Below are 72,089 nucleotides of genomic sequence, written 5' to 3'. Positions count from 1 at the left end.
TATGTGTCCAAAAAATGTAAAAATAATATCATACTATAGTATGTGTCCTCAAAATTTATAAATAATATCATACTATAGTATGTGTCCTAAAAAATGTAAAAATAATTGCATACTACAGTATGTGTCCTAAAAATGTATAAATAATATCATACTAAGGTATGTGTCCTAAAAATGTATAAATAATATCATACTTTAGTATGTGTCAAAAAAATGTAAAAATAACATCACACTATAGTATGTGTCCTAAAAATGTATAAATAATATCATACATATGTATGTGTCTTAAAAAATGTAAAAATGATTGCATACTATAGTATTTGTCCTAAACATGTATAAATAATATAATACTAAGGTTTGTGTCCTAAAAATGTATAAATAATATCATACTAAGGTATGTGTCCTAAAAATGTATAAATAATATCATACTATATTATGTGTCCAAAAAATGTATAAATAATATCATACTTTAGTATGTGTACCAAAAATGTAAAAATGATATCATACTATAGTATGTGTCCTAAAAATGTATAAATTATTTAATACTATAGTATGTGTCCTAAAAATGTAAAAATAATTGCATACTATAGTATGTGTCCTAAAAATGTAAAAATAATATCATACTACAGTATGTTTCCTAAAAATGTATAAATAATATCATACTAAGGTATGTGTCCTAAAAATGTATAAATAATATCTTACTATAGTATGTGTCCTAAAAAATGTTAAAAAAATTGCATACTATACTATGTGTCCTAAAAATGTATAAATAATATCATACTAAGGTATGTGTCCTAAAAATGTATAAATAATATCATACTAAGGTATGTGTCCTAAAAATGTATAAATAATATCATACTATAGTATGTGTCCTAAAAATGTATAAATAATATCATACTTTAGTATGTGTCCAAAAAATGTAAAAATAATATCATAATATAGTATGTGTCCTCAAAATTTATAAATAATATCATATTATAGTATGTGTCCTAAAAATGTAAAAATAATTGCATACTATAGTATGTGTCCTAAAAATGTATAAATAATGTCAAACTACAGTATGTGTCCTAAAAATGTATAAATAATATCATACTAAGGTATGTGTCCAAAAAATGTAAAAATAATATCATACTATAGTATGTGTCCTAAAAATGTATAAATAATATCATACTTTAGTATGTGTCCAAAAATGTAAAAATAATATCATACTATAGTATGTATCCTAAAAATGTATAAATAATATCATACTATAGTATTTGTCTTAAAAAATGTAAAAATAATTGCAAACTATAGTATTTGTCCTAAACATGTATAAATAATATAATACTAAGGTTTGTGTCCTAAAAATGTATAAAAAAATATCATACTATAGTATTTGTCCTAAAAATGTATAAATAATATCATACTTTACTATGTGTCCAAAAAATGTAAAAATAATATCATACTACAGTATGTGTCCTAAAAATGTATGAATAATGTCATACTTTAGTATATGTCCAAAATATGTAAAAATAATATCATACTATAGTTTGTGTCCTCAAAATTTATAAATAATATCATACTATAGTATGTGTCCTAAAAATGTAAAAATAATTGCATACTATAGTATGTGTCCTAAAAATGTATAAATAATGTCATACTACAGTATGTGTCCTAAAAATGTATAAATAATATCATACTAAGGTATGTGTCCTAAAAATGTATAAATAATATCATACTTTAGTATGTGTCCAAAAAATGTAAAAATAATATCATACTATAGTATGTGTCCTAAAAATGTATAAATAATATCATACTATAGTATGTGTCTTAAAAAATGTAAAAATAATTGCATACTATAGTATTTGTCCTAAACATGTATAAATAATATAATACTAAGGTTTGTGTCCTAAAAATGTATAAATAATATCATACTAAGGTATGTGTCCTAAAAATGTATAAATAATATCATACTATATTATGTGTCCAAAAAATGTATAAATAATATCATACTTTAGTACGTGTCCAAAAAATGTAAAAATGATATCATACTATAGTATGTGTCCTAAAAATGTATAAATTATTTAATACTATAGTATGTGTCCTAAAAATGTAAAAATAATTGCATACTATAGTATGTGTCCTAAAAATGTATAAATAATATCATACTACAGTATGTGTCCTAAAAATGTGTAAATAATATCATACTAAGGTATGTGTCCTAAAAATGTATAAATAATATCATACTTTAGTATGTGTCCAAAAAATGTAAAAATATTATCTTACTATAGTATGTGTCCTAAAAATGTATAAATAATATCATATTATAGTATGTGTCCTAAAAAATGTTTAAAAAATTGCATACTATACTATGTGCCCTAAAATGTATAAATAATATCATACTAAGGTATGTGTCCTAAAAATGTATAAATAATATCATACTATAGTATGTGTCCTAAAAATGTATAAATAATATCATACTTTAGTATGTGTCCAAAAAATGTAAAAATAATATCATACTACAGTATGTGTCCTAAAAATGTATGAATAATGTCATACTTTAGTATGTGTCCAAAAATGTAAAAATAATATCATACTATAGATTGTGTCCTAAAAAATTAATAAATAATATCATACTATAGTATGTGTCCTAAAAAATGTATAAATAATTGCATACTATAGTATGTGTCCTAAAAATGTATAAATAATGTCATACTACAGTATGTGTCCTAAAAATGTATAAATAATATCATACTAAGGTATGTGTCCTAAAAATGTATAAATAATATCATACTTTAGTATGTGTCCAAAAAATGTAAAAATAATATCATACTATAGTATGTGTCCTAAAAATGTATAAATAATATCATACTATAGTATGTGTCTTAAAAAATGTAAAAATAATTGCATACTATAGTATTTGTCCTAAACATGTATAAATAATATAATACTAAGGTTTGTGTCCTAAAAATGTATAAATAATATCATACTAAGGTATGTGTCCTAAAAATGTATAAATAATATCATACTATATTATGTCTCCAAAAAATGTATAAATAATATCATACTTTAGTATGTGTCCAAAAAATGTAAAAATGATATCATACTATAGTATGTGTCCTAAAAATGTATAAATTATTTAATACTATAGTATGTGTCCTAAAAATGTAAAAATAATTGCATACTATAGTATGTGTCCTAAAAATGTATAAATAATATCATACTACAGTATGTGTCCTAAAAATGTATAAATAATATCATACTAAGGTATGTGTCCTAAAAATGTATAAATAATATCATACTATAGTATGTGTCCTAAAAAATGTTAAAAAATTGCATACTATACTATGTGTCCTAAAAATGTATAAATAATATCATACTACGGTATGTGTCCTAAAAATGTATAAATAATATCATACTAAGGTATGTGTCCTAAAAATGTATAAATAATATCATACTATAGTATGTGTCCTAAAAATGTATAAATAATATCATACTTTAGTTTGTGTCCAAAAAAATGTAAAAATAATATCATACTATAGTATGTGTCCTAAAAATGTATAAATAATGTCATACTTTAGTATGTGTCCAAAAAATGAAAAAATAATATCATACTATAGTATGTGTCCTCAAAATTTATAAATAATATCATACTATAGTATGTGTCCTAAAAATGTATAAATAATATCATACTATAGTATGTGTCCTAAAAATGTATAAATAATATCATACTTTAGTATGTGTCCAAAAAATGTAAAAATAATATCATACTATAGTATGTGTCCTAAAAATGTATAAATAATATCATACTATAGTATGTGTCCTAAAAATGTATAAATAATATCATACTTTAGTATGTGTCCAAAAAATGTAAAAATAATATCATACTATAGTATGTATCCTAAAAAAGTATAAATAATATCATACTATAGTATTTGTCTTAAAAAATGTAAAAATAATTGCATACTATAGTATTTGTCCTAAACATGTATAAATAATATAATACTAAGGTTTGTGTCCTAAAAATGTATAAATAATATCATACTATATTATGTGTCCTAAAAATGTATAAATAATATCATACTTTAGTAAGTGTCCAAAAAATGTAAAAATGATATCATACTATAGTATGTGTCCTAAAAATGTATAAATTATTTAATACTATAGTATGTGTCCTAAAAATGTAAAAATAATTGCATACTATAGTATGTGTCCTAAAAATGTATAAATAATATCATACTACAGTATGTGTCCTAAAAATGTATAAATAATATCATACTAAGGTATGTGTCCTAAAAATGTATAAATAATATCATACTATAGTATGTGTCCTAAAAAATGTTAAAAAAATTGCATACTATACTATGTGTCCTAAAAATGTATAAATAATATCATACTACGGTATGTGTCCTAAAAATGTATAAATAATATCATACTAAGGTATGTGTCCTAAAAATGTATAAATAATATCATACTATAGTATGTGTCCTAAAAATGTATAAATAATATCATACTTTAGTATGTGTCCAAAAAAATGTAAAAATAATATCATACTATAGTTAGTGTCCTAAAAATGTATAAATAATGTCATACTTTAGTATGTGTCCAAAAAATGAAAAAATAATATCATACTATAGTATGTGTCCTCAAAATTTATAAATAATATCATACTATAGTATGTGTCCTAAAAATGTATAAATAATATCATACTATAGTATGTGTCCTAAAAATGTATAAATAATATCATACTTTAGTATGTGTCCAAAAAATGTAAAAATAATATCATACTATAGTATGTGTCCTAAAAATGTATAAATAATATCATACTATAGTATGTGTCCTAAAAATGTATAAATAATATCATACTTTAGTATGTGTCCAAAAAATGTAAAAATAATATCATACTATAGTATGTATCCTAAAAAAGTATAAATAATATCATACTATAGTATTTGTCTTAAAAAATGTAAAAATAATTGCATACTATAGTATTTGTCCTAAACATGTATAAATAATATAATACTAAGGTTTGTGTCCTAAAAATGTATAAATAATATCATACTATATTATGTGTCCTAAAAATGTATAAATAATATCATACTTTAGTAAGTGTCCAAAAAATGTAAAAATGATATCATACTATAGTATGTGTCCTAAAAATGTATAAATTATTTAATACTATAGTATGTGTCCTAAAAATGTAAAAATAATTGCATACTATAGTATGTGTCCTAAAAATGTATAAATAATATCATACTACAGTATGTGTCCTAAAAATGTATAAATAATATCATACTAAGGTATGTGTCCTAAAAATGTATAAATAATATCATACTTTAGTATGTGTCCAAAAAATGTAAAAATAATATCATACTATAGTATGTGTCCTAAAAATGTATAAATAATATCATATTATAGTATGTGTCCTAAAAAATGTTAAAAAAATTGCATACTATACTATGTGTCCTAAAAATGTATAAATAATATCATACTAAGGTATGTGTCCTAAAAATGTATAAATAATATCATACTAAGGTATGTGTCCTAAAAATGTATAAATAATATCATACTAAGGTATGTGTCCTAAAAATGTATAAATAATATCATACTAAGGTATGTGTCCTAAAAATGTATAAATAATATCATACTTTAGTATGTGTCCAAAAAATGTAAAAATAATATCATACTATAGTATGTGTCCTAAAAATGTATAAATAATATCATACTATAGTATGTGCCTTAAAAAATTTAAAAATAATTGCATACTATAGTATTTGTCCTAAACATGTGTAAATAATATAATACTAAGGTTTGTGTCCTAAAAATGTATAAATAATATCATACTAAGGTATGTGTCCTAAAAATGTTTAAATCATATCATACTATATTATGTGTCCAAAAAATGTATAAATAATATCATACTTTAGTATGTGTCCAAAAAATGTAAAAATGATATCATACTATAGTATGTGTCCTCAAAATGTATAAATTTTTTAATACTATAGTATGTGTCCTAAAAATGTAAAAATAATTGCATACTATAGTATGTGTCCTAAAATGTATAAATAATATCATACTACAGTATGTGTCCTAAAAATGTATAAATAATATCATACTAAGGTATGTGTCCTAAAAATGTATAAATAATATCATACTATAGTATGTGTCCTAAAAATGTTAAAAAAATTGCATACTATACTATGTGTCCTAAAAATGTATAAATAATATCATACTAAGGTATGTGTCCTAAAAATGTATAAATAATATCATACTAAGGTATGTGTCCTAAAAATGTGTAAATAATATAATACTATAGTATGTGTCCTAAAAATGTATAAATAATATCATACTTTAGTATGTGTCCAAAAAAATGTAAAAATAGTATCATACTATAGTATGTGTCCTAAAAATCTATAAATAATGTCATACTTTAGTATGTGTCCAAAAAATGAAAAAATAATATCATACTATAGTATGTGTCCTCAAAATTTATAAATAATATCATACTATAGTATGTGTCCTAAAAATGTATAAATAATATCATACTATAGTATGTGTCCTAAAAATGTATAAATAATATCATACTTTAGTATGTGTCCAAATAATGTAAAAATAATATCATACTATATTATGTGTCCTAAAAATGTATAAATAATATCATACTTTAGTATGTGTCCAAAAAATGTAAAAATGATATCATACTATAGTATGTGTCCTAAAAATGTATAAATTATTTAATACTATAGTATGTGTCCTAAAAATGTAAAAATAATTGCATACTATAGTATGTGTCCTAAAAATGTATAAATAATATCATACTACAGTATGTGTCCTAAAAATGTATAAATAATATCATACTAAGGTATGTGTCCTAAAAATGTATAAATAATATCATACTTTAGTATGTGTCCAAAAAATGTAAAAATAATATCATACTATAGTATGTGTCCTAAAAAATGTTTAAAAAATTGCATACTATACTATGTGTCCTAAAAATGTATAAATAATATCATACTAAGGTATGTGTCCTAAAAATGTATAAATAATATCATACTAAGGTATGTGTCCTAAAAATGTATAAATAATATCATACTATAGTATGTGTCCTAAAAATGTATAAATACTATCATACTTTAGTATGTGTCCAAAAAATGTTAAAATAATATCATAATACAGTATGTGTCCTAAAAATGTATAAATAATGTCATACTTTAGTATGTGTCCAAAAAATGTAAAAATAATATCATACTATAGTTTGTGTCCTCCAAACTTATAAATAATATCATACTATAGTATGTGTCCTAAAAAATGTAAAAATAATTGCATACCATAGTATGTGTCCTAAAAATGTATAAATAATGTCATACTACAGTATGTGTCCTAAAAATGTATAAATAATATCATACTAAGGTATGTGTCCTAGAAATTTATAAATAATATCATACTTTATGTGTCCTAAAAATGTAAAAATAATTGCATACTATAGTATGTGTCCTAAAAATGTATAAATAATGTCATACTACAGTATGTGTCCTAAAAATGTATAAATAATATCATACTAAGGTATGGATCCTAAAAATGTATAAATAATATCATACTTTAGTATGTGTCCAAAAAATCTAAAAATAATATCATACTATAGTATGTGTCCTAAAAATGTATAAATAATATCATACTATAGTATGTGTCTTAAAAAATGTAAAAATAATATCATACTATAGTATTTGTCCTAAACATGTATAAATAATATAATACTAAGTTTTGTGTCCTAAAAATGTATAAATAATATCATACTATAGTATGTGTCCTAAAAATGTATAAATAATATCATACTATATTATGTGTCCAAAAAATGTATAAATAATATCATACTTTAGTATGTGTCCAAAAAATGTAAAAATGATATCATACTATAGTATGTGTCCTAAAAATGTATAAATTATTTAATACTATAGTATGTGTCCTAAAAATGTAAAAATAATTGCATACTATAGTATGTGTCCTAAAAATGTATAAATAATATCATACTACAGTTTGTGTCCTAAAAATGTATAAATAATATCATACTATAGTATGTGTCGTAAAAATGTATAAATAATATCATACTTTAGTATGTGTCCAAAAAATGTAAAAATAATATCATACTATAGTATGTGTCCTAAAAATGTATAAATAATGTCATACTTTAGTATGTGTCCAAAAAATGTAAAAAATAATATCATACTATAGTATGTGTCCTCAAAATTTATAAATAATATCATACTATAGTATGTGTCCTAAAAAATGTAAAAATAATTGCATAATATAGTATGTCCTAAAAATGTATAAATAATGTCATACTACAGTATGTGTCCTAAAAATGTATAAATAATATCATACTATATTATGTGTCCAAAAAATGTATAAATAATATCATACTTTAGTATGTGTCCAAAAAAATGTAAAAATGATATCATACTATAGTATGTGTCCTAAAAATGTATAAATTATTTAATACTATAGTATGTGTCCGAAAAATGTAAAAATAATTGCATACTATAGTATGTGTCCTAAAAATGTATAAATAATATCATACTACAGTATGTGTCCTAAAAATGTATAAATAATATCATACTAAGGTATGTGTCCTAAAAATGTATAAATAATATCATACTATAGTATGTGTCCTAAAAAATGTTAAAAAATTGCATACTATACTATGTGTCCTAAAAATGTATAAATAATATCATACTAAGGTATGTGTCCTAAAAATGTATAAATAATATCATACTAAGGTATGTGTCCTAAAAATGTATAAATAATATCATACTAAGGTATGTGTCCAAAAAATGTAAAAATAATATCATACTATAGTATGTGTCCTAAAAATGTATAAATAATATCATACTTTAGTATGTGTCCAAAAAATGTAAAAATAATATCATACTATAGTATGTATCCTAAAAATGTATAAATAATATCATACTATAGTATTTGTCTTAAAAAATGTAAAAATAATTGCAAACTATAGTATTTGTCCTAAACATTTATAAAAAATATAATACTAAGGTTTTTGTCCTAAAAATGTATAAATAATATCATACTAAGGTATGTGTCCAAAAAATGTAAAAATAATATCATACTATAGTATGTGTCCTAAAAATGTATAAATAATATCATACTTTAGTATGTGTCCAAAAAATGTAAAAATTATATCATACTATAGTATGTGTCCTCAAAAATTATAAATAATATCATACTATAGTATATGTCCTAAAAAATGTAAAAATAATTGCATACTATAGTATGTGTCCTAAAAATGTATAAATAATGTCATACTACAGTATGTGTCCTAAAAATTTATAAATAATATCATACTAAGGTATGTGTCCTAAAAATGTATAAATAATATCATACTAAGGTATGTGTCCTAAAAATGTATAAATAATATCATACTATAGTATGTGTCCTAAAAATGTATAAATAATATCATACTTTAGTATGTGTCCAAAAAATGTAAAAATAATATCATACTACAGTATGTGTCCTAAAAATTTATAAATAATGTCATACTTTCGTATGTGTCCAAAAAATGTAAAAATAATATCATACTATAGTTTGTGTCCTCAAAATTTATAAATAATATCATACTATAGTATGTGTCCTAAAAAATGTAAAAATAATTGCATACTATAGTATGTGTCCTAAAAATGTATAAATAATGTCATACTACAGTATGTGTCCTAAAAATGTATAAATAATATCATACTAAGGTATGTGTCCTAAAAATGTATAAATAATATCATACTTTATATGTCCTAAAAAATGTAAAAATAATTGCATACTATAGTATGTGTCCTAAAATGTATAAATAATGTCATACTACAGTATGTGTACTAAAAATGTATAAATAATATCATACTAAGGTATGTGTCCTAAAAATGTATAAATAATATCATACTTTAGTAAGTGTCCAAAAAATGTAAAAATAATATCATACTATAGTATGGGTCCTCAAAATTTATAAATAATATCAAACTATAGTATTTGTCTTAAAAAATGTAAAAATAATTGCATACTATAGTATTTGTCCTAAACATGTATAAAAATATAATACTAAGGTTTTTGTCCTAAAAATGTATAAATAATATCATACTAAGGTATGTGTCCAAAAAATGTAAAAATAATATCATACTACAGTATGTGTCCTAAAAATGTATAAATAATATCATACTTTAGTATGTGCCCAAAAAATGTAAAAATAATATCATACTATAGTATGTGTCCTCAAAATTTATAAATAATATCATACTATAGTATGTGTCCTAAAAAATGTAAAAATAATTGCATACTATAGTATGTGTCCTAAAAATGTATAAATAATGTCATACTACAGTATGTGTCCTAAAAATTTATAAATAATATCATACTAAGGTATGTGTCCTAAAAATGTATAAATAATATCATACTAAGGTATGTGTCCTAAAAATGTATAAATAATATCATACTATAGTATGTGTCCTAAAAATGTATAAATAATATCATACTTTAGTATGTGTCCAAAAAATGTAAAAATAATATCATACTACAGTATGTGTCCTAAAAATGTATAAATAATGTCATACTTTAGTATGTGTCCAAAAAATGTAAAAATAATATCATACTATAGTTTGTGTCCTCAAAATTTATAAATAATATCATACTATAGTATGTGTCCTAAAAAATGTAAAAATAATTGCATACTATAGTATGTGTCCTAAAAATGTATAAATAATATCATACTAAGGTATGTGTCCTAAAAATGTATAAATAATATCATACTTTATATGTCCTAAAAAATGTAAAAATAATTGCATACTATAGTATGTGTCCTAAAAATGTATAAATAATGTCATACTACAGTATGTGTACTAAAAATGTATAAATAATATCATACTAAGGTATGTGTCCTAAAAATGTATAAATAATATCATACTTTAGTAAGTTTCCAAAAAATGTAAAAATAATATCATACTATAGTATGTGTCCTAAAAATGTATAAATAATATCATATTATAGTATGTGTCCTAAAAATGTATAAATAATATCATACTACAGTATGTGTCCTAAAAATGTATAAATAATATCATACTAAGGTATGTGTCCTAAAAATGTATAAATAATATCATACTTTAGTATGTGTCCAAAAAATGTAAAAATAATATCATACTATAGTATGTGTCCTAAAAATGTATAAATAATATCATACTTTAGTATGTGTCCAAAAAAATGTAAAAATAATATCATACTATAGTATGTGTCCTAAAAATCTATAAATAATGTCATACTTTAGAATGTGTCCAAAAAATGAAAAAATAATATCATACTATAGTATGTGTCCTCAAAATTTATAAATAATATCATACTATAGTATGTGTCCTAAAAATGTATAAATAATATCATACTATAGTATGTGTCCTAAAAATGTATAAATAATATCATACTTTAGTATGTGTCCAAAAAATGTAAAAATAATATCATACTATAGTATGTGTCCTAAAAATGTATAAATAATGTCATACTTTAGTACGTGTCCAAAAAATGTAAAAATAATATCATACTATAGTATGTGTCCTCAAAATTTATAAATAATATCAAACCATAGTATTTGTCTTAAAAAATGTTAAAATAATTGCATACTATAGTATTTGTCCTAAACATGTATAAATAATATAATACTAAGGTTTGTGTCCTAAAAATGTATAAATAATATCATACTATATTATGTGTCCTAAAAATGTATAAATAATATCATACTTTAGTATGTGTCCAAAAAATGTAAAAATGATATCATACTATAGTATGTGTCCTAAAAATGTATAAATTATTTAATACTATAGTATGTGTCCTAAAAATGTAAAAATAATTGCATACTATAGTATGTGTCCTAAAAATGTATAAATAATATCATACTACAGTATGTGTCCTAAAAATGTATAAATAATATCATACTAAGGTATGTGTCCTAAAAATGTATAAATAATATCATACTTTAGAATGTGTCCAAAAAATGTAAAAATAATATCATACTATAGTATGTGTCCTAAAAATGTATAAATAATATCATATTATAGTATGTGTCCTAAAAAATGTTTAAAAAATTGCATACTATACTATGTGTCCTAAAAATGTGTAAATAATATCATACTAAGGTATGTGTCCTAAAAATGTATAAATAATATCATACTAAGGTATGTGTCCTAAAAATGTATAAATAATATCATACTATAGTATGTGTCCTAAAAATGTATAAATAATATCATACTTTAGTATGTGTCCAAAAAATGTAAAAATAATATCATACTACAGTATGTGTCCTAAAAATGTATAAATAATGTCATACTTTAGTATGTGTCCAAAAAATGTAAAAATAATATCATACTATAGTTTGTGTCCTCAAAATTTATAAATAATATCATACTATAGTATGTGTCCTAAAAAATGTAAAAATAATTGCATACTATAGTATGTGTCCTAAAAATGTATAAATAATATCATACTAAGGTATGTGTCCTAAAAATGTATAAATAATATCATACTTTATATGTCCTAAAAAATGTAAAAATAATTGCATACTATAGTATGTGTCCTAAAAATGTATAAATAATGTCATACTACAGTATGTGTACTAAAAATGTATAAATAATATCATACTAAGGTATGTGTCCTAAAAATGTATAAATAATATCATACTTTAGTAAGTTTCCAAAAAATGTAAAAATAATATCATACTATAGTATGTGTCCTAAAAATGTATAAATAATATCATATTATAGTATGTGTCCTAAAAATGTATAAATAATATCATACTACAGTATGTGTCCTAAAAATGTATAAATAATATCATACTAAGGTATGTGTCCTAAAAATGTATAAATAATATCATACTTTAGTATGTGTCCAAAAAATGTAAAAATAATATCATACTATAGTATGTGTCCTAAAAATGTATAAATAATATCATACTTTAGTATGTGTCCAAAAAAATGTAAAAATAATATCATACTATAGTATGTGTCCTAAAAATCTATAAATAATGTCATACTTTAGAATGTGTCCAAAAAATGAAAAAATAATATCATACTATAGTATGTGTCCTCAAAATTTATAAATAATATCATACTATAGTATGTGTCCTAAAAATGTATAAATAATATCATACTATAGTATGTGTCCTAAAAATGTATAAATAATATCATACTTTAGTATGTGTCCAAAAAATGTAAAAATAATATCATACTATAGTATGTGTCCTAAAAATGTATAAATAATGTCATACTTTAGTACGTGTCCAAAAAATGTAAAAATAATATCATACTATAGTATGTGTCCTCAAAATTTATAAATAATATCAAACCATAGTATTTGTCTTAAAAAATGTAAAAATAATTGCATACTATAGTATTTGTCCTAAACATGTATAAATAATATAATACTAAGGTTTGTGTCCTAAAAATGTATAAATAATATCATACTATATTATGTGTCCTAAAAATGTATAAATAATATCATACTTTAGTATGTGTCCAAAAAATGTAAAAATGATATCATACTATAGTATGTGTCCTAAAAATGTATAAATTATTTAATACTATAGTATGTGTCCTAAAAATGTAAAAATAATTGCATACTATAGTATGTGTCCTAAAAATGTATAAATAATATCATACTACAGTATGTGTCCTAAAAATGTATAAATAATATCATACTAAGGTATGTGTCCTAAAAATGTATAAATAATATCATACTTTAGAATGTGTCCAAAAAATGTAAAAATAATATCATACTATAGTATGTGTCCTAAAAATGTATAAATAATATCATATTATAGTATGTGTCCTAAAAAATGTTTAAAAAATTGCATACTATACTATGTGTCCTAAAAATGTGTAAATAATATCATACTAAGGTATGTGTCCTAAAAATGTATAAATAATATCATACTAAGGTATGTGTCCTAAAAATGTATAAATAATATCATACTATAGTATGTGTCCTAAAAATGTATAAATAATATCATACTTTAGTATGTGTCCAAAAAATGTAAAAATAATATCATAATACAGTATGTGTCCTAAAAATGTATAAATAATGTCATACTTTAGTATGTGTCCAAAAAATGTAAAAATAATATCATACTATAGTTTGTGTCCTCCAAACTTATAAATAATATCATACTATAGTATGTGTCCTAAAAAATGTAAAAATAATTGCATACCATAGTATGTGTCCTAAAAATGTATAAATAATGTCATACTACAGTATGTGTCCTAAAAATGTATAAATAATATCATACTAAGGTATGTGTCCTAAAAATTTATAAATAATATCATACTTTATGTGTCCTAAAAATGTAAAAATAATTGCATACTATAGTATGTGTCCTAAAAATGTATAAATAATGTCATACTACAGTATGTGTCCTAAAAATGTATAAATAATATCATACTAAGGTATGGATCCTAAAAATGTATAAATAATATCATACTTTAGTATGTGTCCAAAAAATCTAAAAATAATATCATACTATAGTATGTGTCCTAAAAATGTATAAATAATATCATACTATAGTATGTGTCTTAAAAAATGTAAAAATAATATCATACTATAGTATTTGTCCTAAACATGTATAAATAATATAATACTAAGTTTTGTGTCCTAAAAATGTATAAATAATATCATACTATAGTATGTGTCCTAAAAATGTATAAATAATATCATACTATATTATGTGTCCAAAAAATGTATAAATAATATCATACTTTAGTATGTGTCCAAAAAATGTAAAAATGATATCATACTATAGTATGTGTCCTAAAAATGTATAAATTATTTAATACTATAGTATGTGTCCTAAAAATGTAAAAATAATTGCATACTATAGTATGTGTCCTAAAAATGTATAAATAATATCATACTACAGTTTGTGTCCTAAAAATGTATAAATAATATCATACTAAGGTATGTGTCCTAAAATGTATAAATAAAATCATATTTTAGTATGTGTCCTAAAAAATGTTTAAAAAATTGCATACTATACTATGTGTCCTAAAAATGTATAAATAATATCATACTAAGGTATGTGTCCTAAAAATGTATAAATAATATCATACTAAGGTATGTGTCCTAAAAATGTATAAATAATATCATACTATAGTATGTTTTTCCTAAAAATGTACAAATAATATCATACTTTAGTATGTGTCCAAAAAATGTAAAAATAATATCATACTAAAGTATGTGTCCTCAAAATTTATAAATAATATCATACTATAGTATGTGGCCTAAAAAATGTAAAAATAATTGCATACTATAGTATGTGTCCTAAAAATGTATAAATAATGTCATACTACAGTATGTGTACTAAAAATGTATAAATAATATCATACTAAGGTATGTGTCCTAAAAATGTATAAATAATATCATACTTTAGTAAGTTTCCAAAAAATGTAAAAATAATATCATACTATAGTATGTGTCCTAAAAATGTATAAATAATATCATATTATAGTATGTGTCCTAAAAATGTATAAATAATATCATACTACAGTATGTGTCCTAAAAATGTATAAATAATATCATACTAAGGTATGTGTCCTAAAAATGTATAAATAATATCATACTTTAGTATGTGTCCAAAAAATGTAAAAATAATATCATACTATAGTATGTGTCCTAAAAATGTATAAATAATATCATACTTTAGTATGTGTCCAAAAAAATGTAAAAATAATATCATACTATAGTATGTGTCCTAAAAATCTATAAATAATGTCATACTTTAGAATGTGTCCAAAAAATGAAAAAATAATATCATACTATAGTATGTGTCCTCAAAATTTATAAATAATATCATACTATAGTATGTGTCCTAAAAATGTATAAATAATATCATACTATAGTATGTGTCCTAAAAATGTATAAATAATATCATACTTTAGTATGTGTCCAAAAAATGTAAAAATAATATCATACTATAGTATGTGTCCTAAAAATGTATAAATAATGTCATACTTTAGTACGTGTCCAAAAAATGTAAAAATAATATCATACTATAGTATGTGTCCTCAAAATTTATAAATAATATCAAACCATAGTATTTGTCTTAAAAAATGTAAAAATAATTGCATACTATAGTATTTGTCCTAAACATGTATAAATAATATAATACTAAGGTTTGTGTCCTAAAAATGTATAAATAATATCATACTATATTATGTGTCCTAAAAATGTATAAATAATATCATACTTTAGTATGTGTCCAAAAAATGTAAAAATGATATCATACTATAGTATGTGTCCTAAAAATGTATAAATTATTTAATACTATAGTATGTGTCCTAAAAATGTAAAAATAATTGCATACTATAGTATGTGTCCTAAAAATGTATAAATAATATCATACTACAGTATGTGTCCTAAAAATGTATAAATAATATCATACTAAGGTATGTGTCCTAAAAATGTATAAATAATATCATACTTTAGAATGTGTCCAAAAAATGTAAAAATAATATCATACTATAGTATGTGTCCTAAAAATGTATAAATAATATCATATTATAGTATGTGTCCTAAAAAATGTTTAAAAAATTGCATACTATACTATGTGTCCTAAAAATGTGTAAATAATATCATACTAAGGTATGTGTCCTAAAAATGTATAAATAATATCATACTAAGGTATGTGTCCTAAAAATGTATAAATAATATCATACTATAGTATGTGTCCTAAAAATGTATAAATAATATCATACTTTAGTATGTGTCCAAAAAATGTAAAAATAATATCATAATACAGTATGTGTCCTAAAAATGTATAAATAATGTCATACTTTAGTATGTGTCCAAAAAATGTAAAAATAATATCATACTATAGTTTGTGTCCTCCAAACTTATAAATAATATCATACTATAGTATGTGTCCTAAAAAATGTAAAAATAATTGCATACCATAGTATGTGTCCTAAAAATGTATAAATAATGTCATACTACAGTATGTGTCCTAAAAATGTATAAATAATATCATACTAAGGTATGTGTCCTAAAAATTTATAAATAATATCATACTTTATGTGTCCTAAAAATGTAAAAATAATTGCATACTATAGTATGTGTCCTAAAAATGTATAAATAATGTCATACTACAGTATGTGTCCTAAAAATGTATAAATAATATCATACTAAGGTATGGATCCTAAAAATGTATAAATAATATCATACTTTAGTATGTGTCCAAAAAATCTAAAAATAATATCATACTATAGTATGTGTCCTAAAAATGTATAAATAATATCATACTATAGTATGTGTCTTAAAAAATGTAAAAATAATATCATACTATAGTATTTGTCCTAAACATGTATAAATAATATAATACTAAGTTTTGTGTCCTAAAAATGTATAAATAATATCATACTATAGTATGTGTCCTAAAAATGTATAAATAATATCATACTATATTATGTGTCCAAAAAATGTATAAATAATATCATACTTTAGTATGTGTCCAAAAAATGTAAAAATGATATCATACTATAGTATGTGTCCTAAAAATGTATAAATTATTTAATACTATAGTATGTGTCCTAAAAATGTAAAAATAATTGCATACTATAGTATGTGTCCTAAAAATGTATAAATAATATCATACTACAGTTTGTGTCCTAAAAATGTATAAATAATATCATACTAAGGTATGTGTCCTAAAATGTATAAATAATATCATACTATAGTATGTGTCCTAAAAAATGTTAAAAAAATTGCATACTATACTATGTGTCCTAAAAATGTATAAATAATATCATACTAAGGTATGTGTCCTAAAAATGTATAAATAATATCATACTATAGTATGTGTCGTAAAAATGTATAAATAATATCATACTTTAGTATGTGTCCAAAAAATGTAAAAATAATATCATACTATAGTATGTGTCCTAAAAATGTATAAATAATGTCATACTTTAGTATGTGTCCAAAAAATGTAAAAAATAATATCATACTATAGTATGTGTCCTCAAAATTTATAAATAATATCATACTATAGTATGTGTCCTAAAAAATGTAAAAATAATTGCATAATATAGTATGTCCTAAAAATGTATAAATAATGTCATACTACAGTATGTGTCCTAAAAATGTATAAATAATATCATACTATATTATGTGTCCAAAAAATGTATAAATAATATCATACTTTAGTATGTGTCCAAAAAAATGTAAAAATGATATCATACTATAGTATGTGTCCTAAAAATGTAAAAATAATTGCATACTATAGTATGTGTCCTAAAAATGTATAAATAATATCATACTACAGTATGTGTCCTAAAAATGTATAAATAATATCATACTAAGGTATGTGTCCTAAAAATGTATAAATAATATCATACTATAGTATGTGTCCTAAAAAATGTTAAAAAATTGCATACTATACTATGTGTCCTAAAAATGTATAAATAATATCATACTAAGGTATGTGTCCTAAAAATGTATAAATAATATTATACTAAGGTATGTGTCCTAAAAATGTATAAATAATATCATACTAAGGTATGTGTCCAAAAAATGTAAAAATAATATCATACTATAGTATGTGTCCTAAAAATGTATAAATAAGATCATACTTTAGTATGTGTCCAAAAAATGTAAAAATAATATCATACTATAGTATGTATCCTAAAAATGTATAAATAATATCATACTATAGTATTTGTCTTAAAAAATGTAAAAATAATTGCAAACTATAGTATTTGTCCTAAACATGTATAAATAATATAATACTAAGGTTTGTGTCCTAAAAATGTATAAATAATATCATACTATAGTATGTATCCTAAAAATGTATAAATAATATCATACTTTAGTATGTGTCCAAAAAATGTAAAAATAATATCATACTATAGTATGTGTCCTAAAAATGTATAAATAATGTCATACTTTAGTATGTGTCCAAAAAATGTAAAAATAATATCATACTATAGTATGTGTCCTCAAAATTTATAAATAATATCAAACTATAGTATTTGTCTTAAAAATGTAAAAATAATTGCATACTATAGTATTTGTCCTAAACATGTATAAAAAATATAATACTAAGGTTTTTGTCCTAAAAATGTATAAATAATATCATACTAAGGTATGTGTCCAAAAAATGTAAAAATAATATCATACTATAGTATGTGTCCTAAAAATGTATAAATAATATCATACTTTAGTATGTGTCCAAAAAATGTAAAAATAATATCATACTATAGTATGTGTCCTCAAAATTTATAAATAATATCATACTATAGTATGTGTCCTAAAAAATGTAAAAATAATTGCATACTATAGTATGTGTCCTAAAAATGTATAAATAATGTCATACTACAGTATGTGTCCTAAAAATTTATAAATAATATCATACTAAGGTATGTGTCCTAAAAATGTATAAATAATATCATACTAAGGTATGTGTCCTAAAAATGTATAAATAATATCATACTATAGTATGTGTCCTAAAAATGTATAAATAATATCATACTTTAGTATGTGTCCAAAAATGTAAAAATAATATCATACTACAGTATGTGTCCTAAAAATTTATAAATAATGTCATACTTTAGTATGTGTCCAAAAATTGTAAAAATAATATCATACTATAGTTTGTGTCCTCAAAATTTATAAATAATATCATACTATAGTATGTGTCCTAAAAAATGTAAAAATAATTGCATACTATAGTATGTGTCCTAAAAATGTATAAATAATGTCATACTACAGTATGTGTCCTAAAAATGTATAAATAATATCATACTAAGGTATGTGTCCTAAAAATGTATAAATAATATCATACTTTATATGTCCTAAAAAATGTAAAAATAATTGCATACTATAGTATGTGTCCTAAAAATGTGTAAATAATGTCATACTACAGTATGTGTACTAAAAATGTATAAATAATATCATACTAAGGTATGTGTCCTAAAAATGTATAAATAATATCATACTTTAGTAAGTGTCCAAAAAATGTAAAAATAATATCATACTATAGTATGGGTCCTCAAAATTTATAAATAATATCAAACTATAGTATTTGTCTTAAAAAATGTAAAAATAATTGCATACTATAGTATTTGTCCTAAACATGTATAAAAAATATAATACTAAGGTTTTTGTCCTAAAAATGTATAAATAATATCATACTAAGGTATGTGTCCAAAAAATGTAAAAATAATATCATACTACAGTATGTGTCCTAAAAATGTATAAATAATATCATACTTTAGTATGTGTCCAAAAAATGTAAAAATAATATCATACTATAGTATGTGTCCTCAAAATTTATAAATAATATCATACTATAGTATGTGTCCTAAAAAATGTAAAAATAATTGCATACTATAGTATGTGTCCTAAAAATGTATAAATAATGTCATACTACAGTATGTGTCCTAAAAATTTATAAATAATATCATACTAAGGTATGTGTCCTAAAAATGTATAAATAATATCATACTAAGGTATGTGTCCTAAAAATGTATAAATAATATCATACTATAGTATGTGTCCTAAAAATGTGTAAATAATATCATACTTTAGTATGTGTCCAAAAAATGTAAAAATAATATCATACTACAGTATGTGTCCTAAAAATGTATAAATAATGTCATACTTTAGTATGTGTCCAAAAATGTAAAAATAATATCATACTATAGTTTGTGTCCTCAAAATTTATAAATAATATCATACTATAGTATGTGTCCTAAAAAATGTAAAAATAATTGCATACTATAGTATGTGTCCTAAAAATGTATAAATAATGTCATACTACAGTATGTGTCCTAAAAATGTATAAATAATATCATACTAAGGTATGTGTCCTAAAAATGTATAAATAATATCATACTTTATATGTCCTAAAAAATGTAAAAATAATTGCATACTATAGTATGTGTCCTAAAAATGTATAAATAATGTCATACTACAGTATGTGTACTAAAAATGTATAAATAATATCATACTAAGGTATGTGTCCTAAAAATGTATAAATAATATCATACTTTAGTAAGTTTCCAAAAAATGTAAAAATAATATCATACTATAGTATGTGTCCTAAAAATGTATAAATAATATCATATTATAGTATGTGTCCTAAAAATGTATAAATAATATCATACTACAGTATGTGTCCTAAAAATGTATAAATAATATCATACTAAGGTATGTGTCCTAAAAATGTATAAATAATATCATACTTTAGTATGTGTCCAAAAAATGTAAAAATAATATCATACTATAGTATGTGTCCTAAAAATGTATAAATAATATCATATTATAGTATGTGTCCTAAAAATGTATAAATAATATCATACTTTAGTATGTGTCCAAAAAATGTAAAAATAATATCATACTATAGTATGTGTCCTAAAAATGTATAAATAATATCATATTATAGTATGTGTCCTAAAAATGTATAAATAATATCATACTAAGGTATGTGTCCTAAAAATGTATAAATAATATCATATTATCGTATGTGTCCTAAAAATGTATAAATAATATCATACTAAGGTATGTGTCCTAAAAATGTATAAATAATATCATACCTTAGTATGTGTCCAAAAAATGTAAAAATAATATCATACTATAGTATGTGTCCTAAAAATGTATAAATAATATCATATTATAGTATGTGTCCTAAAAATGTATAAATAATATCATACTACAGTATGTGTCCTAAAAATGTATAAATAATATCATACTAAGGTATGTGTCCTAAAAATGTATAAATAATATCATACTATAGTATGTGTCCTAAAAAATGTTAAAAAAATTGCATACTATACTATGTGTCCTAAAAATGTATAAATAATATCATACTAAGGTATGTGTCCTAAAAATGTATAAATAATATCATACTATAGTATGTGTCGTAAAAATGTATAAATAATATCATACTTTAGTATGTGTCCAAAAAATGTAAAAATAATATCATACTATAGTATGTGTCCTAAAAATGTATAAATAATATCATACTATAGTATGTGTCCTAAAAAATGTAAAAATAATTGCATAATATAGTATGTCCTAAAAATGTATAAATAATGTCATACTACAGTATGTGTCCTAAAAATGTATAAATAATATCATACTATATTATGTGTCCAAAAAAAGTATAAATAATATCATACTTTAGTATGTGTCCAAAAAAATGTAAAAATGATATCATACTATAGTATGTGTCCTAAAAATGTATAAATTATTTAATACTATAGTATGTGTCCTAAAAATGTAAAAATAATTGCATACTATAGTATGTGTCCTAAAAATGTATAAATAATATCATACTACAGTATGTGTCCTAAAAATGTATAAATAATATCATACTAAGGTATGTGTCCTAAAAATGTATAAATAATATCATACTATAGTATGTGTCCTAAAAAATGTTAAAAAATTGCATACTATACTATGTGTCCTAAAAATGTATAAATAATATCATACTAAGGTATGTGTCCTAAAAATGTATAAATAATATCATACTAAGGTATGTGTCCTAAAAATGTATAAATAATATCATACTAAGGTATGTGTCCAAAAAATGTAAAAATAATATCATACTATAGTATGTGTCCTAAAAAAGTATAAATAATATCATACTTTAGTATGTGTCCAAAAAATGTAAAAATAATATCATACTATAGTATGCATCCTAAAAATGTATAAATAATATCATACTATAGTATTTGTCTTAAAAAATGTAAAAATAATTGCAAACTATAGTATTTGTCCTAAACATGTATAAATAATATAATACTAAGGTTTGTGTCCTAAAAATGTATAAATAATATCATACTATAGTATGTGTCCTAAAAATGTATAAATAATATCATACTTTAGTATGTGTCCAAAAAATGTAAAAATAATACCATACTATAGTATGTGTCCTAAAAATGTATAAATAATGTCATACTTTAGTATGTGTCCAAAAAATGTAAAAATAATATCATACTATAGTATGTGTCCTCAAAATTTATAAATAATATCAAACTATAGTATTTGTCTTAAAAAATGTAAAAATAATTGCATACTATAGTATTTGTCCTAAACATGTATAAAAAATTTAATACTAAGGTTTTTGTCCTAAAAATGTATAAATAATATCATACTAAGGTATGTGTCCAAAAAATGTAAAAATAATATCATACTATAGTATGTGTCCTAAAAATGTATAAATAATATCATACTTTAGTATGTGTCCAAAAAATGTAAAAATAATATCATACTATAGTATGTGTCCTCAAAATTTATAAATAATATCATACTATAGTATGTGTCCTAAAAAATGTAAAAATAATTGCATACTATAGTATGTGTCCTAAAAATGTATAAATAATGTCATACTACAGTATGTGTCCTAAAAATTTATAAATAATATCATACTTAGGTATGTGTCCTAAAAATGTATAAATAATATCATACTAAGGTATGTGTCCTAAAAATGTATAAATAATATCATACTATAGTATGTGTCCTAAAAATGTATAAATAATATCATACTTTAGTATGTGTCCAAAAAATGAAAAAATAATATCATACTACAGTATGTGTCCTAAAAATGTATAAATAACGTCATACTTTAGTATGTGTCCAAAAAATGTAAAAATAATATCATACTATAGTTTGTGTCCTCAAAATTTATAAATAATATCATACTATAGTATGTGTCCTAAAAAATGTAAAAATAATTGCATACTATAGTATGTGTCCTAAAAATGTATAAATAATGTCATACTACAGTATGTGTCCTAAAAATGTATAAATAATATCATACTAAGGTATGTGTCCTAAAAATGTATAAATAATATCATACTTTATATGTCCTAAAAATGTAAAAATAATTGCATACTATAGTATGTGTCCTAAAAATGTATAAATAATGTCATACTACAGTATGTGTACTAAAAATGTATAAATAATATCATACTAAGGTATGTGTCCTAAAAATGTATAAATAATATCATACTTTAGTAAGTGTCCAAAAAATGTAAAAATAATATCATACTATAGTATGGGTCCTCAAAATTTATAAATAATATCAAACTATAGTATTTGTCTTAAAAAATGTAAAAATAATTGCATACTATAGTATTTGTCCTAAACATGTATAAAAAATATAATACTAAGGTTTTTGTCCTAAAAATGTATAAATAATATCATACTATAGTATGTGCCCTAAAAATGTAAAAATAATTGCATACTATAGTATGTGTCCTAAAAATGTATAAATAATGTCATACTACAGTATGTGTCCTAAAAATGTATAAATAATATCATACTAATGTATGTGTCCTAAAAATGTATAAATAATATCATACTTTAGTATGTGTCCAAAAAATGTAAAAATAATATCATACTATAGTATGTGTCCTAAAAATGTATAAATAATATCATATTATAGTATGTGTCCAAAAAATGTAAAAATAATATCATACTACAGTATGTGTCCTAAAAATGTATAAATAATATCATATTATAGTATGTGTCCTAAAAATGTATAAATAATATCATATTATAGTATGTGTCCTAAAAATGTATAAATAATATCATACTATACTATATGTCCTAAAAATGTATAAATAATATCATACTAAGGTATGTGTCCTAAAAATGTATAAATAACATCATACTAAGGTATGTGTCCAAAAAATGTAAAAATAATATCATACTATAGTATGTGTCCTAAAAATGTATAAATAATATCATATTATAGTATGTGTCCTAAAAATGTATAAATAATATCATACTAAGGTATGTGTCCTAAAAATGTATAAATAATATCATACTAAGGTATGTGTCCTAAAAATGTATAAATAATATCATACTAAGGTATGTGTCCTAAAAATGTATAAATAATATCATACTATAGTATGTGCCCTAAAAAATGTAAAAATAATTGCATACTATAGTATGTGTCCTAAAAATGTATAAATAATGTCATAATACAGTATGTGTCCTAAAAATGTATAAATAATATCATACTAATGTATGTGTCCTAAAAATGTATAAATAATATCATACTTTAGTATGTGTCCAAAAAATGTAAAAATAATATCATACTATAGTATGTGTCCTAAAAATGTATAAATAATATCATATTATAGTATGTGTCCTAAAAATGTATAAATAATATCATACTACAGTATGTGTCCTAAAAATGTATAAATAATATCATATTATAGTATGTGTCGTAAAAATGTATAAATAATATCATATTATAGTATGTGTCCTAAAAATGTATAAATAATTTCATACTAAGGTATGTGTCCTAAAAATGTATAAATAATATCATATTATAGTATGTGTCCTAAAAATTTATAAATAATATCATACTAAGGTATGTGTCCTAAAAATGTATAAATAATATCATACTTTAGTATGTGTCCAAAAAATGTAAAAATAATATCATACTATAGTATGTGTCCTAAAAAAATGTAAAAATAATTGCATACTATAGTATGTGTCCTAAAAATGTATAAATAATGTCATACTACAGTATGTGTCCTAAAAATGTATAAATAATATCATACTAAGGTATGTGTCCTAAAAATGTATAAATAATATCATACATTAGTATGTGTCCAAAAAATGTATAAATAATATCATACTTTAGTATGTGTCCAAAAAATGTAAAAATAATATCATACTATAGTATGTGTCCTAAAAATGTATAAATAATATCATATTATACTATGTGTCCTAAAAATGTATAAATAATATCATACTACAGTATGTGTCCTTAAAATGTATAAATAATTGCATACTATACTATGTGTCCTAAAAATGTATAAATAATATCATACTAAGGTATGTGTCCTAAAATGTATAAATAACATCATACTAAGGTATGTGTCCTAAAAATGTATAAATAATATCATACTATAGTATGTGTCCTAAAAATGTCTAAATAATATCATACTTTAGTATGTGTCCAAAAAATGTAAAAATAATATCATACTATAGTATATGTCCTCAAAATTTATAAATAATATCATACTATAGTATGTGTCCTAAAAAATGTAAAAATAATTGCATACTATAGTATGTGTCCTAAAAATGTATAAATAATGTCATTCTACAGTATGTGTCCTAGAAATGTATAAATAATATCATACTAAGGTATGTGTCCTAAAAATGTATAAATAATATCATACTTTAGTATGTGTCCAAAAAATGTAAAAATAATATCATACTATAGTATGTGTCCTAAAAATGTATAAATAATATCATATTATAGTATGTGTCCTAAAAATGTATAAATAATATCATACTACAGTATGTGTCCTAAAAATGTATAAATAATATCATATTATAGTATGTGTCCTAAAAATGTATAAATAATATCATACTAAGGTATGTGTCCTAAAAATGTATAAATAATATCATATTATAGTATGTGTCCTAAAAATGTATAAATAATATCATACTAAGGTATGTGTCCTAAAAATGTATAAATAATATCATACTTTAGTATGTGTCCAAAAAATGTAAAAATAATATCATACTATAGTATGTGTCCTAAAAATGTATAAATAATATCATATTATAGTATGTGTCCTAAAAATGTATAAATATCATCATACTACAGTATGTGTCCTAAAAATGTATAAATAATTGCATATTATAGTATGTGTCCTAAAAATGTATAAATAATATCATTCTAAGGTATGTGTCCTAAAAATGTATAAATAATATCATACTATAGTATGTGTCCTAAAAAATGTTTAAAAAAATTGCATACTATACTATGTGTCCTAAACATGTATAAATAATATCATACTAAGGTATGTGTCCTAAAAATGTATAAATAATATCATACTTTAGTATGTGTCCAAAAAATGTAAAAATAATATCATACTATAGTATGTGTCCTAAAAATGTATAAATAATATCATATTATAGTATGTGTCCTAAAAATGTATAAATAATATCATACTACAGTATGTGTCCTAAAAATGTATAAATAATATCATACTTTAGTATGTGTCCAAAAAATGTAAAAATAATATCATACTATAGTATGTGTCCTAAAAATGTATAAATAATATCATATTATAGTATGTGTCCTAAAAATGTATAAATAATATCATACTAAGGTATGTGCCCTAAAAATGTATAAATAATATCATACTAAGGTATGTGTCCTAAAAATGTATAAATAATATCTTATTTTAGTATGTGTCCTAAAAAATGTTTAAAAAATTGCATACTATACTATGTGTCCTAAAAATGTATAAATAATATCATACTAAGGTATGTGTCCTAAAAATGTATAAATAATATCATACTAAGGTATGTGTCCTAAAAATGTATAAATAATATCATACTATAGTATGTTTTTCCTAAAAATGTACAAATAATATCATACTTTAGTATGTGTCCAAAAAATGTAAAAATAATATCATACTAAAGTATGTGTCCTCAAAATTTATAAATAATATCATACTATAGTATGTGTCCTAAAAAATGTAAAAATAATTGCCTACTATATTATTTGTCCTAAAAATGTATAAATAATGTCATACTACAGTACGTGTCCTAAAAATGTATAAATAATATCATACTAATGTATGTGTCCTAAAAATGTATAAATAATATCAAATTATAGTATGTGTCCTAAAAATGTATAAATAATATCATACTACAGTATGTGTCCTAAAAATGTATAAATAATATCATACTTTAGTATGTGTCCAAAAAATGTAAAAATAATATCATACTATAGTATGTGTCCTAAAAATGTATAAATAATATCATACTACAGTATGTGTCCTAAAAATGTATAAATAATATCATATTATAGTATGTGTCCTAAAAATGTATAAATAATATCATACTAAGGTATGTGTCCTAAAAATGTATAAATAATATCATATTATAGTATGTGTCCTAAAAATGTATAAATAATATCATACTAAGGTATGTGTCCTAAAAATGTATAAATAATATCATACTTTAGTATGTGTCCAAAAATGTAAAAATAATATCATACTATAGTATGTGTCCTAAAAATGTATAAATAATATCATATTATAGTATGTGTCCTAAAAATGTATAAATATCATCATACTACAGTATGTGTCCTAAAAATGTATAAATAATTGCATACTACAGTAAGTGTCCTAAAAATGTATAAATAATATCATACTTTAGTATGTGTTCAAAAAATGTAAAAAAAATATCATACTATAGTATGTGTCCTAAAAATGTATAAATAATATCATATTATAGTATGTGTCCTAAAAATGTATAAATAATATCATATTATAGTATGTGTCCTAAAAATGTATAAATAATATCATACTAAGGCATGTGTCCTAAAAATGTATAAATAATATCATACTAAGGTATGTGTCCTAAAAATGTATAAATAATATCATACTATAGTATGTGTCCTAAAAAATGTAAAAAAAATTGCATACTATACTATGTGTCCTAAAAATGTATAAATAATATCATACTAAGGTATGTGTCCTAAAAATGTATAAATAATATCATACTAAGGTATGTGTCCTAAAAATGTATAAATAATATCATACTATAGTATGTGTCCTAAAAATGTATAAATAACATCATACTTTAGTATGTGTCCAAAAAATGTAAAAATAATATCATACTATAGTATGTGTCCTCAAAATTTATAAAAAATATCATACTATAGTATTTGTCCTAAAAAATGTAAAAATAATTGCATACTATAGTATGTGTCCTAAAAATGTATAAATAATGTCATACTACAGTATGTGTCCTAAAAATGTATAAATAATATCATACTAAGGTATGTGTCCTAAAAATGTATAAATAATATCATACTTTATATGTCCTAAAAATGTAAAAATAATTGCATACTATAGTATGTGTCCTAAAAATGTATAAATAATGTCATACTACAGTATGTGTACTAAAAATGTATAAATAATATCATACTAAGGTATGTGTCCTAAAAATGTATAAATAATATCATACTTTAGTAAGTGTCCAAAAAATGTAAAAATAATATCATACTATAGTATGGGTCCTCAAAATTTATAAATAATATCAAACTATAGTATTTGTCTTAAAAAATGTAAAAATAATTGCATACTATAGTATTTGTCCTAAACATGTATAAAAAATATAATACTAAGGTTTTTGTCCTAAAAATGTATAAATAATATCATACTATAGTATGTGCCCTAAAAATGTAAAAATAATTGCATACTATAGTATGTGTCCTAAAAATGTATAAATAATGTCATACTACAGTATGTGTCCTAAAAATGTATAAATAATATCATACTAATGTATGTGTCCTAAAAATGTATAAATAATATCATACTTTAGTATGTGTCCAAAAAATGTAAAAATAATATCATACTATAGTATGTGTCCTAAAAATGTATAAATAATATCATATTATAGTATGTGTCCAAAAAATGTAAAAATAATATCATACTACAGTATGTGTCCTAAAAATGTATAAATAATATCATATTATAGTATGTGTCCTAAAAATGTATAAATAATATCATATTATAGTATGTGTCCTAAAAATGTATAAATAATATCATACTATACTATATGTCCTAAAAATGTATAAATAATATCATACTAAGGTATGTGTCCTAAAAATGTATAAATAACATCATACTAAGGTATGTGTCCAAAAAATGTAAAAATAATATCATACTATAGTATGTGTCCTAAAAATGTATAAATAATATCATATTATAGTATGTGTCCTAAAAATGTATAAATAATATCATACTAAGGTATGTGTCCTAAAAATGTATAAATAATATCATACTAAGGTATGTGTCCTAAAAATGTATAAATAATATCATACTAAGGTATGTGTCCTAAAAATGTATAAATAATATCATACTATAGTATGTGCCCTAAAAAATGTAAAAATAATTGCATACTATAGTATGTGTCCTAAAAATGTATAAATAATGTCATAATACAGTATGTGTCCTAAAAATGTATAAATAATATCATACTAATGTATGTGTCCTAAAAATGTATAAATAATATCATACTTTAGTATGTGTCCAAAAAATGTAAAAATAATATCATACTATAGTATGTGTCCTAAAAATGTATAAATAATATCATATTATAGTATGTGTCCTAAAAATGTATAAATAATATCATACTACAGTATGTGTCCTAAAAATGTATAAATAATATCATATTATAGTATGTGTCGTAAAAATGTATAAATAATATCATATTATAGTATGTGTCCTAAAAATGTATAAATAATTTCATACTAAGGTATGTGTCCTAAAAATGTATAAATAATATCATATTATAGTATGTGTCCTAAAAATTTATAAATAATATCATACTAAGGTATGTGTCCTAAAAATGTATAAATAATATCATACTTTAGTATGTGTCCAAAAAATGTAAAAATAATATCATACTATAGTATGTGTCCTAAAAAAATGTAAAAATAATTGCATACTATAGTATGTGTCCTAAAAATGTATAAATAATGTCATACTACAGTATGTGTCCTAAAAATGTATAAATAATATCATACTAAGGTATGTGTCCTAAAAATGTATAAATAATATCATACATTAGTATGTGTCCAAAAAATGTATAAATAATATCATACTTTAGTATGTGTCCAAAAAATGTAAAAATAATATCATACTATAGTATGTGTCCTAAAAATGTATAAATAATATCATATTATACTATGTGTCCTAAAAATGTATAAATAATATCATACTACAGTATGTGTCCTTAAAATGTATAAATAATTGCATACTATACTATGTGTCCTAAAAATGTATAAATAATATCATACTAAGGTATGTGTCCTAAAATGTATAAATAACATCATACTAAGGTATGTGTCCTAAAAATGTATAAATAATATCATACTATAGTATGTGTCCTAAAAATGTCTAAATAATATCATACTTTAGTATGTGTCCAAAAAATGTAAAAATAATATCATACTATAGTATATGTCCTCAAAATTTATAAATAATATCATACTATAGTATGTGTCCTAAAAAATGTAAAAATAATTGCATACTATAGTATGTGTCCTAAAAATGTATAAATAATGTCATTCTACAGTATGTGTCCTAGAAATGTATAAATAATATCATACTAAGGTATGTGTCCTAAAAATGTATAAATAATATCATACTTTAGTATGTGTCCAAAAAATGTAAAAATAATATCATACTATAGTATGTGTCCTAAAAATGTATAAATAATATCATATTATAGTATGTGTCCTAAAAATGTATAAATAATATCATACTACAGTATGTGTCCTAAAAATGTATAAATAATATCATATTATAGTATGTGTCCTAAAAATGTATAAATAATATCATACTAAGGTATGTGTCCTAAAAATGTATAAATAATATCATATTATAGTATGTGTCCTAAAAATGTATAAATAATATCATACTAAGGTATGTGTCCTAAAAATGTATAAATAATATCATACTTTAGTATGTGTCCAAAAAATGTAAAAATAATATCATACTATAGTATGTGTCCTAAAAATGTATAAATAATATCATATTATAGTATGTGTCCTAAAAATGTATAAATATCATCATACTACAGTATGTGTCCTAAAAATGTATAAATAATTGCATATTATAGTATGTGTCCTAAAAATGTATAAATAATATCATTCTAAGGTATGTGTCCTAAAAATGTATAAATAATATCATACTATAGTATGTGTCCTAAAAAATGTTTAAAAAAATTGCATACTATACTATGTGTCCTAAACATGTATAAATAATATCATACTAAGGTATGTGTCCTAAAAATGTATAAATAATATCATACTTTAGTATGTGTCCAAAAAATGTAAAAATAATATCATACTATAGTATGTGTCCTAAAAATGTATAAATAATATCATATTATAGTATGTGTCCTAAAAATGTATAAATAATATCATACTACAGTATGTGTCCTAAAAATGTATAAATAATATCATACTTTAGTATGTGTCCAAAAAATGTAAAAATAATATCATACTATAGTATGTGTCCTAAAAATGTATAAATAATATCATATTATAGTATGTGTCCTAAAAATGTATAAATAATATCATACTAAGGTATGTGCCCTAAAAATGTATAAATAATATCATACTAAGGTATGTGTCCTAAAAATGTATAAATAATATCATATTTTAGTATGTGTCCTAAAAAATGTTTAAAAAATTGCATACTATACTATGTGTCCTAAAAATGTATAAATAATATCATACTAAGGTATGTGTCCTAAAAATGTATAAATAATATCATACTAAGGTATGTGTCCTAAAAATGTATAAATAATATCATACTATAGTATGTTTTTCCTAAAAATGTACAAATAATATCATACTTTAGTATGTGTCCAAAAAATGTAAAAATAATATCATACTAAAGTATGTGTCCTCAAAATTTATAAATAATATCATACTATAGTATGTGTCCTAAAAAATGTAAAAATAATTGCCTACTATATTATTTGTCCTAAAAATGTATAAATAATGTCATACTACAGTACGTGTCCTAAAAATGTATAAATAATATCATACTAATGTATGTGTCCTAAAAATGTATAAATAATATCAAATTATAGTATGTGTCCTAAAAATGTATAAATAATATCATACTACAGTATGTGTCCTAAAAATGTATAAATAATATCATACTTTAGTATGTGTCCAAAAAATGTAAAAATAATATCATACTATAGTATGTGTCCTAAAAATGTATAAATAATATCATACTACAGTATGTGTCCTAAAAATGTATAAATAATATCATATTATAGTATGTGTCCTAAAAATGTATAAATAATATCATACTAAGGTATGTGTCCTAAAAATGTATAAATAATATCATATTATAGTATGTGTCCTAAAAATGTATAAATAATATCATACTAAGGTATGTGTCCTAAAAATGTATAAATAATATCATACTTTAGTATGTGTCCAAAAATGTAAAAATAATATCATACTATAGTATGTGTCCTAAAAATGTATAAATAATATCATATTATAGTATGTGTCCTAAAAATGTATAAATATCATCATACTACAGTATGTGTCCTAAAAATGTATAAATAATTGCATACTACAGTAAGTGTCCTAAAAATGTATAAATAATATCATACTTTAGTATGTGTTCAAAAAATGTAAAAAAAATATCATACTATAGTATGTGTCCTAAAAATGTATAAATAATATCATATTATAGTATGTGTCCTAAAAATGTATAAATAATATCATATTATAGTATGTGTCCTAAAAATGTATAAATAATATCATACTAAGGCATGTGTCCTAAAAATGTATAAATAATATCATACTAAGGTATGTGTCCTAAAAATGTATAAATAATATCATACTATAGTATGTGTCCTAAAAAATGTAAAAAAAATTGCATACTATACTATGTGTCCTAAAAATGTATAAATAATATCATACTAAGGTATGTGTCCTAAAAATGTATAAATAATATCATACTAAGGTATGTGTCCTAAAAATGTATAAATAATATCATACTATAGTATGTGTCCTAAAAATGTATAAATAACATCATACTTTAGTATGTGTCCAAAAAATGTAAAAATAATATCATACTATAGTATGTGTCCTCAAAATTTATAAAAAATATCATACTATAGTATTTGTCCTAAAAAATGTAAAAATAATTGCATACTATAGTTTTTGTCCTAAAAATGTATAAATAATGTCATACTACAGTATGTGTCCTAAAAATGTATAAATAATATCATACTAAGGTATGTGTCCTAAAAATGTATAAATAATATCATATTATAGTATGTGTCCTAAAAATGTATAAATAATATCATACTACACTATGTGTCCTAAAAATGTATAAATAATATCATACTAAGGTATGTGTCCTAAAAATGTATAAATAATATCATACTTTAGTATGTGTCCAAAAAATGTAAAAATAATATCATACTATAGTATGTGTCCTAAAAATGTATAAATAATATCATATTATAGTATGTGTCCTAAAAATGTATAAATAATATCATACTACAGTATGTGTCCTAAAAATGTATAAATAATATCATACTAAGGTATGTGTCCTAAAAATGTATAAATAATATCATACTTTAGTATGTGTCCAAAAAATGTAAAAATAATATCATACTATAGTATGTGTCATAAAAATGTATAAATAATATCATATTATAGTATGTGTCCTAAAAATGTATAAATAATATCATACTAAGGTATGTGTCCTAAAAATGTATAAATAATATCATACTAAGGTATGTGTCCTAAAAATGTATAAATAATATCATACTAAGGTAAGTGTCCTAAAAATGTATAAATAATATCATACTATAGTATGTGTCCTAAAATATGTAAAAATAATTGCATACTATAGTATGTGTCCTAAAAATGTATAAATAATATCATACTAAGGTATGTGTCCTAAAAATGTATAAATAATATCATACTTTAGTATGTGTCCAAAAAATGTAAAAATAATATCATACTATAGTATGTGTCCTAAAAATGTATAAATAATATCATATTATAGTATGTGTCCTAAAAATGTATAAATAATATCATACTACAGTATGTGTCCTAAAAATGTATAAATAATATCATACTAAGGTATGTGTCCTAAAAATGTATAAATAATATCATACTTTAGTATGTGTCCAAAAAATGTAAAAATAATATCATACTATAGTATGTGTCCTAAAAATGTATAAATAATATCATATTATAGTATGTGTCCTAAAAATGTATAAATAATATCATACTACAGTATGTGTCCTAAAAATGTATAAATAATATCATATTATAGTATGTGTCCTAAAAATGTATAAATAATATCATACTAAGGTATGTGTCCTAAAAATGTTTAAATAATATCATATTATAGTATGTGTCCTAAAAATGTATAAATAATATCATACTAAGGTATGTGTCCTAAAAATTTATAAATAATATCATACTTTAGTATGTGTCCAAAAAATGTAAAAATAATATCATACTATAGTATGTGTCCTAAAAATGTATAAATAATATCATATTGTAGTATGTGTCCTAAAATGCATAAATAATATCATACTACAGTATGTGTCCTAAAAATGTATAAATAATTGCATACTATAGTATGTGTCCTAAAAATGTATAAATAATATCATATTATAGTATGTGTCCTAAAAATGTATAAATAATATCATACTAAGGTATGTGTCCTAAAAATGTATAAATAATATCATACTATAGTATCTGTCCTAAAAAATGTTAAAAAAAATTGCATACTATACTATGTGTCCTAAAAATGTATAAATAATATCATACTAAGGTATGTGTCCTAAAAATGTATAAATAATATCATACTTTTGTATGTGTCCAAAAAATGTAAAAATAATATCATACTATAGTATGTGTCCTAAAAATGTATAAATAATATCATATTATAGTATGTGTCCAAAAAATGTATAAATAATATCATACTACAGTATGTGTCCTAAAAATGTATAAATGATATCATACTAAGGTATGTGTCCTAAAAATGTATAAATAATATCATACTTTAGTATGTGTCCAAAAAATGTAAAAATAATATCATACTATACTATGTGTCCTAAAAATGTATAAATAATATCATATTATAGTATGTGTCCTAAAAATGTATAAATAATATCATACTACAGTATGTGTCCTAAAAATGTATAAATAATATCATACTAAGGTATGTGTCCTAAAAATGTATAAATAATATCATACTTTAGTATGTGTCCAAAAAATGTAAAAATAATATCATACTATAGTATGTGTCTTAAAAATGTATAAATAATATCATATTACAGTATGTGTCCTAAAAATGTATAAATAATATCATACTAAGGTATGTGTCCTAAAAATGTATAAATAATATCATACTATAGTATGTGTCCTAAAAAATGTAAAAATAATTGCATACTATAGTATGTGTCCTAAAAATGTATAAATAATGTCATACTACAGTATGTGTCCTAAAAATGTATAAATAATATCATACTAAGGTATGTGTCCTAAAAATGTATAAATAATATCATACTTTAGTATGTGTCCTAAAAATGTATAAATAATATCATATTATAGTATGTGTCCTAAAAATGTATAAATAATATCATACTACAGTATGTGTCCTAAAAATGTATAAATAATATCATACTAAGGTATGTGTCCTAAAAATGTATAAATAATATCATACTTTAGTACGTGTCCAAAAAATGTAAAAATAATATCATACTATAGTATGTGTCCTAAAAATGTATAAATAATATCATATTATAGTATGTGTCCTAAAAATGTATAAATAATATCATACTACAGTATGTGTCCTAAAAATGTATAAATAATATCATATTATAGTATGTGTCCTAAAAATGTATAAATAATATCATATTATAGTATGTGTCCTAAAAATGTATAAATAATATCATACTAAGGTATGTGTCCTAAAAATGTATAAATAATATCATACTTTAGTATGTGTCCAAAAAATGTAAAATTAATATCATACTATAGTATGTGTCATAAAAATGTATAAATAATATCATATTATAGTATGTGTCCTAAAATGTATAAATAATATCATACTACAGTATGTGTCCTAAAAATGTATAAATAATTGCATACTATAGTATGTGTCCTAAAAAATGTTAAAAAAAATTGCATACTATACTATGTGTCCTAAAAATGTATAAATAATATCATACTAAGGTATGTGTCCTAAAAATGTATAAATAATATCATACTTTAGTATGTGTCCTAAAAATGTATAAATAATATCATACTAAGGTATGTGTCCTAAAAATGTATAAATAATATCATACTTTAGTATGTGTCCAAAAAATGTAAAAATAATATCATACTATAGTATGTGTCCTAAAAATGTATAAATAATATCATATTATAGTATGTGTCCTAAAAATGTATAAATATCATCATACTACAGTATGTGTCCTAAAAATGTATAAATAATTGCATACTATAGTATGTGTCCTAAAAATGTATAAATAATATCATATTATAGTATGTGTCCTAAAAATGTATAAATAATATCATACTAAGGTATGTGTCCTAAAAATGTATAAATAATATCATACTATAGTATGTGTCCTAAAAAATGTTAAAAAAAATTGCATACTATACTATGTGTCCTAAAAATGTATAAATAATATCATACTAAGGTATGTGTCCTAAAAATGTATAAATAATATCATACTTTAGTATGTGTCCAAAAAATGTAAAAATAATATCATACTATAGTATGTGTCCTAAAAATGTATAAATAATATCATATTATAGTATGTGTCCTAAAAATGTATAAATAATATCATACTACAGTAAGTGTCCTAAAAATGTATAAATAATATCATACTTTAGTATGTGTCCAAAAAATGTAAAAATAATATCATACTATAGTAGGTGTCCTAAAAATGTATAAATAATATCATATTATAGTATGTGTCCTAAAAATGTATAAATAATATCATATTATAGTATGTGTCCTAAAAATGTATAAATAATATCATACTAAGGTATGTGTCCTAAAAATGTATAAATAATATCATACTAAGGTATGTGTCCTAAAAATGTATAAATAATATCATACTATAGTATGTGTCCTAAAAAATGTTAAAAAAAATTGCATACTATACTATGTGTCCTAAAAATGTATAAATAATATCATACTAAGGTATGTGTCCTAAAAATGTATAAATAATATCATACTAAGGTATGTGTCCTAAAAATGTATAAATAATATCATACTATAGTATGTGTCCTAAAAATGTATAAATAACATCATACTTTAGTATGTGTCCAAAAAATGTAAAAATAATATCATACTATAGTATGTGTCCTCAAAATTTATAAATAATATCATACTATAGTATTTGTCCTAAAAAATGTAAAAGTAATTGCATACTATAGTTTTTGTCCTAAAAATGTATAAATAATGTCATACTACAGTATGTGTCCTAAAAATGTATAAATAATATCATACTAAGGTATGTGTCCTAAAAATGTATAAATAATATCATACTTTAGTATGTGTCCAAAAAATGTAAAAATAATATCATACTATAGTATGTGTCCTAAAAATGTATAAATAATATCATATTATAGTATGTGTCCTAAAAATGTATAAATAATATCATATTATAGTATGTGTCCTAAAAATGTATAAATAATATCATACTAAGGTATGTGTCCTAAAAATGTATAAATAATATCATACTAAGGTATGTGTCCTAAAAATGTATAAATAATATCATACTATAGTATGTGTCCTAAAAAATGTTTAAAAAAATTGCATACTATACTATGTGTCCTAAAAATGTATAAATAATATCATACTAAGGTATGTGTCCTAAAAATGTATAAATAATATCATACTAAGGTATGTGTCCTAATAATGTATAAATAATATCATACTATAGTATGTGTCCTAAAAATGTATAAATAACATCATACTTTAGTATGTGTCCAAAAAATGTAAAAATAATATCATATTATAGTATGTGTCCTCAAAATTTATAAATAATATCATACTATAGTATTTGTCCTAAAAAATGTAAAAATAATTGCATACTACAGTTTTTGTCCTAAAAATGTATAAATAATGTCATACTACAGTATGTGTCCTAAAAATGTATAAATAATATCATACTAAGGTATGTGTCCTAAAAATGTATAAATAATATCATACTACAGTATGTGTCCTAAAAATGTGTAAATAATATCATACTAAGGTATGTGTCCTAAAAATGTATAAATAATATCATACTTTAGTATGTGTCCAAAAAATATAAAAATAATATCATACTATAGTATGTTGCCCAAAAATGTATAAATAATATCATATTATAGTATGTGTCCTAAAAATGTATAAATAATATCATACTAAGGTATGTGTCCTAAAAATGTAAAAATAATATCATACTATAGTATGTGTCCTAAAAATGTATAAATAATATCATATTATAGTATGTGTCCTAAAAATGTATAAATAATATCATATTATAGTATGTGTCCTAAAAATGTATAAATAATATCATACTAAGGTATGTGTCCTAAAAATGTATAAATAATATCATACTAAGGTATGTGTCCTAAAAATGTATAAATAATATCATACTATAGTATGTGTCCTAAAAAATGTTAAAAAAAATTGCATACTATACTATGTGTCCTAAAAATGTATAAATAATATCATACTAAGGTATGTGTCCTAAAAATGTATAAATAATATCATACTAAGGTATGTGTCCTAAAAATGTATAAATAATATCATACTATAGTATGTGTCCTAAAAATGTATAAATAACATCATACTTTAGTATGTGTCCAAAAAATGTAAAAATAATATCATACTATAGTATGTGTCCTCAAAATTTATAAATAATATCATACTATAGTATTTGTCCTAAAAAATGTAAAAATAATTGCATACTATAGTTTTTGTCCTAAAATGTATAAATAATGTCATACTACAGTATGTGTCCTAAAAATGTATAAATAATATCATACTAAGGTATGTGTCCTAAAAATGTATTAATAATATCATATTATAGTATGTGTCCTAAAAATGTATAAATAATATCATACTACAGTATGTGTCCTAAAAATGTATAAATAATATCATACTAAGGTATGTGTCCTAAAAATGTATAAATAATATCATACTTTAGTATGTGTCCAAAAAATGTAAAAATAATATCATACTATAGTATGTGTCCTAAAAATGTATAAATAATATCATATTATAGTATGTGTCCTAAAAATGTATAAATAATATCATACTACAGTATGTGTCCTAAAAATGTGTAAATAATATCATACTAAGGTATGTGTCCTAAAAATGTATAAATAATATCATACTTTAGTATGTGTCCAAAAAATGTAAAAATAATATCATACTATAGTATGTGGCCCAAAAATGTATAAATAATATCATATTATAGTATGTGTCCTAAAAATGTATAAATAATATCATACTAAGGTATGTGTCCTAAAAATGTATAAATAATGTCATACTACAGTATGTGTCCTAAAAATGTATAAATAATATCATACTAAGGTATGTGTCCTAAAAATGTATAAATAATATCATACTTTAGTATGTGTCCAAAAAATGTAAAAATAATATCATACTATAGTATGTGTCCTAAAAATGTATAAATAATATCGTATTATAGTATGTGTCCTAAAAATGTATAAATAATATCATACTACAGTATGTGTCCTAAAAATGTATAAATAATATCATACTAAGGTATGTGTCCTAAAAATGTATAAATAATATCATACTTTAGTATGTGTCCAAAAAATGTAAAAATAATATCATACTATAGTATGTGTCCTAAAAATGTATAAATAATATCATATTATAGTATGTGTCCTAAAAATGTATAAATAATATCATACTACAGTATGTGTCCTAAAAATGTATAAATAATATCATATTATAGTATGTGTCCTAAAAATGTATAAATAATATCATACTAAGGTATGTGTCCTAAAAATGTTTAAATAATATCATATTATAGTATGTGTCCTAAAAATGTATAAATAATATCATACTAAGGTATGTGTCCTAAAAATGTATAAATAATATCATACTTTAGTATGTGTCCAAAAAATGTAAAAATAATGTCATACTATAGTATGTGTCCTAAAAATGTATAAATAATATCATATTATAGTATGTGTCCTAAAATGTATAAATAATATCATACTACAGTATGTGTCCTAAAAATGTATAAATAATTGCATACTATAGTATGTGTCCTAAAAATGTATAAATAATATCATATTATAGTATGTGTCCTAAAAATGTATAAATAATATCATACTAAGGTATGTGTCCTAAAAATGTATAAATAATATCATACTATAGTATCTGTCCTAAAAAATGTTAAAAAAATTGCATACTATACTATGTGTCCTAAAAATGTATAAATAATATCATACTAAGGTATGTGTCCTAAAAATGTATAAATAATATCATACTTTTGTATGTGTCCAAAAAATGTAAAAATAATATCATACTATAGTATGTGTCCTAAAAATGTATAAATAATATCATATTATAGTAAGTGTCCAAAAAATGTATAAATAATATCATACTACAGTATGCGTCCTAAAAATGTATAAATAATATCATACTAAGTTATGTGTCCTAAAAATGTATAAATAATATCATACTTTAGTATGTGTCCTAAAATATGTAAAAATAATTGCATACTATAGTATGTGTCCTAAAAATGTATAAATAATGTCATACTACAGTATGTGTCCTAAAAATGTATAAATAATATCATACTAAGGTATGTGTCCTAAAAATGTATAAATAATATCATTCTTTAGTATGTGTCCAAAAAATGTAAAAATAATATCATACTATAGTATGTGTCCTAAAAATGTATAAATAATATCATATTATAGTATGTGTCCTAAAAATGTATAAATTATATCATACTACAGTATGTGTCCTAAAAATGTATAAATAATATCATACTAAGGTATGTGTCCTAAAAATGTATAAATAATATCATACTTTAGTATGTGTCCAAAAAATGTAAAAATAATATCATACTATAGTATGTGTCCTAAAAATGTATAAATAATATCATATTATAGTATGTGTCCTAAAAATGTATAAATAATATCATACTACAGTATGTGTCCTAAAAATGTATAAATAATATCATATTATAGTATGTGTCCTAAAAATGTATAAATAATATCATACTAAGGTATGTGTCCTAAAAATGTTTAAATAATATCATATTATAGTATGTGTCCTAAAAATGTATAAATAATATCATACTAAGGTATGTGTCCTAAAAATGTATAAATAATATCATACTTTAGTATGTGTCCAAAAAATGTAAAAATAATGTCAAACTATAGTATGTGTCCTAAAAATGTATAAATAATATCATACTATAGTATGTGTCCTAAAATGTATAAATAATATCATACTACAGTATGTGTCCTAAAAATGTATAAATAATTGCATACTATAGTATGTGTCCTAAAAATGTATAAATAATATCATATTATAGTATGTGTCCTAAAAATGTATAAATAATATCATACTAAGGTATGTGTCCTAAAAATGTATGAATAATATCATACTATAGTATCTGTCCTAAAAAATGTTAAAAAAATTGCATACTATACTATGTGTCCTAAAAATGTATAAATAATATCATACTATAGTATGTGTCCTAAAAATGTATAAATAATATCATATTATAGTATGTGTCCAAAAAATGTATAAATAATATCATACTACAGTATGTGTCCTAAAAATGTATAAATAATATCATACTAAGGTATGTGTCCTAAAAATGTATAAATAATATCATACTTTAGTATGTGTCCAAAAAATGTAAAAATAATATCATACTATACTATGTGTCCTAAAAATGTATAAATAATATCATATTATAGTATGTGTCCTAAAAATGTATAAATAATATCATACTACAGTATGTGTCCTAAAAATGTATAAATAATATCATACTAAGGTATGTGTCCTAAAAATGTATAAATAATATCATACTAAGGTATGTGTCCTAAAAATGTATAAATAATATCATACTTTAGTATGTGTCCAAAAAATGTAAAAATAATATCATACTATAGTATGTGTCCTAAAAATGTATAAATAATATCATATTATAGTATGTGTCCTAAAAATGTATAAATACTATCATACTAAGGTATGTGTCCTAAAAATGTATAAATAATATCATACTAAGGTATGTGTCCTAAAAATGTATAAATAATATCATACTAAGGTATGTTTCCTAAAAATGTATAAATAATATCATACTATAGTATGTGTCCTAAAAAATGTAAAAATAATTGCATACTATAGTATGTGTCCTAAAAATGTATAAATAATGTCATACTACAGTATGTGTCCTAAAAATGTATAAATAATATCATACTAAGGTATGTGTCCTAAAAATGTATAAATAATATCATACTTTAGTATGTGTCCAAAAAATGTAAAAATAATATCATACTATAGTATGTGTCCTAAAAATGTATAAATAATATCATATTATAGTATGTGTCCTAAAAATGTATAAATAATATCATACTACAGTATGTGTCCTAAAAATGTATAAATAATATCATACTAAGGTATGTGTCCTAAAAATGTATAAATAATATCATACTTTAGTATGTGTCCAAAAAATGTAAAAATAATATCATACTATAGTATGTGTCCTAAAAATGTATAAATAATATCATATTATAGTATGTGTCCTAAAAATGTATAAATAATATCATACTACAGTATGTGTCCTAAAAATGTATAAATAATATCATATTATAGTATGTGTCCTAAAAATGTATAAATAATATCATACTAAGGTATGTGTCCTAAAAATGTATAAATAATATCATATTATAGTATGTGTCCTAAAAATGTATAAATAATATCATACTAAGGTATGTGTCCTAAAAATGTATAAATAATATCATACTATAGTATGTGTCCAAAAAATGTAAAAATAATATCATACTATAGTATGTGTCCTAAAAATGTATAAATAATATCATATTATAGTATGTGTCCTAAAATGTATAAATAATATCATACTACAGTATGTGTCCTAAAAATGTATAAATAATTGCATACTATAGTATGTGTCCTAAAAATGTATAAATAATATCATATTATAGTATGTGTCCTAAAAATGTATAAATAATATCATACTAAGGTATGTGTCCTAAAAATGTATAAATAATATCATACTATAGTATGTGTCCTAAAAAATGTTTAAAAAAATTGCATACTATACTATGTGTCCTAAAAATGTATAAATAATATCATACTAAGGTATGTGTCCTAAAAATGTATAAATAATATCATACCTTAGTATGTGTCCAAAAAATGTAAAAATAATATCATACTATAGTATGTGTCCTAAAAATGTATAAATAATATCATATTATAGTATGTGTCCTAAAATGTATAAATAATATCATACTACAGTATGTGTCCTAAAAATGTATAAATAATTGCATACTATAGTATGTGTCCTAAAAATGTATAAATAATATCATATTATAGTATGTGTCCTAAAAATGTATAAATAATATCATACTAAGGTATGTGTCCTAAAAATGTATAAATAATATCATACTATAGTATCTGTCCTAAAAATGTTAAAAAAATTGCATACTATACTATGTGTCCTAAAAATGTATAAATAATATCATACTAAGGTATGTGTCCTAAAATTGTATAAATAATATCATACTAAGGTATGTGTCCTAAAAATGTATAAATAATATCATATTATAGTATGTGTCCTAAAAATGTATAAATAATATCATACTAAGGTATGTGTCCTAAAAATGTATAAATAATATCATACTTTAGTATGTGTCCAAAAAATGTAAAAATAATATCATACTATAGTATGTGTCCTAAAAATGTATAAATAATATCATATTATAGTATGTGACCTAAAATGTATAAATAATATCATACTACAGTATGTGTCCTAAAAATGTATAAATAATTGCATACTATAGTATGTGTCCTAAAAATGTATAAATAATATCATATTATAGTATGTGTCCTAAAAATGTATAAATGATATCATACTAAGGTATGTGTCCTAAAAATGTATAAATAATATCATACTATAGTATGTGTCCTAAAAAATGTTAAAAAAAATTGCATACTATACTATGTGTCCTAAAAATGTATAAATAATATCATACTAAGGTATGTGTCCTAAAAATGTATAAATAATATCATACTTTAGTATGTGTCCAAAAAATGTAAAAATAATATCATACTATAGTATGTGTCCTAAAAATGTATAAATAATATCATATTATAGTATGTGTCCTAAAATGTATAAATAATATCATACTACAGTATGTGTCCTAAAAATGTATAAATAATTGCATACTATAGTATGTGTCCTAAAAATGTATAAATAATATCATATTATAGTATGTGTCCTAAAAATGTATAAATAATATCATACTAAGGTATGTGTCCTAAAAATGTATAAATAATATCATACTATAGTATCTGTCCTAAAAAATGTTAAAAAAAATTGCATACTATACTATGTGTCCTAAAAATGTATAAATAATATCATACTAAGGTATGTGTCCTAAAATTGTATAAATAATATCATACTTTTGTATGTGTCCAAAAAATGTAAAAATAATATCATACTATAGTATGTGTCCTAAAAATGTATAAATAATATCATATTATAGTATGTGTCCAAAAAATGTATAAATAATATCATACTACAGTATGTGTCCTAAAAATGTATAAATAATATCATACTAAGGTATGTGTCCTAAAAATGTATAAATAATATCATACTTTAGTATGTGTCCAAAAAATGTAAAAATAATATCATACTATACTATGTGTCCTAAAAATGTATAAATAATATCATATTATAGTATGTGTCCTAAAAATGTATAAATAATATCATACTACAGTATGTGTCCTAAAAATGTATAAATAATATCATACTAAGGTATGTGTCCTAAAAATGTATAAATAATATCATACTTTAGTATGTGTCCAAAAAATGTAAAAATAATATCATACTATAGTATGTGTCCTAAAAATGTATAAATAATATCATATTATAGTATGTGTCCTAAAAATGTATAAATAATATCATACTATAGTATGTGTCCTAAAAATGTTAAAAAAATTGCATACTATGTGTCCTAAAAATGTATAAATAATATCATACTAAGGTATGTGTCCTAAAAATGTATAAATAATATCATACTAAGGTATGTGTCCTAAAAATGTATAAATAATATCATACTATAGTATGTGTCCTAAAAATGTATAAATAATATCATACTTTAGTATGTGTCCAAAAAATGTAAAAATAATATCATACTATAGTATGTGTCCTCAAAATTTATAAATAATACATACTATAGTATGTGTCCTAAAAAATGTAAAAATAATTGCATACTATAGTATGTGTCCTAAAAATGTATAAATAATGTCATACTACAGTATGTGTCCTAAAAATGTATAAATTATATCATACTAAGGTATGTGTCCTAAAAATGTATAAATAATATCATATTATAGTATGTGTCCTAAAAATGTATAAATAATATCATACTACAGTATGTGTCCTAAAAATGTATAAATAATATCATACTAAGGTATGTGTCCTAAAAATGTATAAATAATATCATACTTTAGTATGTGTCCAAAAAATGTAAAAATAATATCATACTATAGTATGTGTCCTAAAAATGTATAAATAATATCATATTATAGTATGTGTCCTAAAAATGTATAAATAATATCATACTAAGGTATGTGTCCTAAAAATGTATAAATAATATCATACTAAGGTATGTGTCCTAAAAATGTATAAATAATATCATACTATAGTATGTGTCCTAAAAAATGTAAAAATAATTGCATTCTATAGTATGTGTCCTAAAAATGTATAAATAATGTCATACTACAGAATGTGTCCTAAAAATGTATAAATAATATCATACTAAGGTATGTGTCCTAAAAATGTATAAATAATATCATACTTTAGTATGTGTCCAAAAAATGTAAAAATAATATCATACTATAGTATGTGTCCTAAAAATGTATATATAATATCATATTATAGTATGTGTCCTAAAAATGTATAAATAATATCATACTACAGTATGTGTCCTAAAAATGTATAAATAATATCATATTATAGTATGTGTCCTAAAAATGTATAAATAATATCATATTATAGTATGTGTCCTAAAAATGTATAAATAATATCATACTAAGGTATGTGTCCTAAAAATGTATAAATAATATCATATTATAGTATGTGTCCTAAAAATGTATAAATAATATCATACTAAGGTAGTGTCCTAAAAATGTATAAATAATATCATACTTTAGTATGTGTCCAAAAAATGTAAAAATAATATCATACTATAGTATGTGTCCTAAAAAAATGTAAAAATAATTCCATACTATAGTATGTGTCCTAAAAATGTATAAATAATGTCATACTACAGTATGTGTCCTAAAAATGTATAAATAATATCATACTAAGGTATGTGTCCTAAAAATGTACAAATAATATCATACTTTAGTATGTGTCCAAAAAATGTAAAAATAATATCATACTATAGTATGTGTCCTAAAAATGTATAAATAATATCATATTATAGTATCTGTCCTAAAAATGTATAAATAATATCATACTAAGGTATGTGTCCTAAAAATGTATAAATAATATCATACTAAGGTATGTGTCCTAAAAATGTATAAATAATATCATACTAAGGTATGTGTCCTAAAAATGTATAAATAATATCATACTATAGTATGTGTCCTAAAAAATGTAAAAACAATTGCATAATATAGTATGTGTCCTAAAAATGTATAAATAATGTCATACTACAGTATGTGTCCTAAAAATGTATAAATAATATCATACTAAGGTATGTGTCCTAAAAATGTATAAATAATATCATACTTTAGTATGTGTCCAAAAAATGTAAAAATAATATCATACTATAGTATGTGTCCTAAAAATGTATAAATAATATCATATTATAGTATGTGTCCTAAAAATGTATAAATAATATCATACTACAGTATGTGTCCTAAAAATGTATAAATAATATCATACTAAGATATGTGTCCTAAAAATGTATAAATAATATCATATTATAGTATGTGTCCTAAAAATGTATAAATAATATCATACTAAGGTATGTGTCCTAAAAATGTATAAATAATATCATACTTTAGTATGTGTCCAAAAAATGTAAAAATAATATCATACTATAGTATGTGTCCTAAAAATGTATAAATAATATAATATTATAGTATGTGTCCTAAAAATGTATAAATAATATCATACTACAGTATGTGTCCTAAAAATGTATACATAATTGAATACTATAATATGTGTCCTAAAAATGTATAAATAATATCATACTAAGGTATGTGTCCTAAAAATGTATAAATAATATCATACTAAGGTATGTGTCTTAAAAATGTATAAATAATATCATACTATAGTATGTGTCCTAAAAATGTATAAATAATATCATACTTTAGTATGTGTCCAAAAAATGTAAAAATAATATCATACTATAGTATGTGTCCTCAAAATTTATAAATAATATCATACTATAGTATGTGTCCTAAAAAATGTAAAAATAATTGCATACTATAGTATGTGTCCTAAAAATGTATAAATAATGTCATACTACAGTATGTGTCCTAAAAATGTTTAAATAATATCATACTATAGTATGTGTCCTAAAAAATGTAAAAATAATTGCATACTATAGTATGTGTCCTAAAAATGTATAAATAATGTCATACTACAGTATGTGTCCAAAAATGTATAAATAATATCATACTAAGGTATGTGTCCTAAAAATGTATAAATAATATCATATTATAGTATGTGTCCTAAAAATGTATAAATAATATCATACTACAGTATGTGTCCTAAAAATGTATAAATAATATCATACTAAAGTATGTGTCCTAAAAATGTATAAATAATATCATACTTTAGTATGTGTCAAAAAAATGTAAAAATAATATCATACTATAGTATGTGTCCAAAAAATGTATAAATAATATCATATTATAGTATGTGTCCTAAAAATGTATAAATAATATCATACTACAGTATGTGTCCTAAAAATGTATAAATAATATCATACTTTAGTATGTGTCCAAAAAATGTAAAAATAATATCATACTATAGTATGTGTCCTCAAAATTTAAAAATAATATCATACTATAGTATGTGTCCTAAAAAATGTATAAATAATATCATATTATAGTATGTATCCTAAAAATGTATAAATAATATCATACTACAGTATGTGTCCTAAAAATGTATAAATAATATCATACTAAGGTATGTGTCCTAAAAATGTATAAATAATATCATACTTTAGTATGTGTCCAAAAAATGTAAAAATAATATCATACTATAGTATGTGTCCTAAAAATGTATAAATAAAATCATATTATAGTATGTGTCCTAAAAATGTATAAATAATATCATACTACAGTATGTGTCCTAAAAATGTATAAATAATATCATACTTTAGTATGTGTCCAAAAAATGTAAAAATAATATCATACTATAGTATGTGTCCTAAAAATGTATAAATTATATCATACTAAGGTATGTGTCCTAAAAATGTATAAATAATATCATATTATAGTATGTGTCCTAAAAATGTATAAATAATATCATACTAAGGTATGTGTCCTAAAAATGTATAAATAATATCATACTAAGGTATGTGTCCTAAAAATGTATAAATAATATCATACTATAGTATGTGTCCTAAAAAATGTTAAAAAAAATTTCATACTATACTATGTGTCCTAAAAATGTATAAATAATATCATACTAAGGTATGTGTCCTAAAAATGTATAAATAATATCATACTATAGTATGTGTCCTAAAAATGTATAAATAATATCATACTTTAGTATGTGTCCAAAAAATGTAAAAATAATATCATACTATAGTATGTGTCCTCAAAATTTATAAATAATATCATACTATAGTATGTGTCCTAAAAAATGTAAAAATAATTGCATACTATAGTATGTGTCCTAAAAATGTATAAATAATGTCATACTACAGTATGTGTCCTAAAAATGTATAAATAATATCATACTAAGGTATGTGTCCTAAAAATGTATAAATAATATCATACTTTAGTATGTGTCCAAAAAATGTAAAAATAATATCATACTATAGTATGTGTCCTAAAAATGTATAAATAATATCATATTATAGTATGTGTCCTAAAAATGTATAAATAATATCATACTACAGTATGTGTCCTAAAAATGTATAAATAATATCATATTATAGTATGTGTCCTAAAAATGTATAAATAATATCATACTAAGGTATGTGTCCTAAAATGTATAAATAATATCATACTTTAGTATGTGTCCAAAAAATGTAAAAATAATATCATACTATAGTATGTGTCCTAAAAATGTATAAATAATATCATATTATAGTATGTGTCCTAAAAATGTATAAATAATATCATACTACAGTATGTGTCCTAAAAATGTATAAATAATATCATATTATAGTATGTGTCCTAAAAATGTATAAATAATATCATATTATAGTATGTGTCCTAAAAATTTATAAATAATATCATATTATAGTATGTGTCCTAAAAATGTATAAATAATATCATACTAAGGTATGTGTCCTAAAAATGTATAAATAATATCATATTATAGTATGTGTCCTAAAAATGTATAGATAATATCATACTAAGGTATGTGTCCTAAAAATGTATAAATAATATCATACTTTAGTATGTGTCCAAAAAATGTAAAAATAATATAATACTATAGTATGTGTCCTAAAAATGTATAAATAATATCATATTATAGTATGTGTCCTAAAAATGTATAAATAATATCATACTACAGTATGTGTCCTAAAAATGTATAAATAATTGCATACTATAGTATGTGTCCTAAAAATGTATAAATAATATCATATTATAGTATGTGTCCTAAAAATGTATAAATAATATACTAAGGTATGTGTCCTAAAAATGTATAAATAATATCATACTAAGGTATGTGTCCTAAAAATGTATAAATAATATCATACTATAGTATGTGTCCTAAAAATGTATAAATAATATCATACTTTAGTATGTGTCCAAAAAATGTAAAAATAATATCATACTATAGTATGTGTCCTCAAAATTTATAAATAATATCTTACTAAAATATGTGTCCTAAAAAATGTAAAAATAATTGCATACTATAGTATGTGTCCTAAAAATGTATAAATAATGTCATACTACAGTATGTGTCCTAAAAATGTATAAATAATATCATACTAAGGTATGTGTCCTAAAAATGTATAAATAATATCATATTATAGTATGTGTCCTAAAAATGTATAAATAATATCATACTACAGTATGTGTCCTAAAAATGTATAAATAATATCATACTAAGGTATGTGTCCTAAAAATGTATAAATAATATCATACTTTAGTATGTGTCCAAAAAATTTAAAAATAATATCATACTATAGTATGTGTCCTAAAATGTATAAATAATATCATATTATAGTATGTGTCCTAAAAATGTATAAATAATATCATACTACAGTATGTGTCCTAAAAATGTATAAATAATATCATACTTTAGTATGTGTCCAAAAAATGTAAAAATAATATCATACTATAGTATGTGTCCTAAAAATGTATAAATAATATCATATTATAGTATGTGTTCTAAAATGTATAAATAATATCATACTAAGGTATGTGTCCTAAAAATGTATAAATAATATCATACTAAGGTATGTGTCCTAAAAATGTATAAATAATATCATACTAAGGTATGTGTCCTAAAAATGTATAAATAATATCATACTATAGTATGTGTCCTAAAAAATGTTAAAAAAATTGCATACTATACTATGTGTCCTAAAAATGTATAAACAATATCATACTAAGGTATGTGTCCTAAAAATGTATAAATAATATCATACTAAGGTATGTGTCCTAAAAATGTATAAAAAATATCATACTATAGTATGTGTCCTAAAAATGTATAAATAATATCATACTTTAGTATGTGTCCAAAAAATGTAAAAATAATATCATACTATAGTATGTGTCCTCAAAATTTATAAATAATGTCATACTACAGTATGTGTCCTAAAAATGTATAAATAATATCATACTAAGGTATGTGTCGTAAAAATGTATAAATAATATCATACTTTAGTACGTGTCCAAAAAATGTAAAAATAATATCATACTATAGTATGTGTCCTAAAAATGTATAAATAATATCATATTATAGTATGTGTCCTAAAAATGTATAAATAATATCATACCACAGTATGTGTCCTAAAAATGTATAAATAATATCATATAATAGTATGTGTCCTAAAAATGTATAAATAATATCATACTAAGGTATGTGTCCTAAAAATGTATAAATAATATCATATTATAGTAGGTGTCCTAAAAATGTATAAATAATATCATACTAAGGTATGTGTCCTAAAAATGTATAAATAATATCATACTTTAGTATGTGTCCAAAAAATGTAAAAATAATATCATACTATAGTATGTGTCCTAAAAATGTATAAATAATATCATATTATAGTATGTGTCCTAAAAATGTATAAATAATATCATACTACAGTATGTGTCCTAAAAATGTATAAATATTTGCATAATATAGTATGTGTCCTAAAAATGTATAAATAATATCATATTATAGTATGTGTTCTAAAAATGTATAAATAATATCATACTAAGGTATGTGTCCTAAAAATGTATAAATAATATCATACTAAGGTATGTGTCCTAAAAATGTATAAATAATATCATACTATAGTATGTGTCCTAAAAATGTATAAATAATATCATACTTTAGTATGTGTCCATAAAATGTAAAAATAATATCATACTATAGTATGTGTCCTCAAAATTTATAAATAATATCATACTATAAAATGTGTCCTAAAAATGTAAAAATAATTGCATACTATAGTATGTGTCCTAAAAATGTATAAATAATGTCATACTACAGTATGTGTCCTAAAAATGTATAAATAATATCATACTAAGGTATGTGTCCTAAAAATGTATAAATAATATCATATTATAGTATGTGTCCTAAAAATCTTTAAATAATATCATACTACAGTATGTGTCCTAAAAATGTATAAATAATATCATACTTTAGTATGTGTCCTAAAAATGTATAAATAATATCATACTTTAGTATGTGTCCAAAAAATGTAAAAATAATATCATACTATAGTATGTGTCCTAAAAATGTATAAATAATATCATATTATAGTATGTGTCCTAAAAATGTATAAATAATATCATACTACAGTATGTGTCCTAAAAATGTATAAATAATTGCATACTATAGTATGTGTCCTAAAAATGTATAAATAATATCATATTATAGTATGTGTCCTACAAATGTATAAATAATATCATATTATAGTATGTGTCCTAAAAATGTATAAATAATATCATACTAAGGTATGTGTCCTAAAAATGTATAAATAATATCATACTATAGTATGTGTCCTAAAAATGTATAAATAATATCATACTTTAGTATGTGTCCAAAAAATGTAAAAATAATATCATACTATAGTATGTGTCCTAAAAATGTATAAATAATATCATATTATAGTATGTGTCCTAAAAATGTATAAATAATATCATACTACAGTATGTGTCCTAAAAATGTATAAATAATATCATACTTTATTATGTGTCCAAAAAATGTAAAAATAATATCATACTATAGTATGTGTCCTAAAAATGTATAAATAATATCATATTATAGTGTGTGTCCTAAAATGTATAAATAATATCATACTAAGGTATGTGTCCTAAAAATGTATAAATAATATCATATTATAGTATGTGTCCTAAAAATGTATAAATAATATCATACTAAGGTATGTGTCCTAAAAATGTATAAATAATATCATACTAAGGTATGTGTCCTAAAAATGTATAAATAATATCATACTATAGTATGTGTCCTAAAAATGTTTAAAAAAATTGCATACATTACTATGTGTCCTAAAAATGTATAAATAATATCATACTATAGTATGTGTCCTAAAAATGTATAAATAATATCATACTTTAGTATGTGTCCAAAAAATGTAAAAATAATATCATACTATAGTATGTGTCCTCAAAATTTATAAATAATATCATACTATAGTATGTGTCCTAAAAAATTTAAAAAAATTGCATACTATAGTATGTGTCCTAAAAATGTATAAATAATGTCATACTACAGTATGTGTCCTAAAAATGTATAAATAATATCATACTAAGGGATGTGTCCTAAAAATGTATAAATAATATCATACTTTAGTATGTGTCCAAAAAATGTAAAAATAATATCATACTATAGCATGTGTCCTAAAAATGTATTAATAATATCATATTATAGTATGTGTCCTAAAAATGTATAAATAATATCATACTACAGTATGTGTCCTAAAAATGTATAAATAATATCATATTATAGTATGTGTCCTAAAAATGTATAAATAATATCATACTAAGGTATGTGTCCTAAAAATGTATAAATAATATCATATTATAGTATGTGTCCTAAAAATGTATAAATAATATGATACTAAGGTATGTGTCCTAAAAATGTATAAATAATATCATACTTTAGTATGTGTCCAAAAAATGTAAAAATAATATCATACTATAGTATGTGTCCTAAAAATGTATAAATAATATCATATTATAGTATGTGTCCTAAAAATGTATAAATAATATCATACTACAGTATGTGTCCTAAAAATGTATAAATAATTGCATACTATAGTATGTGTCCTAAAAATGTATAAATAATATCATATTATAGTATGTGTCCTAAAAGTGTATAAATAATATCATACTAAGGTATGTGTCCTAAAAATGTATAAATAATATCATACTAAGGTATGTGTCCTAAAAATGTATAAATAATATCATACTATAGTATGTGTCCTAAAAATGTATAAATAATATCATACTTTAGTATGTGTCCAAAAAATGTAAAAATAATATCATACTATAGTATGTGTCCTCAAAATTTATAAATAATATCATACTATAGTATGTGTCCTAAAAAATGTAAAAATAATTGCATACTATAGTATGTGTCCTAAAAATGTATAAATAATGTCATACTACAGTATGTGTCCTAAAAATGTATAAATAATATCATACTAAGGTATGTGTCCTAAAAATGTATAAATAATATCATATTATAGTATGTGTCCTAAAAATGTATAAATAATATCATACTACAGTATGTGTCCTAAAAATGTATAAATAATATCATACTTTAGTATGTGTCCTAAAAATGTATAAATAATATCATACTTTAGTATGTGTCCAAAAAATGTAAAAATATTATCATACTATAGTATGTGTCCTAAAAATGTATAAATAATATCATACTACACTATGTGTCCTAAAAATGTATAAATAATATCATACTAAGGTATGTGTCCTAAAAATGTATAAATAATATCATACTTTAGTATGTGTCCAAAAAATGTAAAAATAATATCATACTATAGTATGTGTCCTAAAAATGTATAAATAATATCATATTATAGTATGTGTCCTAAAAATGTATAAATAATATCATACTACAGTATGTGTCCTAAAAATGTATAAATAATATCATACTAAGGTATGTGTCCTAAAAATGTATAAATAATATCATACTTTAGTATGTGTCCAAAAAATGTAAAAATAATATCATACTATAGTATGTGTCCTAAAAATGTATAAATAATATCATATTATAGTATGTGTCCTAAAAATGCATAAATAATATCATACTACAGTATGTGTCCTAAAAATGTATAAATAATTGCATACTATAGTATGTGTCCTAAAAATGTATAAATAATATCATATTATAGTATGTGTCCTAAAAGTGTATAAATAATATCATACTAAGGTATGTGTCCTAAAAATGTATAAATAATATCATACTAAGGTATGTGTCCTAAAAATGTATAAATAATATCATACTATAGTATGTGTCCTAAAAATGTATAAATAATATCATACTTTAGTATGTGTCCAAAAAATGTAAAAATAATATCATACTATAGTATTTGTCCTCAAAATTTATAAATAATATCATACTATAGTATGTGTCCTAAAAAATGTAAAAATAATTGCATACTATAGTATGTGTCCTAAAAATGTATAAATAATGTCATACTACAGTATGTGTCCTAAAAATGTATAAATAATATCATACTAAGGTATGTGTCCTAAAAATGTATAAATAATATCATACTTTAGTATGTGTCCTAAAAATGTATAAATAATATCATACTTTAGTATGTGTCCAAAAAATGTAAAAATATTATCATACTATAGTATGTGTCCTAAAAATGTATAAATAATATCATACTACACTATGTGTCCTAAAAATGTATAAATAATATCATACTAAGGTATGTGTCCTAAAAATGTATAAATAATATCATACTTTAGTATGTGTCCAAAAAATGTAAAAATAATATCATACTATAGTATGTGTCCTAAAAATGTATAAATAATATCATATTATAGTATGTGTCCTAAAAATGTATAAATAATATCATACTACAGTATGTGTCCTAAAAATGTATAAATAATATCATACTAAGGTATGTGTCCTAAAAATGTATAAATAATATCATACTTTAGTATGTGTCCAAAAAATGTAAAAATAATATCATACTATAGTATGTGTCCTAAAAATGTATAAATAATATCATATTATAGTATGTGTCCTAAAAATGTATAAATAATATCATACTACAGTATGTGTCCTAAAAATGTATAAATAATTGCATACTATAGTATGTGTCCTAAAAATGTATAAATAATATCATATTATAGTATGTGTCCTAAAAGTGTATAAATAATATCATACTAAGGTATGTGTCCTAAAAATGTATAAATAATATCATACTAAGGTATGTGTCCTAAAAATGTATAAATAATATCATACTATAGTATGTGTCCTAAAAATGTATAAATAATATCATACTTTAGTATGTGTCCAAAAAATGTAAAAATAACATCATACTATAGTATGTGTCCTCAAAATTTATAAATAATATCATACTATAGTATGTGTCCTAAAAAATGTAAAAATAATTGCATACTATAGTATGTGTCCTAAAAATGTATAAATAATGTCATACTACAGTATGTGTCCTAAAAATGTATAAATAATATCATACTAAGGTATGTGTCCTAAAAATGTATAAATAATATCATATTATAGTATGTGTCCTAAAATGTATAAATAATATCATACTACAGTATGTGTCCTAAAAATTTATAAATAATATCATACTTTAGTATGTGTCCTAAAAATGTATAAATAATATCATACTTTAGTATGTGTCCAAAAAATGAAAAAATATTATCATACAATAGTATGTGTCCTAAAAATGTATAAATAATATCATATTATAGTATGTGTCCTAAAAATGTATAAATAATATCATACTACAGTATGTGTCCTAAAAATGTATAAATAATTGCATACTATAGTATGTGTCCTAAAAATGTATAAATAATATCATATTATAGTATGTGTCCTAAAAATGTATAAATAATATCATACTAAGGTATGTGTCCTAAAAATTTATAAATAATGTCATATTATAGTATGTGTCCTAAAAATGTATAAATAATATCATACTAAGGTATGTGTCCTAAAAATGTATAAATAATATCATACTTTAGTATGTGTCCAAAAAATGTAAAAATAATATCATACTATAGTATGTGTCCTAAAAATGTATAAATAATATAATATTATAGTATGTGTCCTAAAAATGTATAAATAATATCATACTAAGGTATGTGTCCTAAAAATGTATAAATAATATCATACTAAGGTATGTGTCCTAAAAATGTATAAATAATATCATACTATAGTATGTGTCCTAAAAATGTATAAATAATATCATACTTTAGTATGTGTCCAAAAAATGTAAAAATAATATCATATTTTAGTATGTGTCCTAAAAATGTATAAATAATATCATACTAAGTTATGTGTCCTAAAAATGTATAAATAATATCATACTAAGGTATGTGTCCTAAAAATGTATAAATAATATCATACTAAGGTATGTGTCCTAAAAATGTATAAATAATATCATACTATAGTATGTGTCCTAAAAATGTATAAATAATATCATACTTTAGTATGTGTCCAAAAAATGTAAAAATAATATCATACTATAGTATGTGTCCTCAAAATTTATAAATAATGTCATACTACAGTATGTGTCCTAAAAATGTATAGATAATATCATACTAAGGTATGTGTCGTAAAAATTTATAAATAATATCATACTTTAGTATGTGTCCAAAAAATGTAAAAATAATATCATACTATAGTATGTGTCCTAAAAATGTATAAATAATATCATATTATAGTATGTGTCCTAAAAATGTATAAATAATATCATACTACAGTATGTGTCCTAAAAATGTATAAATAATATCATATAATAGTATGTGTCCTAAAAATGTATAAATAATATCATACTAAGGTATGTGTCCTAAAAATGTATAAATAATATCATATTATAGTATGTGTCCTAAAAATGTATAAATAATATCATACTAAGGTATGTGTCCTAAAAATGTATAAATAATATCATACTTTAGTATGTGTCCAAAAAATGTAAAAATAATATCATACTATAGTATGTGTCCTAAAAATGTATAAATAATATCATATTATAGTATGTGTCCTAAAAATGTATAAATAATATCATACTACAGTATGTGTCCTAAAAATGTATAAATATTTGCATACTATAGTATGTGTCCTAAAAATGTATAAATAATATCATATTATAGTATGTGTCCTAAAAATGTATAAATAATATCATACTAAGGTATGTGTCCTAAAAATGTATAAATAATATCATACTAAGGTATGTGTCCTAAAAATGTATAAATAATATCATACTATAGTATGTGTCCTAAAAATGTATAAATAATATCATACTTTAGTATGTGTCCAAAAAATGTAAAAATAATATCATACTATAGTATGTGTCCTCAAAATTTATAAATAATATCATACTATAGTATGTGTCCTAAAAAATGTAAAAATAATTGCATACTATAGTATGTGTCCTAAAAATGTATAAATAATGTCATACTACAGTATGTGTCCTAAAAATGTATAAATAATATCATACTAAGGTATGTGTCCTAAAAATGTATAAATAATATCATACTATAGTATGTGTCCTAAAAAATGTAAAAATAATTGCATACTATAGTATGTGTCCAAAAAATGTAAAAATATTATCATACTATAGTATGTGTCCTAAAAATGTATAAATAATATCATACTACACTATGTGTCCTAAAAATGTATAAATAATATCATACTAAGGTATGTGTCCTAAAAATGTATAAATAATATCATACTTTAGTATGTGTCAAAAAAATGTAAAAATAATATCATACTATAGTATGTGTCCTAAAAATGTATAAATAATATCATATTATAGTATGTGTCCTAAAAATGTATAAATAATATCATACTACAGTATGTGTCCTAAAAATGTATAAATAATATCATACTAAGGTATGTGTCCTAAAAATGTATAAATAATATCATACTTTAGTATGTGTCCAAAAAATGTAAAAATAATATCATACTATAGTATGTGTCCTAAAAATGTATAAATAATATCATATTATAGTATGTGTCCTAAAAATGTATAAATAATATCATACTACAGTATGTGTCCTAAAAATGTATAAATAATTGCATACTATAGTATGTGTCCTAAAAATGTATAAATAATATCATATTATAGTATGTGTCCTAAAAGTGTATAAATAATATCATACTAAGGTATGTGTCCTAAAAATGTATAAATAATATCATACTAAGGTATGTGTCCTAAAAATGTATAAATAATATCATACTATAGTATGTGTCCTAAAAATGTATAAATAATATCATACTTTAGTATGTGTCCAAAAAATGTAAAAATAATATCATACTATAGTATGTGTCCTCAAAATTTATAAATAATATCATACTATAGCATGTGTCCTAAAAAATGTAAAAATAATTGCATACTATAGTATGTGTCCTAAAAATGTATAAATAATGTCATACTACAGTATGTGTCCTAAAAATGTATAAATAATATCATACTAAGGTATGTGTCCTAAAAATGTATAAATAATATCATATTATAGTATGTGTCCTAAAATGTATAAATAATATCATACTACAGTATGTGTCCTAAAAATGTATAAATAATATCATACTTTAGTATGTGTCCTAAAAATGTATAAATAATATCATACTTTAGTATGTGTCCAAAAAATGAAAAAATATTATCATACAATAGTATGTGTCCTAAAAATGTATAAATAATATCATATTATAGTATGTGTCCTAAAAATGTATAAATAATATCATACTACAGTATGTGTCCTAAAAATGTATAAATAATTGCATACTATAGTATGTGTCCTAAAAATGTATAAATAATATCATATTATAGTATGTGTCCTAAAAATGTATAAATAATATCATACTAAGGTATGTGTCCTAAAAATTTATAAATAATGTCATATTATAGTATGTGTCCTAAAAATGTATAAATAATATCATACTAAGGTATGTGTCCTAAAAATGTATAAATAATATCATACTTTAGTATGTGTCCAAAAAATGTAAAAATAATATCATACTATAGTATGTGTCCTAAAAATGTATAAATAATATCATATTATAGTATGTGTCCTAAAAATGTATAAATAATATCATACTAAGGTATGTGTCCTAAAAATGTATAAATAATATCATACTAAGGTATGTGTCCTAAAAATGTATAAATAATATCATACTATAGTATGTGTCCTAAAAATGTATAAATAATATCATACTTTAGTATGTGTCCAAAAAATGTAAAAATAATATCATATTTTAGTATGTGTCCTAAAAATGTATAAATAATATCATACTAAGGTATGTGTCCTAAAAATGTATAAATAATATCATACTAAGGTATGTGTCCTAAAAATGTATAAATAATATCATACTAAGGTATGTGTCCTAAAAATGTATAAATAATATCATACTATAGTATGTGTCCTAAAAATGTATAAATAATATCATACTTTAGTATGTGTCCAAAAAATGTAAAAATAATATCATACTATAGTATGTGTCCTCAAAATTTATAAATAATGTCATACTACAGTATGTGTCCTAAAAATGTATAGATAATATCATACTAAGGTATGTGTCGTAAAAATTTATAAATAATATCATACTTTAGTATGTGTCCAAAAAATGTAAAAATAATATCATACTATAGTATGTGTCCTAAAAATGTATAAATAATATCATATTATAGTATGTGTCCTAAAAATGTATAAATAATATCATACTACAGTATGTGTCCTAAAAATGTATAAATAATATCATATAATAGTATGTGTCCTAAAAATGTATAAATAATATCATACTAAGGTATGTGTCCTAAAAATGTATAAATAATATCATATTATAGTATGTGTCCTAAAAATGTATAAATAATATCATACTAAGGTATGTGTCCTAAAAATGTATAAATAATATCATACTTTAGTATGTGTCCAAAAAATGTAAAAATAATATCATACTATAGTATGTGTCCTAAAAATGTATAAATAATATCATATTATAGTATGTGTCCTAAAAATGTATAAATAATATCATACTACAGTATGTGTCCTAAAAATGTATAAATATTTGCATACTATAGTATGTGTCCTAAAAATGTATAAATAATATCATATTATAGTATGTGTCCTAAAAATGTATAAATAATATCATACTAAGGTATGTGTCCTAAAAATGTATAAATAATATCATACTAAGGTATGTGTCCTAAAAATGTATAAATAATATCATACTATAGTATGTGTCCTAAAAATGTACAAATAATATCATACTTTAGTATGTGTCCAAAAAATGTAAAAATAATATCATACTATAGTATGTGTCCTCAAAATTTATAAATAATATCATACTATAGTATGTGTCCTAAAAAATGTAAAAATAATTGCATACTATAGTATGTGTCCTAAAAATGTATAAATAATGTCATACTACAGTATGTGTCCTAAAAATGTATAAATAATATCATACTAAGGTATGTGTCCTAAAAATGTATAAATAATATCATATTATAGTATGTGTCCTAAAAATGTATAAATAATATCATACTACAGTATGTGTCCTAAAAATGTATAAATAATATCATACTTTAGTATGTGTCCTAAAAATGTATAAATAATATCATACTTTAGTATGTGTCCAAAAAATGTAAAAATATTATCATACTATAGTATGTGTCCTAAAAATGTATAAATAATATCATATTATAGTATGTGTCCTAAAAATGTATAAATAATATCATACTACAGTATGTGTCCTAAAAATGTATAAATAATTGCATACTATAGTATGTGTCCTAAAAATGTATAAATAATATCATATTATAGTATGTGTCCTAAAAATGTATAAATAATATCATACTAAGGTATGTGTCCTAAAAATTTATAAATAATGTCATATTATAGTATGTGTCCTAAAAATGTATAAATAATATCATACTAAGGTATGTGTCCTAAAAATGTATAAATAATATCATACTTTAGTATGTGTCCAAAAAATGTAAAAATAATATCATACTATAGTATGTGTCCTAAAAATGTATAAATAATATCATATTATAGTATGTGTCCTAAAAATGTATAAATAATATCATACTAAGGTATGTGTCCTAAAAATGTATAAATAATATCATACTAAGGTATGTGTCCTAAAAATGTATAAATAATATCATACTATAGTATGTGTCCTAAAAATGTATAAATAATATCATACTTTTGTATGTGTCCAAAAAATGCAAAAATAATATCATATTTTAGTATGTGTCCTAAAAATGTATAAATAATATCATACTAAGGTATGTGTCCTAAAAATGTATAAATAATATCATACTAAGGTATGTGTCCTAAAAATGTATAAATAATATCATACTAAGGTATGTGTCCTAAAAATGTATAAATAATATCATAAAATAGTATGTGTCCTAAAAATGTATAAATAATATCATACTTTAGTATGTGTCCAAAAAATGTAAAAATAATATCATACTATAGTATGTGTCCTCAAAATTTATAAATAATGTCATACTACAGTATGTGTCCTAAAAATGTATAGATAATATCATACTAAGGTATGTGTCGTAAAAATGTATAAATAATATCATAATTTAGTATGTGTCCAAAAAATGTAAAAATAATATCATACTATAGTATGTGTCCTAAAAATGTATAAATAATATCATATTATAGTATGTGTCCTAAAAATGTATAAATAATATCATACTACAGTATGTGTCCTAAAAATGTATAAATAATATCATATAATAGTATGTGTCCTAAAAATGTATAAATAATATCATACTAAGGTATGTGTCCTAAAAATGTATAAATAATATCATATTATAGTATGTGTCCTAAAAATGTATAAATAATATCATACTAAGGTATGTGTCCTAAAAATGTATAAATAATATCATACTATAGTATGTGTCCTAAAAATGTATAAATAATATCATACTACAGTATGTGTCCTAAAAATGTATAAATATTAGCATACTATAGTATGTGTCCTAAAAATGTATAAATAATATCATATTATAGTATGTGTCCTAAAAATGTATAAATAATATCATACTAAGGTATGTGTCCTAAAAATGTATAAATAATATCATACTAAGGTATGTGTCCTAAAAATGTATAAATAATATCATACTTTAGTATGTGTCCATAAAATGTAAAAATAATATAATACTATAGTATGTGTCCTCAAAATTTATAAATAATATCATACTATAAAATGTGTCCTAAAAAATGTAAAAATAATTGCATACTATAGTATGTGTCCTAAAAATGTATAAATAATGTCATACTACAGTATGTGTCCTAAAAATGTATAAATAATATCATACTAAGGTATGTGTCCTAAAAATGTATAAATAATATCATATTATAGTATGTGTCCTAAAAATGTATAAATAATATCATACTTTAGTATGTGTCCTAAAAATGTATAAATAATATCATACTTTAGTATGTGTCCAAAAAATGTAAAAATAATATCATACTATAGTATGTGTCCTAAAAATGTATAAATAATATCATATTATAGTATGTGTCCTAAAAATGTATAAATAATATCATACTACAGTATGTGTCCTAAAAATGTATAAATAATTGCATACTATAGTATGTGTCCTAAAAATGTATAAATAATATCATATTATAGTATGTGTCCTAAAAATGTATAAATAATATCATATTATAGTATGTGTCCTAAAAATGTATAAATAATATCATACTAAGGTATGTGTCCTAAAAATGTATAAATAATATCATACTAAGGTATGTGTCCTAAAAATGTATAAATAATATCATACTATAGTATGTGTCCTAAAAATGTATAAATAATATCATACTTTAGTATGTGTCCAAAAAATGTAAAAATAATATCATACTATAGTATGTGTCCTAAAAATGTATAAATAATATCATATTATAGTATGTGTCCTAAAAATGTATAAATAATATCATACTACAGTATGTGTCCTAAAAATGTATAAATAATATCATACTTTAGTATGTGTCCAAAAAATGTAAAAATAATATCATACTATAGTATGTGTCCTAAAAATGTATAAATAATATCATACAAAGGTATGTGTCCTAAAAATGTATAAATAATATCATATTATAGTATGTGTCCTAAAAATGTATAAATAATATCATACTAAGGTATGTGTCCTAAAAATGTATAAATAATATCATACTAAGGTATGTGTCCTAAAAATGTATAAATAATATCATACTATAGTATGTGTCCTAAAAATGTTTAAAAAAATTGCATACATTACTATGTGTCCTAAAAATGTATAAATAATATCATACTAAGGTATGTGTCCTAAAAATGTATAAATAATATCATACTAAGGTATGTGTCCTAAAAATGTATAAATAATATCATACTATAGTATGTGTCCTAAAAATGTATAAATAATATCATACTTTAGTATGTGTCCAAAAAATGTAAAAATAATATCATACTATAGTATGTGTCCTCAAAATTTATAAATAATATCATACTATAGTATGTGTCCTAAAAAATTTAAAAAAAATTGCATACTATAGTATGTGTCCTAAAAATGTATAAATAATGTCATACTACAGTATGTGTCCTAAAAATGTATAAATAATATCATACTAAGGGATGTGTCCTAAAAATGTATAAATAATATCATACTTTAGTATGTGTCCAAAAAATGTAAAAATAATATCATACTATAGTATGTGTCCTAAAAATGTATAAATAATATCATATTATAGTATGTGTCCTAAAAATGTATAAATAATATCATACTACAGTATGTGTCCTAAAAATGTATAAATAATATCATAATATAGTATGTGTCCTAAAAATGTATAAATAATATCATACTAAGGTATGTGTCCTAAAAATGTATAAATAATATCATACTTTAGTATGTGTCCAAAAAATGTAAAAATAATATCATACTATAGTATGTGTCCTAAAAATGTATAAATAATATCATATTATAGTATGTGTCCTAAAAATGTATAAATAATATCATACTACAGTATGTGTCCTAAAAATGTATAAATAATTGCATACTATAGTATGTGTCCTAAAAATGTATAAATAATATCATATTATAGTATGTGTCCTAAAAGTGTATAAATAATATCATACTAAGGTATGTGTCCTAAAAATGTATAAATAATATCATACTAAGGTATGTGTCCTAAAAATGTATAAATAATATCATACTATAGTATGTGTCCTAAAAATGTATAAATAATATCATACTTTAGTATGTGTCCAAAAAATGTAAAAATAATATCATACTATAGTATGTGTCCTCAAAATTTATAAATATCATACTATAGTATGTGTCCTAAAAAATGTAAAAATAATTGCATACTATAGTATGTGTCCTAAAAATGTATAAATAATGTCATACTACAGTATGTGTCCTAAAAATGTATAAATAATATCATACTAAGGTATGTGTCCTAAAAATGTATAAATAATATCATATTATAGTATGTGTCCTAAAAATGTATAAATAATATCATACTACAGTATGTGTCCTAAAAATGTATAAATAATATCATACTTTAGTATGTGTCCTAAAAATGTATAAATAATATCATACTTTAGTATGTGTCCAAAAAATGTAAAAATATTATCATACTATAGTATGTGTCCTAAAAATGTATAAATAATATCATATTATAGTATGTGTCCTAAAAATGTATAAATAATATCATACTACAGTATGTGTCCTAAAAATGTATAAATAATTGCATACTATAGTATGTGTCCTAAAAATGTATAAATAATATCATATTATAGTATGTGTCCTAAAAATGTATAAATAATATCATACTAAGGTATGTGTCCTAAAAATTTATAAATAATGTCATATTATAGTATGTGTCCTAAAAATGTATAAATAATATCATACTAAGGTATGTGTCCTAAAAATGTATAAATAATATCATACTTTAGTATGTGTCCAAAAAATGTAAAAATAATATCATACTATAGTATGTGTCCTAAAAATGTATAAATAATATCATATTATAGTATGTGTCCTAAAAATGTATAAATAATATCATACTAAGGTATGTGTCCTAAAAATGTATAAATAATATCATACTAAGGTATGTGTCCTAAAAATGTATAAATAATATCATACTATAGTATGTGTCCTAAAAATGTATAAATAATATCATACTTTAGTATGTGTCCAAAAAATGTAAAAATAATATCATATTTTAGTATGTGTCCTAAAAATGTATAAATAATATCATACTAAGGTATGTGTCCTAAAAATGTATAAATAATATCATACTAAGGTATGTGTCCTAAAAATGTATAAATAATATCATACTATAGTATGTGTCCTAAAAATGTATAAATAATATCATACTTTAGTATGTGTCCAAAAAATGTAAAAATAATATCATACTATAGTATGTGTCCTCAAAATTTATAAATAATATCATACTATAGTATGTGTCCTAAAAAATGTAAAAATAATGTCATACTACAGTATGTGTCCTAAAAATGTATAAATAATATCATACTAAGGTATGTGTCCTAAAAATGTATAAATAATATCATATTATAGTATGTGTCCTAAAAATGTATAAATAATATCATACTACAGTATGTGTCCTAAAAATGTATAAATAATATCATACTTTAGTATGTGTCCTAAAAATGTATAAATAATATCATACTTTAGTATGTGTCCAAAAAATGTAAAAATAATATCATACCATAGTATGTGTCCTAAAAATGTATAAATAATATCATATTATAGTATGTGTCCTAAAAATGTATAAATAATATCATACTAAGGTATGTGTCCTAAAAATGTATAAATAATATCATACTAAGGTATGTGTCCTAAAAATGTATAAATAATATCATACTATAGTATGTGTCCTAAAAATGTATAAATAATATCATACTTTAGTATGTGTCCAAAAAATGTAAAAATAATATCATATTTTAGTATTTGTCCTAAAAATGTATAAATAATATCATACTTTAGTATGTGTCCAAAAAATGTAAAAATAATATCATACTATAGTGTGTGTCCTAAAAATGTATAAATAATATCATATTATAGTGTGTGTCCTAAAATGTATAAATAATATCATACTAAGGTATGTGTCCTAAAAATGTATAAATAATATCATATTATAGTATGTGTCCTAAAAATGTATAAATAATATCATACTAAGGTATGTGTCCTAAAAATGTATAAATAATATCATACTAAGGTATGTGTCCTAAAAATGTATAAATAATATCATACTATAGTATGTGTCCTAAAAATGTTTAAAAAAATTGCATACATTACTATGTGTCCTAAAAATGTATAAATAATATCATACTAAGGTATGTGTCCTAAAAATGTATAAATAATATCATACTAAGGTATGTGTCCTAAAAATGTATAAATAATATCATACTATAGTATGTGTCCTAAAAATGTATAAATAATATCATACTTTAGTATGTGTCCAAAAAATGTAAAAATAATATCATACTATAGTATGTGTCCTCAAAATTTATAAATAATATCATACTATAGTATGTGTCCTAAAAAATTTAAAAAAAATTGCATACTATAGTATGTGTCCTAAAAATGTATAAATAATGTCATACTACAGTATGTGTCCTAAAAATGTATAAATAATATCATACTAAGGGATGTGTCCTAAAAATGTATAAATAATATCATACTTTAGTATGTGTCCAAAAAATGTAAAAATAATATCATACTATAGTATGTGTCCTAAAAATGTATAAATAATATCATATTATAGTATGTGTCCTAAAAATGTATAAATAATATCATACTACAGTATGTGTCCTAAAAATGTATAAATAATATCATATTATAGTATGTGTCCTAAAAATGTATAAATAATATCATACTAAGGTATGTGTCCTAAAAATGTATAAATAATATCATACTTTAGTATGTGTCCAAAAAATGTAAAAATAATATCATACTATAGTATGTGTCCTAAAAATGTATAAATAATATCATATTATAGTATGTGTCCTAAAAATGTATAAATAATATCATACTACAGTATGTGTCCTAAAAATGTATAAATAATTGCATACTATAGTATGTGTCCTAAAAATGTATAAATAATATCATATTATAGTATGTGTCCTAAAAGTGTATAAATAATATCATACTAAGGTATGTGTCCTAAAAATGTATAAATAATATCATACTAAGGTATGTGTCCTAAAAATGTATAAATAATATCATACTATAGTATGTGTCCTAAAAATGTATAAATAATATCATACTTTAGTATGTGTCCAAAAAATGTAAAAATAATATCATACTATAGTATGTGTCCTCAAAATTTATAAATAATATCATACTATAGTATGTGTCCTAAAAAATGTAAAAATAATTGCATACTATAGTATGTGTCCTAAAAATGTATAAATAATGTCATACTACAGTATGTGTCCTAAAAATGTATAAATAATATCATACTAAGGTATGTGTCCTAAAAATGTATAAATAATATCATATTATAGTATGTGTCCTAAAAATGTATAAATAATATCATACTACAGTATGTGTCCTAAAAATGTATAAATAATATCATACTTTAGTATGTGTCCTAAAAATGTATAAATAATATCATACTTTAGTATGTGTCCAAAAAATGTAAAAATATTATCATACTATAGTATGTGTCCTAAAAATGTATAAATAATATCATATTATAGTATGTGTCCTAAAAATGTATAAATAATATCATACTACAGTATGTGTCCTAAAAATGTATAAATAATTGCATACTATAGTATGTGTCCTAAAAATGTATAAATAATATCATATTATAGTATGTGTCCTAAAAATGTATAAATAATATCATACTAAGGTATGTGTCCTAAAAATTTATAAATAATGTCATATTATAGTATGTGTCCTAAAAATGTATAAATAATATCATACTAAGGTATGTGTCCTAAAAATGTATAAATAATATCATACTTTAGTATGTGTCCAAAAAATGTAAAAATAATATCATACTATAGTATGTGTCCTAAAAATGTATAAATAATATCATATTATAGTATGTGTCCTAAAAATGTATAAATAATATCATACTAAGGTATGTGTCCTAAAAATGTATAAATAATATCATACTAAGGTATGTGTCCTAAAAATGTATAAATAATATCATACTATAGTATGTGTCCTAAAAATGTATAAATAATATCATACTTTAGTATGTGTCCAAAAAATGTAAAAATAATATCATATTTTAGTATGTGTCCTAAAAATGTATAAATAATATCATACTAAGGTATGTGTCCTAAAAATGTATAAATAATATCATACTAAGGTATGTGTCCTAAAAATGTATAAATAATATCATACTATAGTATGTGTCCTAAAAATGTATAAATAATATCATACTTTAGTATGTGTCCAAAAAATGTAAAAATAATATCATACTATAGTATGTGTCCTCAAAATTTATAAATAATATCATACTATAGTATGTGTCCTAAAAAATGTAAAAATAATGTCATACTACAGTATGTGTCCTAAAAATGTATAAATAATATCATACTAAGGTATGTGTCCTAAAAATGTATAAATAATATCATATTATAGTATGTGTCCTAAAAATGTATAAATAATATCATACTACAGTATGTGTCCTAAAAATGTATAAATAATATCATACTTTAGTATGTGTCCTAAAAATGTATAAATAATATCATACTTTAGTATGTGTCCAAAAAATGTAAAAATAATATCATACCATAGTATGTGTCCTAAAAATGTATAAATAATATCATATTATAGTATGTGTCCTAAAAATGTATAAATAATATCATACTAAGGTATGTGTCCTAAAAATGTATAAATAATATCATACTAAGGTATGTGTCCTAAAAATGTATAAATAATATCATACTATAGTATGTGTCCTAAAAATGTATAAATAATATCATACTTTAGTATGTGTCCAAAAAATGTAAAAATAATATCATATTTTAGTATTTGTCCTAAAAATGTATAAATAATATCATACTTTAGTATGTGTCCAAAAAATGTAAAAATAATATCATACTATAGTATGTGTCTTCAAAATTTATAAATAATATCATACTATAGTATGTGTCCTAAAAAATGTAAAAATAATTGCATACTATAGTATGTGTCCTAAAATGTATAAATAATATCATACTACAGTATGTGTCCTAAAAATGTATAAATAATATCATACTAAGGTATGTGTCCTAAAAATGTATAAATAATATCATACTTATTATGTGTCCAAAAAATGTAAAAATAATATCATACTATAGTATGTGTCCTAAAAATGTATAAATAATATCATATTATAGTATATGTCCTAAAAATGTATAAATAATATCATACTACAGTATGTGTCCTAAAAATGTATAAATAATTGCATACTATAGTATGTGTCCTAAAAATGTATAAATAATATCATATTATAGTATGTGTCCTAAAAATGTATAAATAATATCATACTAAGGTATGTGTCCTAAAAATGTATAAATAATATCATACTAAGGTATGTGTCCTAAAAATGTATAAATAATATCATACTATAGTATGTGTCCTAAAAATGTATAAATAATATCATACTTTAGTATGTGTCCAAAAAATGTAAAAATAATATCATACTATAGTATGTGTCCTCAAAATTTATAAATAATATCATATTATAGTATGTGTCCTAAAAATGTATTAATAATATCATACTACAGTATGTGTCCTAAAAATGTATGAATAATATCATACTTTAGTATGTGTCCAAAAAATGTAAAAATAATATCATACTATAGTTTGTGTCCTAAAAATGTATAAATAATATCATATTATAGTATGTGTCCTAAAAATGTATAAATAATATCATACTAAGGTATGTGTCCTAAAAATGTATAAATAATATCATATTATAGTATGTGTCCTAAAAATGTATAAATAATATCATACTAAGGTATGTGTCCTAAAAATGTATAAATAATATCATACTAAGGTATGTGTCCTAAAAATGTATAAATAATATCATACTATAGTATGTGTCCTAAAAAATGTTAAAAAAAATTGCATACTATACTATGTGTCCTAAAAATGTATAAATAATATCATACTAAGGTATGTGTCCTAAAAATGTATAAATAATATCATACTATAGAATGTGTCCTAAAAATGTATAAATAATATCATACTTTAGTATGTGTCCAAAAAATGTAAAAATAATATCATACTATAGTATGTGTCCTCAAAATTTATAAATAATATCATACTACAGTATGTGTCCTAAAAATGTATAAATAATATCATACTAAGGTATGTGTCCTAAAAATGTATAAATAATATCATACTATAGTATGTGTCCTAAAAAATGTTTTAAAAAATTGCATACTATACTATGTGTCCTAAAAATGTATAAATAATATCATACTAAGGTATGTGTCCTAAAAATGTATAAATAATATCATACTTTAGTATGTGTCCAAAAAATGTAAAAATAATATCATACTATAGTATGTGTCCTAAAAATGTATAAATAATATCATATTAAAGTATGTGTCCTAAAAATGTATAAATAATATCATACTACAGTATGTGTCCTAAAAATGTATAAATAATATCATACTTTAGTATGTGTCCAAAAAATTTA

The sequence above is a fragment of the Nothobranchius furzeri genome, chromosome 19 (genome assembly GCF_043380555.1).
Source record: "Nothobranchius furzeri strain GRZ-AD chromosome 19, NfurGRZ-RIMD1, whole genome shotgun sequence".
Lineage (NCBI taxonomy): Eukaryota > Metazoa > Chordata > Actinopteri > Cyprinodontiformes > Nothobranchiidae > Nothobranchius > Nothobranchius furzeri.
The sequence above is the reverse complement of the archived record's forward strand: the minus strand, read 5'-3'. Positions refer to the sequence as shown.